Below are 52,668 nucleotides of genomic sequence, written 5' to 3'. Positions count from 1 at the left end.
TGGGAGATTGTTGGAGTGTATACTGAAAGCCTAAGCTTTGTAAACATTCATTATGAATAAAGAATCACATTTGGTCTAATTATCTACATTTGTTTGTAGTTGTTCATTTAATTTATATTGTAGATAACATAGTATGTGGTGTCACATACAGAAGATGATGTTATCAGTACCTTATAAATTATAAACAGTAGCTCACGACCAGAATGGAAAGGAACAAACCATTAGAAAGTCGTAGTATAATTAGATATTAGTTTATCTCGACTATATAATTACACTAGTACACTCAGAGTGTATTGAGTAGGACCATTTGAAGTCGTTCCTTTTATACTGACTTTATAAAGGAATAAAGACCTCAGTTATTATGGAAGTGTGTGCTCTTAATCCTAATATAATAACAAGCATATATGTTTGATATTTATTTCTTTAATTTATCAATGGGTGAGATTTAGTTCGATGAATCAATAAACCCGATAAATTGGGAAATGGTATCACTCATAGTGTGTGTTGTTGATTATAGAAGGAAACCGTGTCCTAGTGATTCTTGGTTTATAATGTCCTCAAGAGGAGCTCATAAAGATTGTCATGTTAAACCCTAGTGGACTTAGTCCGACATGATAATAAGGTTGAGTGGTACTACTCTTGGACTTAGATATTAATTAAATGAGTTGTCAGTAACTCACTTAATTAGTGGACATTCGATATCTTAAACACAGGGAGACTAACACACTCATAATAAGAAGGAGCCCAAAAATGTAATTTGGGATTGGTGCGGTAGTTCAATGATAGTTCTCTAGTGGAATGAATTATCATTGATAAAATTAAGTTGTGTGTTCGGGGCGAACATGGGATGCTTAATTTTATCAGGAGACCAAAACCAATTCCTCCTCTCGGTCCCTATCGTAGCCTCTTATTTATAGAGTACTATACCCACATATACCCACCTTTTATACCCACCTAAAGGGGGCCGGCCAAGCTAGCTTGGGAACCAAGCTAGCTTGGGAACCAAGCTAGGGCCGACCTAAGCTTGAACCCAAGCTAGTAGGGCCGGCCATAATTAATTAAAAAGAAAATTTAATTTTAATGTTCATTATTATGTGTAAGATTTAATTTTAAAGAAAATTAAAATTTAAATATCTCTCTTGTAAAAATTTACAAAAGATTAAAGAAAGAGATTAGATTTCTTTCCTTATTTGTAGATTGGAGAGTTGTTTTATTTTCTCTTTAAAATTATTCACATGTTAATAAAATTAAAATTATAGATATTTCCTTTTATTAACCATGAAGAGATTTTAAAGAGAAATTTTATTTTTTAAAATTTCCGGAAACAAATAAGGAAAGTTTTAATTGTTGATTGAAACTTGTCCAATTTGCTTCCTATTGATTTGGCCGGCCATCATTGTTTAATTGGGGAAATATTATTTTATTTTTCTCAATTAAATCATGTCAAGGAAATTAAGGAAATTTATTGTAATTAAATTTCCTAATTTACCTAGGCCAAGGAATATAAAAGAAGGGGTGAGGGTGCCTTCACGAGACACAACATCTATTATTCCTCTCCCTCTTTTGTTCCTTGGTGTGGCCGGCCATCATCTCCTTCTCTTCCTCTTGTGGTGGCCGAACCTCTCCCTCTCCCTTGGAGTTCTTGTGGTGGCCGGATACTACTCGGAGAAGAAGAAGAAGAAGGAGAGAAAGCTAGCATCTCTTGGAGCTTGGTTAGTATTTTGGTTTTTCTCCTTGGTGAAGCTTTTCTTTGTGGCCGAACCTTGCTTGGAGGAGAAGAAGGTGGTTGGTGGTTTCTCATCTTGGAAGATCGTTGCCCACACAACGTCCGAGGTTAGAAGAGGAATACGGTAGAAGATCAAGAGGTTTTTTCTACAAGGTATAACTAGTAATTTCTATTTCCGCATCATGCTAGTTATTTATGGAAATAATACCAAATACAAGAGGCTTACGTTCTAGTATTTCGAATATGTTTTTTCGAAGTTGTGTTCTTTTGTTTCTTTCTTTTCCTTGTGATTTGATTGTTCTCTTTGGTTAACCTAAAGTTATTTTAGGAAATTAAATATTAGCTTCTATTAAAGGTTTTGTCTAGTCGGTGGTGGTTGCTCCCATATCCAAGAAGGCCATGTGCCTCGCCACGTCAGTACTGGGAACCTTTTATGGAAATTAATATTTAATGGAATTAATAACTTAAGGAGACTTGGGTCGAACGTGTTAAGTTCCGCAGGAGATCCAAGTCAAAACCTAAAAGAACAAATAGATTAAGTTTTGGATCAAACGTGTTAAGTTCCGCAGGAGATCCAAAATTTAATTTAAAAGAACACATGGTAGCTAGGAAAAGGTTCAGATCTTTGTACAAAATTTTTGTACAGTGGAACCTATAGGTTTTCCGAGTAGCAACCAACAATTGGTATCAGAGCTAGGGTTTTGCCTCTGTGTATTTGGTATTTAGTTTAATTATGCACATGTCATACATAATTTAGGCAGGTTAATAGTAGGATGTGCTAACTCTATGGATGCAGGATCCAACTATTATGGCTTTTAGTTAATTATGTGTGTGATTGGACCCTTGGACATGTCAAGGGCAATTTATATGTGTGTGCATGATTGTATTAAAATACAGCAGGAGCTGTATTTAGTTTTATTAGGATTTTATTTTTGATCTAGATACATGTACATTCCTTTTATGGAATATAGGATCAAAATGTAAAATTCTATTTATGTCGCGGATCGAATCTTGCAAAGCGTGGAACCTTCTAAGGACCAGAGGCGCAGCGGAACAAGATGGATGCGACAGTTAGACCCGGTGGCGGTGGCCAAATATGGCAGCAGCTTCGGATGACAACACACGGAGGACAATTAAAGATAAAAGCCATAATAGTTGAAAATTAGATTTTCTATTTATTACTTTTATATTGTGCTGTGTGTGCATGTTAGTTTACAAGTTTAGTAGGCTAGCATAGTTAAAATTCTTCATTTATAAATAACTAAGTGGGAGAGGGATTTTTAAGTAAATCCCATGGTCTCCATTACTGGTTTGTAAGTGATGCAAACAAGCTTGCGCGTTGGCTCTGAGTGCCTTCCTCCATAACGGATGAGCTTGTTTGCGGATCACTAGAACAGACTTCGATTTTTGGATGACTATAGGAAGTTAATTAAGAGCGTGTGATCTTCCCCAACGGAAGGGGCATAATCTTATTAATGGACTTAGTGTCAAGTAATGGTGTACACTTAGACACATCTAATAGTATCCTCCCCAACGGAGTCACTGCTATTATTTGTGTGACCAAATAATACCAACTATTAATTTTATTTGTCAAAAAGTTAGGTTGACAAGATAATAAAATTAATGGGTTAAAACCCTCCTTTTACAAATGTTGAATTTGTATACGTCCACACTAACGTGACATACAAAATTCACGGTGTTTTAAGGTGTTGGTTAATTTAAAATAGTATTGTTTGAGGAATCAATATTATTCTAAATTTAGAGTTCTGACCAAAAGTTATTTGTGATTCTTAGGATGACTTTCAACCCACTGTCCATCATACTTCAACAAAATAGACTTACTGGACCAAATTACATAGATTGGAAAAGAAACCTGGATATTGTTCTTACTGCTGAAAGCTATAAATTTTTCTTTCATAGGGGTTTATAGTCGCCGCTCGACTGTTGAACCAGGGTTTATAGTTATTGCTCGACTTTTGATGATCACTACTCTTGGGTTTATAGTCGCCGCTCGACTGTTGATATTCAATGCTCAATGGTTTATAGTCATTGCTTGACTTTTAACTTGGCCGATCAGTGCAAGAGTCTGGGATACTTGAGATTTTTATTCATTGTTCCCCTGCAACTACAGAATATACATTTATATAAGTGTATCTAAATTTAACCACACATTTCTCACCCAGCCCTATAAGGATGGAGATAGTTCACGCTCCAAGGTCGTTCGAGGTCTCTCCCATTCTCATATTGTAAATAATAAGCTCTCGAGTGGAGCTTTTGAGTGACTTTATAAGACCCTTCCCATGGGGCTTTTAGCTTGGTGACGTTGCCGACTAGCTTCATTCTCTTCCATACCAAGTTGTCGACTTGTAATGACCTCGGGATCATCCTCTGGTTGTAGCTTCGCTTCATGTACTACCGGTAAGCCATGAGTCGAACGACTGCCTTATCTAGCAGTTCATCCATCAGGTCAAGCTCCATGAGTCTCCGATTGGTGTTTCCATCGTCGTAGAGCTGCATCTGGTCGAACTCTACTCCAACTTCTACCAAAACCACGGCTTCACCCTCGTACACTAGATGGAACGGGGTTATGTCTATCACCTCTCTTGGTGTGGTGCGATAAGCCCAAAATACTCTTGGGAGCTAGTCGACCCTGCTACCCCTGGCACAGTCAAGCCAAGCCCGTAGCCCTCTGAGGATCTCTCTGTTGGTGATTTCCGCTTCGCCATTACTTTGGGGGTAGGCCACTGACGTAAAGGCTTGCAAGATGCCATACCCCGTGCATCATTCCCTGAGCCTCCGCCCTACGAACTATCTTCCGTTATCCGAGACAAGCTTGCAAGGGATACTGAACCAACACAGGATATTTTGTCATATAAAGTTGATAACCACGTGCTCGGTTATCTTAGCGAACGGCTCGACCTCCATCCATTTTAAGAAATAATCGACCACAACGAGTAGAAATCTTCATTGTCCGATCGCCATAGGAAATGGTTCAACAATGTCCATGCTCCACTGGTTGAACGGATAAGACACGACAAATGCTTTCAACTCTTTAGTAGGTCGATGCGGGATGTTCTGGTACTTTTGGTAGGACAGACAAGTAGTCATCATCTTAGCGGTGTCATCTTGCAATGGGAGCCAGAAGTACCCGGCCAACAAGATCTTGCAGGCCAGTGATCTTCCACTCAGATGACTACCACATGAGCCTTGATGAACCTCTTACAAGATGTACTCAACGTCATCTGATTCGATGCACTTGAGTAGTGGCATCGAGAAAGCTCTTTTATATAACTGATCTCCAATTAGGGTGAATCGTCCGACCCTCTTTTTTAATAGATGAGCTTCCTCTTCGTTATTTGGTGTGATGCTCGATGAGAGGAACTCTATCAATGACGTCCTCCAATCACTTGAGAAAACTATTCCAGTCATCTTGTCGATGTTTGCAATTAGTAAGACCTGTTCGATCGGCTTATCTATGATGATCAGAGATAACGAACTTGTTAACTTAGCCAACTCGTCAGCAAATTGGTAGTCTGACCGGGGGATCTATTGTATAATCACTTCTTGGAAACTTATCTTTAATTTTTCAAAAGTTTCAACATATAGCTTGAGTTAGGCGTTAATTACCTCGAACACTCCCGATAGCTGCTGAGCTACCAGCTGAGAATACTAATGAATGAGGACTCTTGTGGCTCCCATATGCTAAGCTACCTGTAGACCAACTATCAGGACCTCATATTCTGCCTCATTATTTGTTGCTTGATAATCAAGTCATACGGACAAGTGCATCCGATCCTCACGCGGCGATATCAAAAAGATATCAATTCCTCTATCTTGACGGGTGGATAAGTCATCCACATATATCTTCCAGGTCGCGTCTGGCTCGACGTTCTGAACCTCAGTGATAAAATCAGCTAAGGTTTGGGTCTTGATCGTCGTCCGTGGTTGATACTGTATGTCAAACTCACTCAACTCGGTGATCCATTTGATCAATCATCCAGATGTTTCTAGGTTGAAGAGGACTCTTCCCAATGTGTTGTTAGTCATCACCATATGGGATATGAGAGAAAGTACAAGCAAAGCCTCCGAGCGGCCAGTATTAGTGCGTACGCTAATTTTTTGAGACCAGTGCAACGAAATTCTGCGTCTTTCAATATATGTCTAAGAAAGTATACTAGCTGTTGTTTAGAGCCGTTCTACCGCACCAACGCCGAACCAACAACATGCCCTGTGTATGACAAATAAATTCAAAGTGGCTCTCCGGCATTGGGCTTTGCCAGTATAGGTAGGGAGGTAAAGTATTTCTTAAGTTCCTCCAGCGCCTTATCACATTCTGGGTCCCACTGGAACTTCATCGCACATCGCGGGATCTTGAAGAACAGATGACTCTTGTCAAATGATTTGGAGATGAATCTTGACAACACAGTTGTCCATTCAGTCAACCGTTAGGCCTCCTTTAAGTTGCGGGGCAGGGGCATGTCCTGTAGCGCCTTCACCTTGCTTGGATTTGCCTCTATTCCCTGCTCGATCATGATGTACCCAAGGAATTGGCCACTCTTCGCTCCAAACAGGCACTTGCTTGGGTTTAGCTTAATTCTCTACGCCCTTAGAGTGTAAAAGTTTCTTCGATATCTGCACAAAGGTCAGCAGCTTGGAGCGATTTTATTAATATATCATCGACATATACCTCCATATTTCGGTCGATCTACCGCAGGAACACCTTGTTCATCAGTCTTTGATAAGTGGCACCGACGTTCTTCAATCTAAACAACATAATGTTGTAGCAGTAGGTTCTATAGACCGTAATGAAGCTGACCTTCTCTTGGTCTTCCTTGGCGAGCGACACTTGATAGTAGCCTTGGTATGCATCAAACATGCAGATCATCTCGTAGCCTGCCTTGGAATTTACCATTTGATCTATTCGAGGCAGGGGATAGAAGTCCTTCGGGCAAGATTTGTTTAAATCGTGGAAGTCGATGCAGACTCGCCACTTATTGCTCGGCTTGGAGATCAACACGACGTTGGCTAGCCAGTTCAGAAATTATTCCTCATGGATGTGACCGGATTCCAACAATTTTTCTATCTCTGCTCGAATGATCTGATTCTGCTCCGAGCTAAAGTCCCTCTTCCTCTGTTTCACCAGCCGAGCGTCTGGTCGGACGTGAAGCTCGTGCTGAGTCATGCTCGGCGAGATACCCGAGAGCTCGTGAGTTGACCAGAAAACACGTCATGGCTTTGCCTAAGGCAGGTGACCAACTCTACCTTCTTCTCGTCTGTCAGGTCAATGGCGACAAATGTTGTGGCTTCTGATCGACTGGGATGGATTTGAACCTCCTCTTTTTCATCATAGACTAATGCCAGCGGTTCTTCCATGATTGTGTTTACCTCCAAACGGTGAGTCTTCCAAGCGGCCTCTGCCTCTGACTTGACCATCTCAATATAGCACCGCCGAGTAGCCAATTAGTCACCTTTGACTTCGCCTACCGCATTGTTCACCGGAGACTTGATCTTCTAGAAGAAGGTTGACACTACGGCTTGGAACACCTTTAGCGTCAGTCAACCCAATATTACATTGTAGGCAAATGAAGAATCAATCACGATGAAGTTTGTAGTCCTTGTCCTCTTGAGAGGCTCTTCTCTAAGCGATATGGCCAGCCGAGCCTGGTCGATTGATAATACTTCATTACCTGTGAACCTATATAACGGGGTCATCATGGGCTGCAATTCGCTCCAGTCAATCTGTAGCTCGTCGAACGCCTTCTTGAAGATGATATTCACTGAGCTACTTATATCCACAAAGTTAGGTGAATAGTATAATTAGCTATTACTGCTTGGATGATCAAGGCATCATCATAAGAGATCTCCACTCCCTCTAGGTCTCGAGGGCTAAAACTGATCTCTGGTCCCTCGGTCTTCTCTTTGCTACATCCTACAACATGTATCTCCAGTTATCAGGCGTATGACTTCCTTGCTCGATTGGAATCACCTTCGATTGGGCCCCTGACAATCATTCCGATTTCGCCCCAAGCGGCATTGCTTTGATTTTCCTCCTCCCGAGCCGAGGGTCTAGTCCGCTCAGTAGAAGCTTGGGTGGGACTTGTGTTACCTCTCCGTTGAGCCTGGCGCTGACACTACTCGACTGTTGGTTTCTCTTCTTCCCTTTGCCCGTCTGATCGGCGTTGATAATGTCGATCGGGAGATAGTGACCGACGGTGATATCCTAGAGGAGCTGGTCTACTTAAAATTGGCCTCAAGTCATAGCAATCTTGAGTGTTGTGTGTCGCCGATTGATGGAATGAGCAAAATAATGGTGTCCAAGGCCTGCCTTTTACAACTTTCGGCCAGTCTACTGCTATATGATGTACGACATGGGTTCGGGGCTCTTGGTGTGACTGTGCTACTCCCGCTCGGGGACCCTTTGGTGGTTGATGGCTTCTATCCAGCCTTCGTTCTTGGACGGTGGTAGGTTCAACGGGTGCCTTCTTCCTTCATGTCATCTGGGCTTCCTTAATATTGATGTATTCGCTGGCGTGCCTGAGCAAGTAGTCAAATTCTTTCGGCGGTCTCCGGATGAGCGAGCGAAAGAACTTGCCCTCTGAAAGTCCCTATGAGAAGACACTTACTAATAACTCCAGAGTGACCGATGGGATGTTCATGAACACTTGATTGAACCTCTTGATATATGCTCTCAGTGCTTCCTTGGGCCCTTGCTTTAGAGCGAACAAGTTAACATTCATCTTTTGGTAACAATAGCTACTAGCGAAATGATGTAGAAACGCCGCCCAGAAGTCCTTGAAGCTACGGATTGATCCAATCAGCAAGGGTCTAAACCACCTTTATGTCGATTCAGAGAGAGTGGTGAGGAAGACCCGACACTTCACCCCATATGTATATTGATGGAGCGTGTCCGTGTTATCAAACCTGGTCAGATGATCCTCCGGGTGGGTCATTCTATTGTACTCTATGATCGTTAGTAGAGTGTAATGACATGGTAGTGGGTGGTCCAGGATCCCTTGTGAGAATTGCCTGTTGATCTTTTGGGGCATCGTCTACCTTTGGTGTCTTTCCCTTCCGTTAATCCTGGATAGGTGTGTCATCCGATGAAGATCCTTGCTCTCTATCTGCTTGGCCTTAATCCTTTGAAGGGGTATGGAACAATGCTTGGTGAAAGGAGATCGACACATTCGGCGCATCCCGTTATGTGCTAGTCGGCTTCTTGTTCTACTCCCGAACGGATATATTTTCCGCTCGATCTCTGTATTCATCTTGTTATACCACTGCTGACGCCGCGGGTTCATTTACGTGTTGCTCAGCCATTGCCTGCTGTTGTTGCTCCATAATCTTAGCGCTCGGGCTTCTATCAGCATGTCTAATTCCTCCTTTGTTAGTGTCACCGTCATGAGTCCTCCAACGTCCTCCATCTTCACGTCTCAGATATAGGCTACGTTCCCATAGATGACGCTAATATGATCCTATCAGAAAACGGTGAAAAAGACTAGCTGGGGATGTGGTTCTTGGGTTGACCGCATGAAGACTCTGCTCCGATCTACAACACAAGAAATGTCGGTGTCGGGCCAGGGAAGGGATCCCGGCGTTGGCTCTCCGACGCTCAAGTCTGTCACCGGAATAGTAACAGTGAGAGAAAGAGCACAAATAACATATATCACATATCTCCGCCGATGCATGAACCCCCTTTATATAGTGCTACAGTAGGCTGTTGGTTGGTCCTAGGAAGATCGTGTTGGGACCGAAATCTAGCTAGAGGGAGGGGGTGAATAGCTCAGCGCGATCTCGTGCTCGTCGTTGCTTGCTTCTTCGATGATGTGCAGCGGAAATACAAGAGAACAAACACACAACACTAACACAAAGGATTTACTTGGTATCCACCTCAAGAAGAGGTAACTAATCCAAGGATCTACACACTCACTCACCCTCCACTATGAAAACTCTCCTTTACGGTAACTACCGAAGGTGGAGAAGTCCTACAATACTCTCAATACAACAAGAACAAAGAGAAGCAAATACAAGGGAAAGCTTACATGGTTTACACAAGAAACCCTAACCCTAGCTTCTTCTTCTTGCTGTAGATCCATCTCTTGACTTAGAAATGCCTCCAAGAACCTTCAAGATCTGGCGATGAGAAGTCTGTGGAGGAGCTATGAACTCGCTGTGAAGATCGGAGATGAAAGCTAAAAAGTTCTACCGAGAGAGCCGCTCGCCAACAGCTAAATACGACGCCAACGGTCGAATCCCAATCGATTGGATTGCTCCCAATCGATCGGGGAGGCTTTGGATCGATCGACCGATCGATCCAGAGCACCTCTGTGCTCTCGGGAATTGCTTGGATCTATCGGCCGATCGATCCAGGGCTTATCGCGCAAAATCGCAGCTCCCAATCGATCACCCGATCGATTGGAGGCTCCCAATCGATCGGCTGATCGATCCAGCTCATGATTTTACCCAAAATCAAGTCCAAATCCCCTAAACCAACATCCGGTCAACCATAACTTGTTGGTACATCATACCTATCATCCGGCCACCCTTGACCTGCTAGGACTCCCTCACCAAGTGTCCGGTCAATCCCTTTGACCCACTTGAACTTCCACCAGATGTCTGGTCAACCTTGACCCATCTGGATTTCCTGTGCCTGGCTTCACTCACTAGGTCTTTCACCTGGCTTCACTCACCAGGATTTCACATACTGCCTAGCTTCACTCACTAGGTCTTTCACCTGGCTTCACTCACCAGGATTTCACATACTGCCTAGCTTCACTCACTAGGTCTTTCACCTGGCTTCACTCACCAGGATTTCCCATACCGCCTAGCTTCACTCACTAGGTCTTTCATCTGACTTCACTCACCAGGATTTTCTTCCGCCTAGCTTTACTCACTAGGACTTTTCACCTGACTTCACTCACCAGGATTTTCCTTCTGCCTAACCTTCCAGTTAGGACTTTCACCTGGCTTTACTCACCAGGATTTCTCAGTCAAGTATCCAGTCAACCTTGACCTACTTGACTCTTCTTCACAATCTCCCCACATGACCAATCACACCTGTAATCTCGATGTGTTGTCTACATGTATTGTCAAACATCGAAACCCAAACATCAAGACTCGAGCTTGAACTAATTCACGCTCAGTCAACCAGGTCAACCTTGACCTAGGGAATATTGCACCAACAATCTCCCCCTTTTTGATGTTTGACAATACCTCCTTTAAGTTAGGCTAATCCCATAGCCTCAACTTCCTTCATGCCAATGTATGAATGAGGATTTCCTTCATTCTCTCCCTTTCCTAGAGGGCAAACTCCCTCTTTAGGTAATAAAGGCCTAATTTAACCACACATTCTCCCTCTATTGGCACACATCAAAAACTCTCCCCCTGAAGAGTTACCCAACATTGTTTACAACTTCACTCATTATTCACAACACAATAACGAAGGTCCCATACACTTTATTATTCTTAACGCTCATCCTTGAGCATATACCACTTGGTATATTCACACACGATTCAAATGAAGGTCCCATACCCTTCATCGCCATCAAATGCTCAATCGTGAGCATACACCACTTGAATAATGAAGATATCCACTCTCCATTATATTCAAATGCCCAACCTTGAGCATTTTCGCTAAAGAAGGTTAACCACCTTCCAAGGTGTATGAAAAATAGATTTTCATGTCCTTAAAGAGTAACTCCCTCTAAAGACATGCACGTAACTTCTGTCATTGCACCAACAATGACTTGGAATCCCTAAACCTTTAGGAAACCCAAATTTAGAAGTTTTGAGGTTCATAAATTCAATATAGAATCCAAACCTCAACCTAAACCTCTACTTAGTCTTCCTTAACCAATCCATCCTTGTTTTCATCATGAAAACTCCCTCTAAATGTATAGAAATGTGTTTTAAGGGGTAAGGAATGGTTATATAGACTAAAAATGGTTCAAGATGTTGAAAATAAGCTTTCCCAGCTAAAATCAGCATCCCCAATCGATTGGAGTTGGGTCTCAATCGATTGAACCCTGCTGAATCGATCCATTGATCGATTCAGACTGCGTGGATCGATCGGCTGATCGATCCAGCGAGCTTCTGCTCGCGGGAAAACTCCTCTCAATCGATCGTCCGATCGATTGAGGCACTCCAATCGATCGGGTGATCGATTGGAGCTCTGAAAAATTGAAAATTTATTTCAGTGAATTTCAGAAACTTCCCTTAAATTCTACAAAAATTGAAAAATCATGAAAATTCATATAGACATTCCTTAGGGCATATATTATCAAGGAAAAATAGTTTTCTATGAAAATACTTCCTATTTTCAAAGATTGACACAAACTTCGAAACTTATAAAAACTTTAGTGTTTTCTTCCAAGTTTGTGCTCAACTATTCAATGATGATTACTATCAAAAGATAACCTTCATCAAGGTTTTCCAAAATATATTTAAAATCATTTTCAAAACCAATATCCAACTATGTTCTTTGGGCTCAATGCACATGACTTGTACATTAGCTTTCCCAATGATTGGAAAACACATAACTATGTGTTTTGATGAACCTAAAACTCACAAAAATGCTCTAAATCAACATCTTGAGTTTTGTTCATCATCCTAACATATCACTTGTATTTAATGTGTACGAAACCACATACAAGTCACCTTATAGTTCTTAGTGAGATGTAAACTTTGGTTTTGCCCTAATATAGGGATTATGCATATCTATCTAGGCATTTTGAGGTTAAGAATATCCACCAAGGATGTTACGTGTTAATGAATGCCATTTGTCCTTAGTTTTCAAGGAATGAAAATAATGCATGATGCGTTATGGCATACATCAAAGATAAATAATCTTCAAAAGAAAATTTCCTATGACTACATGATGTATGTATGACATGACATGGTAATTTTATATTTTTCATAATAAAACATGAATGCAAGAATAAATATGATGTTATGACATATGATGGGCAAACAAAGCATGACAAATTAGCATAAATAAAATACCTAGAATAACTATTTAAGTATCCTTAAACCTTAGCTAGCTTAAAGTTTAAACCCTACATTGTCCAAAATGTCTCAAGAAAATGCCAAAACCCAATTTTGACATTTCTTCTACTTTTCCTAATTTGTGTCAATTTAAATTAAGCATATTCCTCAAATTTTGACACATATTACTCTTTTAAAGAGTAATAAATTAAAATAAGGCTTAGATTTGCCTTTAACTTCCCAATAAAATGCCAACATCCCAACTTGACATTTCTTTAGACTTGATTTCTTGTGCCAATTAAAATTATATCCAAATACTCAAATTATGGCACATCTTACTCTTTCCAAGAGTAAGTCATTAATCCTTATCATTTTCAAAGGTTAACAATAACCTTGAAAATGTTCTTAGAGTGCCAACTTCATCATGATTGGGTTAACTACCCTTTCAATTAGAGTTGACACTCTCTAACCCATCTAAGGGATAGAGAAAATGCTCCTAGAAACCCAATACCTATTGGTGCTCGTTGGATGCTCTAGGTACTCATTAGGAATAGCCTCCCTATATACCTTCCTAGTGACCTTATTAGGCTTCTTAGGGGCCTTGGTCACATTTTCTAAGTCAACCCTAGGGATTGCTTCCCTTGTGACCTTCTTAGTGACTTTCTTAGACTTCTTAGAAGTCTTGGTCACGTTTAGTGTTGCAAAAATACTTCTAGGAATAACCTCCCTAGTGTTTTTGACTTGACCATTTGACCTAGGGTTGGTTCCATAATTATATGGAACCATATGGTAAGAGGGCACATCCTTTTTAGTTTTAGGTTTGTATCCCAAACCCCTATGACCCTTGAATGACTCTTGTTGTGCTAAACCTAGGTTTTGCTCTTTTTGCCCTTTTAGGATACTTTTCATCCTTTTTAGGGTCTTTTCTATTTTATCAAGCCTTGACCTCAAGACTTGATTTTCTTCCCATAAATCCCTAGATTTTGATTTTTCTTTAAATCCTTGAGCATTTTTATTTCTAGGCTTATAACTATGATCCTTAGTGTTATTGCCTAAACTTTTACCTACCTTCCTAACCTTAGGTATGGTAGTCTTAGCATGGAGAGCCATATGTCTTTCCTTAATGCTATCATGCTCCCTATTTTTATGGTAAATAGCATTAAAATGATAAATATTTGAATTAGCATGCTTTTTACCATTATTTAAAGGGGTAGGCTCAATAAATGATACCTTTCGTTTTACCTTGGAGGCTCCCCCTTTACTCATGCTTCCTCCCTTAGGCTTGACCGCCTTCTTCCCCTTAGGACATTGACTTCTATAATGTCCCTTTTGGTTGCACAAGAAGCACACAATGTGCTCCTTGTTCCTCTTTGGTGTGGGGGGTGGTCTCCTTGGACTTCTCCTTGCCCTTTTATGCCACTTGGCCCTTCTTCTTGGTCAATTTGGGGCATTTGCTTTTATAATGCCCATGTTCCCTACACTCAAAACATATAATATGATTTTTATTTTTAATTGAAACATTTATACCTTCATGTGTAGGGATGACATTTGATCCTCCATTTGATGTTTCTTGATCTTTGGAGAATGCAATGTCTTCTTCTCCATTTGACCCGGATGTAGAAGCTTCTCCTTCTTCTTGATCCGATGTCAACAAAGGTCACTCCCCCTCAATCCTAGAGGTGGAGGCTTCTTCATCTTCCTCTTGTACATGAAACAAAGAGTATGCTCTCTCTTTGTCCTTTTCATTGTATTCCTTTGAAGATAAAGCTTCTTGGACCTCTTCTTCGGAAGTTGAGCATCTCTCAACTTCGGAATCCTCTTCCTTTTGATCTTGCTCCAATGAGTCGTCCTCTTTGGATTTTTCTTGATCTTGTACAGTGGAGGGGATCTCATGAATCGTTGCCGATTTTCTCCAAAGCTCCTTGGCATCCTTGAATTCTCCAATTTGCTCCAGAATGTGGCTAAGCAATAGATTGACCAAAAGCTTGGTCACTTTATCATTGGCCTCGCTCCTTTGAATTTGTTCTTGGCTCCACTTTCTTCTCTTGAGAATTTTTCCCTTTGAACTTGTTGGAGCTTCGAAGCCTTCTATAAGAGCAAACCATTGCTCTATCTCCACCATCAAAAAATTTTCGATCCTTGATCTCCAAAGATTGAAGCTCATCATTGTGAATGGTGGAGGCACCCTCGTGTCGAATTCGAGTCCATCTCGGAATTCCATCTTGAAGTTGAGCTTCTTGAATTCTTTGACTTTGATGAATTTGCTTCAACTTCTTCACCCTTTAGCTTTGTTGCCCCTTCCGGTGATGATTCCGGTGAAGAGTGGTCTTGCTCTGATACCACTTATTGGGACCGAAATGTAGCTAGAGGGGGGGGGGGGGGGGTGAATAGCTCAGCGCAATCTCGTGCTCGTCGTTGCTTGCTTCTTCGATGATGTGCAGCGGAAATACAAGAGAACAAACACACAACACTAACACAAAGGATTTACTTGGTATCCACTTTAAGAAGAGGTGACTAATCCAAGGATCCACACACTCACACACCCTCCACTATGAAAACTCTCCGTTACGGTAACTACCAAAGGCGGAGAAGCCCTACAATACTCTCGATACAACAAGAACAAAGAGAAGAAAATACAAGAGAAAGCTTACACGGTTTACACAAGAAACCCTAACCCTAGATTCTTCTTCTTGTTGTAGATCTGCTTCTTGACTTGGAAATGCCTCCAAGAACCTTCAAGATCTGGCGATGAGAAGTCTGTGGAGGAGCTGTGAACTCACTGTGAAGATCGGAGATGAAAGATGAAAAGTTCTACCGAGAGAGACGCTCGCCAACAGCTAAATATGACGCCAACGGTCGAATCCCAATCGATTGGATTGCTCCCAATCGATCGGGGAGGTTTTGGATCGATTGGCCGATCGATCCAGAGCGCCTCTGTGCTCTCGGGAATTGCTTGAATCGATCGGCCGATCGATCCAGGGCTTATCGCGCAAAATCGCAGCTCCCAATCGATCGACCGATCGATTGGGAGGCTTTCTGTGCGATCGGCGATTCTCCCAATTGATCCACTGATCGATTTGGAGGAGGCTTGTCGCAGGGACTCACCCAATAGATCAGCTAATCGATTGGGCATGAGCCAATCGATCGGCTGATCGATCCAGCTCATGATTTTGCCCAAAATCAAGTCCAAATCCCCTAAACCAACATCCGGTCAAACATGACCTGTTGGTACATCATACCTAGCATCCGACCACCCTTGACCTGCTAGGACTCCCTCACCAAGTGTCCGGTCAATCCCTTTGACCCACTTGGACTTCCACCAGATGTCTGGTCAACCTTGACCCATCTGGATTTTCTGTGCATGGCTTCACTCACTAGGTCTTTCACCTAGCTTCACTCACCAGGATTTCCCATACTACCTAGCTTCACTCACTAGGTCTTTCACCTGGCTTCACTCACCAGGATTTTCTTCTGCCTAGCTTCACTCACTAGGACTTTCCACCTGGCTTCACTCACCAGGATTTTCCAGTCAAGTATTCAGTCAACCTTGACCTACTTGACTCTTCTTCACAATCTCCCCACATGAACAATCGCACCTGCAATCTCCATGTGTTGTTTACATGTATTGTCAAACATCAAAACCCAAACATAAAGACTCGAGCTTGAACCAATTCACGCTCAGTCAACCAGGTCAACCTTGACATAGGGAATATTGTATCAACAGATCGTACTGGTTCCACTGTATAAAAATTTTGTACAAGTGTCGAACCTTTCCTAAACAATCTATTATGTTCTTTAGAAATTAAATTAGGGATCCCAAATAGAACTTAACATTATTGATTCCAAATTTAACTTATCTGTTCTTAATGGTTTAGATTTGGATCGCAAATGATGCTTAACATTATTGATCCAAATCCACCTATGTTATAAATTCAATTAAATATTTTTTCGAAAATTGGCTTCCAAGTCAAACATGGCGAGGCACATAGCCTTCTTGGGCATGGGAGCATCCACCACTGCCTCGACAAAGCCTCTTAACGGAATTCAATATTTAATTTCCTAAAATAACATTAGGTTTAATAAAAAAGAACAATCGAATCACCAGATCGAAAAATAACAAAAAAAACACAAACTCGAATATCTAATCCAAAAATCTAGAATCATATGCCTCTTGTGTTTGAAATTCATACAAAGAAAAACTAATATGATACGGAAAATAATTACTAGTTATACCTTTCTTTGTATGCAACGACCTCTTGATCTTCTACCATATTCCTCTTCTTATCTCGGACGTCGTGTGGGCAACGATCTACCGAGATGAGAACCACCCAAGCCCTTCTTCTTCCTCACCAAGTTTTGACCACCAAAACTCCTCCAAGGATGTAGAGGTTCGGCCACCACCACCAAGCTCCAAGGGATGCAAGAAACAAAGCCTCCTTTCTCTCCTTCTTCTCCAAGAAATATTCAGCCACCTTCCAAGCTCCAAAGGATGAAGAGTTTCGGCCAAGGAGAAGAAAGAAAAAGGAGAAGGGAGAACTAGAAGGGCCGGCCACACCACCAAGGAAAAGAGGAGGAGAATAGAATAGAGTTCTTCGCCATAAAGGCACCCCTACCCCTTCTTTTATAATCCTTGGTCTTGGCAAATAAGGAAAATTTAAATAAAAAACTTCCTTATTACTTTACCATGAAAAGAAAAATTTAATTAATTAAAACTTATTTCCTTTTCTTAAAACAATATAGCCGGCCACCTCATAATCCCAAACAAGGAAAGTTTTAACAAGAATTAAAACTTCCTAATTTGTTTCCGGAAATTTTAAAATAAAAATTTCTCTAATAATTTATCCCTTCATGGTTGGTTATAAAATGAAATATATAAATTAAAATTTCTCTATTAAAACATGTGGATGATTTCCAAAAAGGAAAGTTATCTTTAAAATTAAAATCTCCTTACAATCTACAAATAAGGAAAGATATCAAATTTTTTCTTAATCTTTTATAGAAACTTATAAAAGGAAATATTTAATTTTAAACTCTCTTTTTAAATCATGAACATGGTTACAAAAAAAGGAAAGTTTTATCAAAATTAAAATCTTTCTTTCAATCTACAAATAAGGAAAGATATCAAATCTTTTCTCAATCTTTTGTAGAAAGCTATAAAAGGAAAGATTTAAATTTTACTCTCTTTTAAAACCATGGAATCCACATAAGAAAAGTTTAAAAATAAAAATCCTTTTAATTTTCTTAGGGCCGGCCACACCATGCTTGGGCTCCAAGCATTGGCCGGCCACCTACTTGGCTCATCCTATTGGTCTTGGCCGACCCCTAGCTTGGGTTCTAAGCTAGCTTGGCCGACCCCATTAGGATGGGTATAAAGGTGAGTATAGGTGAGTATAATACTTTATAAATAAGAGGCTACGATAGGGACCGAGAGGAGAAATTAGTTTTGGTCTCCCAATGAAATTAACCTTCCCATGTTCGCCCCGAACACCCAACTTAATTTCATCAATAATAATTCATACCACTAAAGAATTATTATTGAACTACCGCACCAATCCCAAATTATGTTTTGGGCTCCTTCTTATTATGATTGTGTTAGTCTCCCTGTGTTTAAGATGTCGAATGCCCATTATTTAAATGAGTTACTGACAACTCACTTTAATTAATTTCTTAGTTCAAGAGTAGTACCACTCAACCTTATCGTCATGTCGGACTAAGTCCACCTACAGGGTTTAACATTACAATCCTTATGAGCTCCTCTTGGGGACATTATCAACCTAGATTACTAGGATACAGTTTCCTTCTATAATCAACAACACACACTATAAGTAATATCATTTCCCAACTTATCGAGCATATTGATTTACCGAACTAAATCGCACACTTTGATAAATCAAAGAAATAAATATTAAGTATATGTGCTTGTTATTATATTAGGATTAAGAGCACACACTTCCATAATAACAGAGGTAATGTTCTTTTATTTAGTCTGTATAAAAAGAAACTACCTCAAATGGTCCTGCTCAATACACTCATAGTGTACTAGTGTAATTTATCAGTCAAGATAAAATAATACTTAATTACACTCATTGTTTGTTCCTTTCCATCTCAGTCATGAGCTACTGTTTATAATTTATGAGGAATTAATAACATGATCTTCTGTGTGTGACACCATATACCATGTTATCTACAATATAAATTAATTGAACAACTAAATGTAGATATTGACCAATATGATTCTTATTTCTAAGTAAATGTTTATACAAAGCTAGGCTTTTAGTATACATTCCAACATAGGGGACGTGCACGCTTCTCAAGATGCAGACATGTTTTTCCAACTGCCCTATGAAAAGACATGTCAGGAAAATGTCTCTGACACCATACCTTAATAGGGTATGCAAATCCCGGATATGACAATAGAAGCTTTCGTCGTACGATTTGCCTGTTGATTATGCCCTGTTATGAACGATATTATCTCCCAAAGGGATAATACGGAATATGGGAGGGGCCCCCCTGCTTGGCTGAGTGGGGGAGCCGCTTGGCTGGGATTCCCTACCCGATCGATCTCGGATGCTCTTCTCCGTAGTACCTCGATTCAGCATATTGTTTCTTGTCCAAACGGACATGCGCTACGGTCGGCATAACATTCCCTTGGTCAGTTGTGAGCCTCTGATGTTCTTCCCGTAGTAACCCTAACTGGACACGTAGTCCACTCATATAAGCCACCTAGCCGATCGGACCCTTCAGGCCCGATCGACAATTGGCGTTGACTTTCGCTCGACTAACTTTGGTAGGCCTATTAATTATCTAGTGTTGATCGTTTTAACTTTGACCTTTACGTCGATTGCTGGTCCCGTATTTTACTTATATTTGATAGGTACCTTTTACCACTCCATCAAAAGAGAAAAAAAAATATAGAAGATGATCCTGTCCGAACGCTGAGTAGACGGACACTGGGGATGTGGCACTCTCCTATATCTCCAACCAGCTGCACCAATCTCCGGCGAATCTGCAAGGAAGTCGGGCCGGGAAGGGGTTCCCGGCAACGACCCTCCGACGCTCAAGTCAGGCAAGAGGAAACTAAGGAAGTGACTTCGAAGATGAAAGACTCTGTACCTCCGGCGAAGTATGAGGACCTTTATATAGAGCTGTGAGGAGGTTTATGCACACATATCGCGGCATACACGTGTCCTCTCACCATACCTCAGTATGGGCTTGCCAGAGGAGCTTACCTGACACCATACCGCTACAGTCCGAACACCTCTCTGATAGGACAGTAGAACCTTCTGTCATAGGATTCTGTGCATGGCTTGGTCTTCGAACATGCTTGTTGTCAGAAGATGTTCCTTAATGTCCCCTTGTCCTTTTGTTCCTTCTCTCCCCGCACCGAGCATCCGGCCGCTCGACAATCCCATCACGTTCGACCGGACGCAAGTACGGGTACGCTCGGGAGATTCTCGATCGTGTGCTCGGCTGAGACTGTTCATGGCATTGCTGCCTTATGCCTCGGTCGAGCGGGCCACCCGCTCGGCCCGACGACCTTGTTCACCATGAGCGTCGGAAACCCGACTCTCCGCCGGGTTGCCCTTGATTCTGTACTGATCCGTTCGGCCGGTTGGCCCGACCCTTACCCGGTCGACTTAACCTCGTACTGCCCTTGACTTTTGCTCTCCACGTGGCGTTGATTCCCCTCAAAGGGGGTCCTCTGTCTGTACCGCCGGATCACTTGCCTCCCCTTCAAATCTAGTCGAAGGAGGCGATTAGTCCGATTGACTGGACCGTTAGTTTCGCCGAGCGGCGTCTCCGTGAAACTATCTTCCGCTCAACCCCCACGTAAGTAGCTACGACGTTCAGTCAACGGCAATATTCCTCGGATCTCTTCGGAATTTGCGCCAATCTTCGACATTAAGGCCAGACACGCGCTCTGTGCCTCGTTAAGACGCTTATTAAATGCTCTCCTGTGGTGGAATGCCACGTGGCATTGCTGCCGTCATCGTACGGCGTCGGCGCCGGCGCCGCGGGTGACGAGACCGAGGCAGTTTGAAGTGGACGGCGCGATGCGTGCTCCGGTTCTCGCGACCTGAATCCGACGGTGGAGGCCGTTCGGGCTCAACCATATAAAAGCCTTCGCCTTCTTCGCCTTCGCCGCATTTCTACTCTCGCGTGCCCAGAAGCTTCCTTGCCGTTCCTGCTTCGGTGATCTCGTTGCTGCTTCTTCTCTTTCCGGCGATTCCGCATTCCTCGTCGATCCTCATTCTTCTCTGTAAGGCTCTTCTTCTGTTCTATCTTTGGTTCTTGCGTTTTCTTTGCGTTTCTTTCCCGAGTTTTGGTCCTCGAGGCACTGTTTCGTTTGCCATCTTCTTTCTTCTATCCTCTGCCTTTCGTTGTTTCATTCGTTCGGACGACGGCTAGTTCCTCTCAGCCTCAAGACCAAGCCCTCGGCCCTTGGTATACTACCCTGGAGTCGCGCTCCGATCGGCGTGACGTCGATATTCTGATTGAAAATTTTGATATCCCTTCTGATTTTGAAATCATCTTACCCTCTCCCTCCGCTCGGCCACACAAATCGCCGCGCGGAGCTTTTTGTGTTTTCCGCGACCAGTTCACAGCTGGTCTGCGATTTCCAATTCATCCCTTCATCGCTGAAGTTTGTAATTTTTTCGCCATTCCGCTCGGAAGCCTAGTCCCCAACACTTTCCGCCTTCTATGCGGCGTTGTCGTCTTGTTCAAAATCCACAACATTCCCCTCCGACCGGAGGTATTCTACTATTTCTACTACCCCAAACAGTCCGAGCTGGGCACTTACATGTTCCAGGCTCGGTCCGGTTTAGTTTTCTTTAATAAACTGTCCTCTTCCAATAAGCATTGGAAAGAGTTTTACTTCTACCTTCGTATGCCCGAGCGGGCCTCCTTCCGAACCCAGTGGCAGGTCGGACCGCCAATCTCCCCAGAGCTCAAAAGGTTCAAGACCCGACCGGAATATCTTCACGCTGCCAACATGCTAGCCGGTCTGAAGCTCAATATCAACAAGTTCTTACCAGAAGGGGTGATGTACATATTTGGCTTGAGTCCGATTAGGACCCCCCTCCCGAGCGGCTTCGGTAAGAATCTTACTTGTACATTTGCCTTGATTGCTAACTGATTTTCTCCTTTTTCCTTTGCAGCGAACATTGTCATGGACTCGGTGATGGCCGGAATTTTGAAGAGGAAGGCGGTGGCGCTCGAGGCCGTGGCTGCCAAAGAGATGGAGGCGCTCGGCATTGAGCCGGTCGGCTGACATGAAGGGGAGAGCGGGACTCAACAAGAGTCGGCCGCTCAGGCCTCTCCCCAGGATGTAGCAAGAGGAGCCACCCCCAGCGGGGGACCAACAGTCCAAGATGAAGGCTCCGCTCAGGAGGAAGAGGCGAAGAGCGCCTTCTTCGACAAAAGAGACGCCGCACGGAGACCCCACTCCACTCGGCCACTTCCGCAGTCCAACCGATCGAACAGACCATTGTCGATTCTCGCGGCAAAGCTCCAGCGGTCGAGGTGATTTCGTCCGATCGGACCCCATCCCATTTGGATGCGTCTGCAGACCCTCTCGAGGCCATTCCAGTCAGCACCCTTCCGCCCGCTCCCCGCCGAGTCGAACGTTCGATAATTTTGTCCCAGTTCTCTGCGCCGACCTCCGATCCTTCCCCGGCCTCCGCTCAGACGACTCCCGGTCGGCACCGTACCATCCTGGTCTCGCTTCACCTCCCCACTGAAGAATTGTTGCCCGAGTCTGATCGGCCGACCGCGCCCGAGCACACGATCACCCTGAAGGGGCCTCTAGCCGAAATGTGGACCGACTCTCGGGCACGCGTCGCTATGATTCCACTCCGCAGTCTGGCCAACAGCCACATGCAACAGGCCATTGGGGTAAGCGTATTTCCTCAAGTCCTTCACGCACTCTTTCCGATCGGCTATTAATGATTTTGTTAATTGCAGAGATGGGTAGAGGAGATCGCTGTCTCCAATCGTCTGGTGATGGTGGACGAGGAGCTAAAAAGGCTGAAGGCTGCAAGCGGTCCGTCCGGCTCCCAAGGCCCTTCTTACGCCGAGCTACAGAAAGAGCTCAAGAAGTCCCAAGATTTGTTGGCAGCCGAGCAGAAGAAGACGGCCGATCAAGCCCACACTTTGGCCGAGCTCAATCGATAGGTCAAGACGCTCGACCAAAAAATAAGCCTAGCCACCACTCAAAAAAACACTGCTATCTCTGATCTGGAGAAAAAGAACATCGAGGCTCGGGGCCTGGAGCAAAAAGTTAAGGAGCTGATGGAGCAACTGGCCAACGAGAAGACTGCCCGATCGGATGAGGTGACGAAGCTCGAGGCTGCTTTACAAGAACACCAGGCAGCCGCCGATGCTTCCCGAGCGGCCCTTAAAGAATACCAGGAGGCCGAGCCAGGCCGGGTCGCCGCCTTGAGGCAAAATTACATCCGTTCGGCCGAATTTTCGGAGAAAGTCTGCTAACGGATGTACACTGCCTTCGAGCTTGCTATGACTGCCACCACAACTTATTTGAAGTCCAAGGGTCATCTTCCAGACTCCGTTCTCATCCCGGCCCAAGATCAAGCGACGCTCCTCGGCACCATCCCGAAGGACCTCTACGATTATCTGGAATAGAAGTCTATATGTGTAATTCGGCCGCTCGGCCAAAGACTATCCTTTTTTGTAATTCGGCCACTCGGCCTTAATTTCTATAATGCAATCCTTTTACTTGCTTTTTCTTTTGCTAATCAATACGAGTGCTGTCCACTCAGCTCACCAACTACCGTTGTTCATGTTCCTTCACTTCTTCTCGTTATTCGCCTCTTATCCCACCTTTCTTGTGTTCGAAAGGGGTTTTTTACGAAGTATTTTGCGTATCTAGTCCGCTCGGCTGAATATATCCTATTTCGCAAACGGGATTTTCGCCAGATGTTCACGAAGTACTTTTTGGTTACTTGGCCGATCAGCCAAACGACTTAAAAGTCGACCTCTTTAGTGTCTTCTTCCGTCCGGAGGGTTTATAGTCGCCGGTTCGACTCTCGATATTTAACATCGGAGCTCGACGGTCTTCCGTCCGGAGGGTTTATAGTCGACGGTTCAACTCTCGATTTTTAACGTCGAAGATCGACGGTCTTCCGGCCGGAGGGTTTATAGTCGCCGGTCCGATTCTGGATATTTAACGTCGGAGCTAGACGGTCTTCCGGCCGGAGGGTTTATAGTCGCCGGTCTGACTCTCGATATTTAACGCCGGAGCTCGACGGTCTTCCGGCTGGAGGGTTTATAGTCGCCGGCGTGACTCTCGATTTTTAACGTCGGAGCTCGACGGTCTTCCGGCCGGAGGGTTTATAGTCGCCGGTGCGACTCTCGATTTTTAACGTCGGAGCTCGACGGTCTTCCGGCCGGAGGGTTTATAGTCGCCGGCGCGACTCTCGATTTTTAACGTCAGAGCTTGACGGTCTTCCGGCCGGAGGGTTTATATTTGCCGGCGCGACTCTTGATATTTAACGTCGGAGCTCGACGGTCTTCCACGGAGGGTTATAGTCGCCACGACTCTCGATTTTAACGCCGGAGCCGGCGGTCTTCGGCGGAGGGTTTATAGTCGCCGACTCTCGATTTTTAACGCCGGAGCTCGGTCTTCCGCCGGAGGGTTTATAGTCGCCGTAGCGACTCTCAATTTTTAACGTCGAGCTCGGCGGTCTCCGCCCGGAGGGTTTATAGTCGCCGACTCGATTCTTAACGTCTGAGCTCGACGGTCTTCAGCCGGAGGTTTATAGTCGTCGGTTTGACTCTCGATATTTAAAGTCGGAGCTCGGCGGTCTTCCCACGGAGGGTTTATAGTCGCCAACGCGACTCGATTTTGTCGGCTCGGACGGTCTTCCCCGGAGGGTTTATAGTCGCCAGCGACTCTCGATTTTAACGCCTGAGCTAGCGGTCTTCCCGGAGGGTTTATAATCGCCGGTTCGACTCGATATTTAACGCCGGAGCCCGACGGTCTTCCCACCGGAGGGTTTATAGTCGCGGCTCGACTTCTAACGCCCGTGGCTCTAATCTCCCCTGATCGAAGGACTCTCGATTTTAACGTCTGAGCTCGACGGTCTTCCGCCGGAGGGTTTATATTCACTGGCGCCGACACTCGATTTTAACGTCGAGCTCGATGGTCTTCCGGTTTATACGACACCGATTTTTAACGTCGAGCTTGACGGTCTTCCGTCCGAGAGGTTTATAGTCGCCGACTCTCGATTTTTAACGTCAGAGCTCGATGGTCTTCCGGCCGAAGGGTTTATAGTCGCCGGTGCGACACTCGATTTTTAACGTCGGAGCTCGACGGTCTTCCGTCCGGAGGGTTTATAGTCGCCGGCGCGACTCTCGATTTTTAACGTCGGAGCTCGACGGTCTTCCGTCCAGAGGGTTTATAGCCGCCGGCGCGACTCTCAATTTTTAACGTCGGAGCTCGACGGTCTTCCGTCCAGAGGGTTTATAGTCGCCGGCGCGACTCTCGATTTTTAACGTCGGAGCTCGACAGTCTTCCGTCCGGAGGGTTTATAGTCACCGGCACGACTCTCGATTTTTAACGTCGGAGCTCGACGGTCTTCCGTCCGGAGGGTTTATAGTCATCGGCGCGACTCTTGATTTTTAACGTCGGAGCTCGACGGTCTTCCGGCCGGAGAGTTTATAGTCGCCGGCGCGACTCTCGATTTTTAACGTCGGAGCTTGATGGTCTTCCGACCGGAGGGTTTATAGTAGCCGGCGCGACTCTCAATTTTTAACGTCGGAGCTCAACGGTCTTCCGTCCGGAGGGTTTATAGTCGTCGGCGCGACTCTCAATATTTAACGTCGGAGCTCGACGGTCTTCCGGCCGGAGAGTTTATAGTCGCCGGCGCGACTCTCGATTTTTAACGTCGGAGCTCGACGGTCTTCCGATTCGGCTGATGATGCCTTCTAGTTGTGCTGATTTTCTGATTTTTTACTCCTGCATTTCAAATATACAGCCGAACGGAAAATATACGACATATATTACATTGGCGCACCTTTCACCTCGCCCGGTAAGGCTGGAGGTGGTTCGCGCTCCATGGTCGATCCAGTTGTCGTCCGTCTTCATCCTCCAGATAATAAGCACCCGAGCGGAGCTTTTCGATGACTTTGAAGGGGCTCGCCCAAGGAGCCTCCAGTTTGTCAACGTCCCCGATCGACTTTACTTTCTTAATAGATGGGCTTCCTCCCGGTCGGACGATGCCCAACTGTTGCGACTTCAGGAGGCGTACGGAATAGGGCCCGATGAAATGGAGCCGTGGCAGGCGGTGCTTCCGCTCGGCCACCTGACGCTGACGTTGCTTGTTGCTCCATCAGCTCGGCTTGTGCCTTCTGCTTCTGTTGCTCCACGAGCTTATCTGCTCTTGCCTCGATTAGAGCATCGAGCTCCTCCTGGGAGAGCATCACGGTGTGCGGTCGTCCAGCTTCGTCCATCTCTTCCGCTCGGATGCAGGTGCGTTCCCACAAACGGCGCCAATTTGATCCTGTCCGAACGCTGAGTAGACGGACGCTGGGGACGTGGGGCTCTCCTATATCTCTAACCAGCTGCACCAATCTCCGGCGAACCTGCAAGGAAGTCGGGCCTGGAAGGGGTTCCCGGCGACGACCCTTCGACGCTCAAGTCAGGCAAGAGGAAACTAAGGAAGTGGCTTCGAAGATGAAAGACTCTGTACCTCCGGCGAAGTATGAGGATCTTTATATAGAGCTGTGAGGAGGTTTATGCACACATACCGCGGCATACACGTGTCCTCTCACCATACCTCAGTATGAGCTTGCCAGAGGAGCTTACCTGACACCATACCGCTACAGTCCGAACACCTCTCTGATGGGACAGTAGAACCTTCCGTCATAGGATTCTGTGCATGGCTTGGTCTTCGAACATGTTTGTTGTCAGAAGATGTTCCTCAATGTCCCCTTGTCCTTTTGTCCCTTCTCTCCCCGCGCCGAGCATCCGACCGCTCGGCAATCCCATCACGTTCGACCGGACGCAAGTACGGGTACGCTCGGGAGATTCTCGATCGTGTGCTCGGCTGAGACTGTTCACAGCATTGCTGCCTTATGCCTCTGCCGAGCGGCCACCCGCTCGGCCCCACGACCTTGTTCACTATGAGCGTCGGAAACCCGACTTTCCGCCGGGTTGTCCTTGATTCTGTACTGATCCGTTCGGCCGATTGGCCCGACCCTTACCCGATCGGCTTAACCTCGTACTGCCCTTGACTTTTGCTCTCCACGTGGTGTTGATTTCCCTCAAAGAGGGTCCTCTGTCTGTACCACTGGATCAGAAGAAAAAGATAAAAATATAGATAAGACAATGTTTGCTTTTCATATAGTTTTACCAAGTAAAAATATTTAATTTCAATAATTTTTATTGACAAGCTTCTATGTCTTTGATAGATAATGTTATAGTGATAGGGCGGCCTCCATAGGTAACAAAATTTAAATTTTAAGCAGGGTATATGACATTTAGAGAATTTAAAATTTTCCTCCGTCAGAATTTACATGTGCTTTCTTATTTTTTATGATAATTGATTATAATTTTTTTTTTAAGATTATACCTGTCATCTTTATAATTAATTGATTTATAAAAATTGAATATTTAGATTATCAAAGTATCTCTCTAGAGCTTATTTGTAGTAAGAATTTTGTTTGATATCTAAAAATTGAATATTTAGATTACACAGGGTGGTTATGAGCGAGTGTATTCATCTTTTATCATTTTAATATAATTTTAATAGGTAATTGGTTAAAAGATAATAAACTTATGAGTCATAAGATAAAGCATAAAGCTTAAAGTTTAATTTTTCATAGATATATGTCCTCATCTAAAGAGCATAATTTTATTTTTACTACTATTGATAGGACTTTAAATACTCTAGCTCAAATTCAAATTTATCTCCTCCTCCCCTTTTCCCTCCTCCTTTAGCCGTCTTCCTCCTCTCTTTCTCTCTTTTTTTACTCTCTTGTTTTCCACCTATCCACTCCTCCATTCTCTCGCAGCCATTCTCTTCTCCTCCATTTCCTCTCCGCCCTCCTCCTCTCCCTCTTTCCCTTTCTAAGGAAAGCAGGGCGGTGGATCACCGTCGTCGTCCGCGTTCACTGTACAGTTCGTAATATTCGTTCCCCCGCAGCCCATGAGCAACAAGGTCGGAGTCATTAGCATGGCGGCCACGGCGGTGGCCTCGGCCTCGGTGCTCCTCCTCTTCTCCCTCGCCACTCCTGCCTCCGCCAAACTCTCCACCGCCTACTACCGGGAGACGTGCCCCAAGGCGGAGCAGATCATATCGGACGTGATCACCGGCAAGCAAATCTCCACCCCGACCACCGCCGCCGGCACTCTCCGCCTCTTCTTCCACGACTGCTTCGTCGGCGGCTGCGACGCCTCCATGCTCATCTCCACCAACGTATTCAACCGCGCCGAGCGCGACGCCGACGACAACATCTCCCTCCCCGGCGACGCCTTCGACACCGTTACCCGCGCCAAGACCGCGCTGGAGCTGCAGTGCCCCGGCGTGGTGTCCTGCGCCGACGTGCTCGCGCTGGCCACTCGCGATCTCGTCGTCACCCTCGGCGGGCCGTTCTACACCGTGCGCCTCGGCCGCAAGGACGCGCTCGCCTCAACTGCCGCCGCCGTCCCCGGGAACCTGCCCAGCCCCAACATGACCATGGACCAGCTCATCCGCGTCTTCGCCAAGAATAAGATGACGGTACAGGATATGGTGGCGCTCTCCGGCGCTCACACCGTCGGCTTCTCCCACTGCAGCCAGTTCGCCTCCCGCATCTTCGGCCACAACGGCACCGGCGGCCACGACCCCACGATGAACTCCAAGTAACACAAAATCCCAATCCAACCCCAAATTCAAAAGTCAACGAATTGACTTTCAATTCCGGCTAAATCTCCGTTTCGTTGGATCGAAAGGTACGCGGAGGAGCTGCAGAGCGCGTGCGCGAACTACCAGGAGGACCCCACCATCGCCGCCTTCAACGACGTGATGACGCCGGGGAAGTTCGACAACATGTACTACCAGAACGTGCTGCGGGGGCTGGGGCTGCTCGCCTCCGACGCGGCGCTGGCGGCGGACAAGCGGACGCGACCGCTGGTGGAGCTCTACGCCGCCAACCAGACCGCCTTCTTCAGCGATTTCACCCGCGCCATGGAGAAGCTCAGCCTCGTCGGCGTCAAGACTGGCAGAAAGGGAGAGATCCGCCGCCGCTGCGACGAGTTCAACAACCTCTCCTCCTCCTGATCAAAAGCAAGCTTTACTAATTTTGTATTGACGATAGTTTGTTGCCTTCGTGGCTTCTTCTTCCTCTCCTCTGAATTTTTCGTGTGATGAATAATTCATGTTCTTCTAGATGTTACGAGTCCATCACGCCATCTAGTATTCAAATCGTCCACTCAAAGCAGACTAGATCAGCAGTTGACCAACGTTTCTAGAATCCAAGCTTTGACCTGAGAAACTTCTCGGCGTGATCTATCTAATTCATCAATACGCAGCCGGCAGCCATCGCAGAGGACTCTGTCAAAGTTGTATGATCTATTCTAATCAGTGATTTAAGGCTCAGCGATCGTCTAAATTAGACATTAATTCTTCGATTTCTCTGGTCTTTCTGGCCATGACTTCCTCAACCTTCCTCTTCCTCTGCGCTGCCATCGCCGGATTCATTCTCCTTCCGGCTTCTGCCTTGTTCCCGGCTGGATCCCCGGCTGCTAGCTTCGTTTCCAACCCTTGGCTCCCCTTCAAAAATTTATCCGGTTGTCGTCACGGCGATGACCGGGCCGGCCTCGCCGCCCTCAAGGACTACCTCCGGCACTTCGGCTACCTCTCCCCGTCCAATTTCACTGACGCCTTCGACGACGCGCTCGAGGCCGCCATCCGCACTTACCAGCGCAACTTCGGGCTCAACGTCACCGGCGAGCTCGACTCGGAAACCGTTTCCCAGATCATCACCCCTCGCTGCGGCGTCGGCGACTTCATCAACGGCTCCTCCGCGATGAACGGCTCCTCGGTCCACGGCCGCAACCTCTACTCTTACTTCCCCGGCACGCCCCGGTGGCCCTTCTGGCGGAGGAGCCTCACGTACGCCATCGTCTCCACCTCCGACGTCTCCATCGACCGCGCCGTCTTCAGCGAGGTCCTGGCCAAGGCCTTCCAACGGTGGGCCAACGCCACCACGCTGACGTTCACGGAGACGGAAAACGAGGCCGAAGCGGACCTCCGGATTGGCTTCTTCCTGGGTTCGCACGGCGACGGGGAGCCGTTCGACGGGCAGCTCGGGACGCTGGCTCACGCGTTCTCGCCGACGGACGGGCGGCTGCACTTCGACGCGGCGGAGGATTGGGTGGCGCAGGGGGACGTTCGGCAGGCGGATTCCGACGCGGCCGTGGATTTGGAGTCAGTAGCGGTGCACGAGATCGGGCACCTGCTGGGGCTGGGCCACTCCACGGTGGCGGAGGCGATCATGTACCCGTCGCTGAGGACCCGGACGCGGAAGGTGGTGCTGGCAAACGATGACGTAGAGGGAATTCAGAGCCTGTACGGAAGTAACCCCGACTACCAGGGCAGTTCACAGAGCACGCCGGGATCGGAGGGCGTCCCGGAGACCAACGGCGGAGGAGGGGCGGGGAGAGGATGGGGATGGTGGTGGCCAATTTTGACCGCTGTGGTCATCAGGCTGTGGTTGGACTGAGTACCGGTCATGGTCATGGGACATTTTCTATTTTACCCCCTTTTGGGCTTTTCTTTATTTTCAGAATGATACACACATTATTGTTTATTTCATTAGACACCGTACTCGTAGTCGGATGCATTCTGTGATCTTATATATACGTATCCACACTGTATAGCTGTACAAAATGCATTATTGTGAAGTCTCTTCATTGTTTTTTATTATTATTGTTTAATTAGGATTACTTAAATTATTAGTTAGGATAATTATAACTCATAATAATTTTAATTAACCATAGCAAAAGGTGAGGTCAATTAAGATGGGCAATTTATTAATAACCATTTAAATTTAAACCTAGTGAATTAAATTTTCTTAGCAGAACCACATATATAAAGTTATCGAATATTCAAATTACTTACATAGATTTTAAAATTATCAAATTATGTATCTAATTTCACTTTTATCTCTTAGCATTCGCTCGTATCTACTCTAATCGATTGCTATAGTATAATAATTGATTCAGATATTGTTAGTATTATTCTCACGAATCGATTGTTACACTTATAGCAATCGATTAAAAAAGTCTATTCGTGTTTAAAAAAATTAATGATTAACCTAGAGAGTTGGAAATAATATGTAGCCACGTCATATATGTATTCGTCTAATTCTCCTGATTATATACATAATCTCAAACATCATATATATATATATATATATATATATATATATATATATATATATATATATATATATATATATATATATATATATATATATATATATATATATATATATGAATGATGTGTGATGAATATACTCAAAAGGAGTCTAATTTTAGATGATAATTTCATTGATATTGACATCACCCGAATGGAGGAGGGCATGGAGAGACTATCAATACCCGATACCCGACCCGAATATCCGATTAAATAATATATATACATATATTAAAGAATTTTTTTTTTCAAAATTAACTTACTATTTTTATTGATATTAGGAGAAGACTATATAGATGTTTAATCTATTTTTTAATTATATATATATATATATATATATATATATATATATATATATATATATATAGGTTGTTAATTTTAATATATTTTTGTTGAATGAAAATAGTTGGATAGAAAGAAGAAAAATTATAACTATAGAAGATATCCGATCATTTAATGAGTATAAGTATACCCATCGGAGATCCTATACCTGATCGGTATGGGGACAGAGGATATATAATCTGACCCGAACTTGACTCATTGCCATCCCTAATACAATTCATTTTTGAATATAGAAAAAATTATCTAACAAATTAAATAGGTCCAAACAAACAATATAAATAAAAGAGTATCAATAGTATCAAGGGGATATGACAAAATTAGTAGACGTAACTTTCAAATTCAAAGAAACCCTAAAATTTAAAATGAAAAATTCTGAACCAAATCCTTAGTTTGATAAACCTAAGGTTTATCAAACTAGAATAAAAGAAAAATAGGTGCAACAATTTTTTAAATATGAATTAATTTTTTTAATCAATTGCTATAATATAACTATTGATTTGTCATTGTTCATTATCATAGTCGTGTTAATCTAGGGACGGATTGACGGGATTATTGGAGATGAGCAAATAATATTTAACCACATTGTTCATTACCATAATAATATCCCGAATCAATTACTATACTATCACAATCGATTAGGAGAGATAAAAATAAAATTGGGTATGCAATTTAGTAATTTCGAAACTCACCTAGGTGATTTGGGTATTTTAATTATATGATTCAATAATTTATCGAATTTTCTTTAGACAAATAGAATCTATCAAATTTTGTCACGAAAATAAAATAAACTGAGTGATAAAAAATTGATTAATTCTGTCAATCATCAAATTAAATAATCTTTTTTACCAGTTAACTAATGTTGTACATTAGTTTATTGTTAAATAGATGAGCTAAACCCTAAACCCTAAACCCTAAACGCTTAGAACGGAACTTTTCCAGGATCTTGCACATAATCCGATGATCCGATAAAGCGTTAGTGACCAAAGACCAGGGAAGGAGTCCCTGGCAAGCCCCTCCGACACTCAAGTCAGTACAATTTCTGGCGGGATGGAGAATAGTAGAGGATACATGCAAGAGTAAGGTTTAGATAATGCCAATTGTGTACCTTGCCAATGGAGAGAACCCCCTTTATATGCCACGTCTCATAACCTCTGTGATTTATGCTTCACGCCATTATCACTACAACAAAAACATTAAAAGATAACGGTTAAAAATCGTTGTCGTAGGCCCTTTAAAACCGTTGTAATTGACAGTGTTGTTAAAAGTGGGGGGCTACGACAACGGTTTTAAACCGTTGTCTTTGAATGAAAAGACAACGGTCTTGCAACGGTTTTAAACCGTTGTCTTTGAATGAAAAGACAACGGTTTAAAACCGTTATTTTTTAGAGCATTTTTTTGCCAGTTACAACCGTTTTTGGGGCTACGACAACGGTTTTTAACCGTTGTCCGTTGTCTTTGAGGGTGATAGACAACAATAATGATTTTAAGCCGTTATCTTTTAAATTATTATATTTTAATACCAATATATCATATTTCAATTTAAATATATAATAAAGAATCATAATCAAGAAAGAATATTCCCCACATCAATATTATTCAAAATGTTAGTTATACAAGAATTACAATTACAAAAGAAGAAACATATCTCATGTTCAAATAAAATTTATCCCAGTACAAATAAACAAATAAACTCTATTTACAATTAATGAACAATATGAAGTTGATGCCGAAGAAGAACTAACTTGTGAAGGACACAGTACCAACATCTAAGTAATTAGAACCTTAATTATCTAATCAGGGAGGGGAATATCTGCACGATCCTCTCTGACGGGTGCAACTTCAGATCTACTCATTCCATCAACTTGAAATGAACCACCACTCTCTATGTTAACATGTGAAGAATTCAATGGGTCGACGAATGTTACTTCAGTCTCCTTCCTGAAGGTTAAGTAGATCACAGCAAGAATGTACACTGCCATGAGAGGGAAAACAATGATGCTGATGAGAACGTTAGCAACTGCTGGTAGGCTGCTATCAATGAGCCAACTGACAAAGCTGGTGCTTAAGAAGTAGATGTTGATTGCTACCCGAAGAAAACCAAGAATCCATGACACCACAATGATCTACACAGCAAATATATATAGTCATTTACTCTATTAATTATCACTTGCAAATATAAATTATCTGAGTAAACTTACATATATTGAACTTTTATGAGGTCCCATTTTTGTTTGACTGCTGCTGAATTTGAGAAGAGATAAGAGTGCAAATGGCAACTCAAATGATAGTACCATCTGCATTACATAAATGAGAATTTTGATACTTGAGAAATGTTGTGTCAAAAATCCTGTTCTCACACTTATATTACTTCTGAATACTAAGATTATGAAATTTGGAGAAGGAATATCAATAGTACCGATGAGATTATGATGAGCCGTCCGACTCCTGCGGAACCACTGATGATGGACACGATGAGACTTGGAGTGATTGCGATTGATCGAGTCATGAGATTCCTCAGCCATTTTTTCATCTTCATGTTTAGAAAACTCTTCAAGGGAATTGGGAATTGGGTAAAGACAGATTACGAATATCATACATTAGTTTAATCTTTGTGTTTCCTATCAAATTACCACCTGTATGATGTATTGCCCAGCGTATGTACCAGTTATTGCAGAGCTCTGTCCAGAGGCTAACAATGCAATGGCATAAACAGTTGAACTAGACTTTCCAAGGACATCCTGAAAAAAAATAAAAAATGGAGCAATGTTGAAATTGACACACTTTTTCTAAAAATGGTGGAAAAGTTAGTCCTTCACAAGATAGTAAAAAGGAATGAACAACGAAAGATCAGTAATAAAAATCATCATCTCTGACATGTAATAAAAAAATTATTCTTTTTGACAATCGCTCAACCTAAAAACTCAGTACGAACAAAAATATGTTTTTTTGTTTATATTGACAAAAATACTGCATCATTATTCTATTGATTGACAACAATTCAAGGGGAAATCTAACATGTACGTATAGTTATATAAAGAAGCTATTGTAAAACTTACTTGAGTCAACTTGCTAACTTGGATATTGAACTTTTGAATGACTGCAATAATGTCCCTCTTTAGCACTGTAGTTTCTTCAATAAAGCTACTTGTTATATATCTATTTAAATACACACTTTAAAATTTAAATAATGTTAAATAAGGTCCAATGCATTATAAACAAAAAATTATAACAAGTATGAGGTCAAAAAAACATTGAACAACATACATAAATCTTAAATGAGTTTCATATGCTAAATAAACTCCAGCTACTATTTGATTAAAGGATAAAGTTTCTAGTCTTAGCGAAAGTGCAGACTCAACTTGCAACTTTAATCAACTTATTCAAGCAATAGCGGATACAACTTGATCAAGGGCTTCATGTAATTCCCACTAGTGGGTGATTCTTAATTAATAATTATTATCTCAAAGGAGGGATAAGGGATTCTCAGATAAATCTGTTGTAGCATTGCAGAAACTAAGCTCTGATAGGTCTTGTTTCACCATCAAGTGTCTGGAAACAAAATAAAACCATTAGTGTGTTTAAGAAAACAAAGATTTTTAATCTACTTATCTGTCAAGCACCCAAGAGGTATGAGTTTCATCAAGACTAATAATCTGTGAATAAAGTCAATACGAGATGGACTAAGATTAAGGGCACTTTCAAAGAGAAACAATTATAATGTCAAGCAGAGGGAAAAATATAGAATTAAGTATTCAAATTATACAGTAGCCCAGCACAAGTGACACAATAGACTTCTTCCGAGACAATTAAGATATTAACAGACTTATTTTGCACTCATTTTTATCTCAAGAATGTTCCATTAAGAGGGAAAAAGTTAAACTAGATGCAATTATGCAAACTAACCTTTCCATTCGACATTGCAAGTATTTCTTCGATCCGCTCGATTTCTACGACCAGAAAAATGAGAAGCCAATTAGAAATAATCATAAGAAATCTAATACATAAAGGAGTATAAAGGAATCTGACAATGTTTACTCGCATTGGAAGAATAAATTATATCATTGGATTATAGCACCAGAAAAACATGCTAATTACATCAATTTTCAATCTCTAAAGTCAACACAAGGTTGTGCTTACCAACCTGGAACCACATAGTCGAATGAACAAGTCACGTTGTTGCATTAAAGAAAATGTTATCTTTCAGATGCAATGTGTTGACGATTGCTGCTCACAAAACTTAGAAGCAAGGAAAGGCCTAGCCAAAAGAGAGAGCAAAGAGTCACGATCAGAGAGCACCGAATCAGACGAAAGCTTATTGTGCGCATTCTGAAATGCATTTGATATCTTAGGTAGTTCAACCCAGCGGACTGTTCTAGTAGCATTTTCCATTCGCTTGAAAGGATCCTCTATCTGTAAAGTTGAAAGATCATCAACTAGCTATAGACTGCAAGTAATCATTCCAAGAAATTTCAGCAGAAACATCAACAATCTTACAATCAGGGGTAGCGATCTACAAAAACGATGGCTTTTTTGTCGTCCTTCATATTCGAGATGCTATAATCTGAACCAGAAGTTCTAATATATGAAAACTGCACATATAGATTAAATATTGATCAATATCCCAACAGCCTCTTTCTATCATAGCCTACTTTATATAAATTCAAGATAAGAAAATTGAGACTTGCTCAGTCTAAAACGCTAAATGTTGTACAATTAGGTAACTAGCCATGAATCTAAAAGATCGCACCTTGTCGAAAAAGGACAGCAAAAGTTGAGCAAGAGAGCTTTGGTTTATGATTCTGCTAGATCTGAACCTCTGTATATTTATGGAACACACATCCTCAAAAGGACTCCCAAAGAAGTTACTCCATCCTGCAGCAACAAAGAGTAGAAAATACACATACACTAAGGAAAGGTCTATATCATAATTATAGACATGCAGGCATGCAAAAAAGATGTAAGAAATAAAGATGTTTCAAGGCTCTAGAAGATATATACCTCAATCAGAAATTCTTTCTTCATTAATTATTGCTCGCAGTGGTGGGAAAATACACATACCCAAAAGGTCAAACTAAAACCTACCAATTTCCTTTCAACCCAAAATTTATATATTATGGAAGTTATCTTCCCTCTATGCTGATTTGCAACAAATAAACAAAATAATGCAGTCTTCCTATTGCGCGCGAGGAGAAAACTGCTAAGACCAAAAGTAAATATAGAATATTTAAAAGAAAGCTAGAAGAAATAAATAAGCCAAGAAAATTAAGAACAGAAATATCAGATATAAAATGCTCGAAAGCAATTCTTTTTAACATCGAAACATGAAGGGCGAAACCAAACAATCAAGAGCAGAAACACAATATGCAGGAATGTTAAAAACAAGTTTTTTTCCCTCTCATTTTTGAACAGGAAATTGAACAAATGCCCTGAAGGCAAATACTCCAATTTGGAAGTGCTTAGAAACCATCCCTTTACTCGATCTCTTAATGCTTAAACAAAAAAACACAGGAACTACAGTCGCGACAGATCTTTCAAGGAAACCTACACCAAAATGAGCTCGAGGAAAGGGGGAACCTTAGCATTCATCCAATTTCCTCTTCTTTTCTTCTTCTTTTTTTTTTTAATTTCAAAAACAAAAAACTTCATTATTAGCAATTTCTTGAAAGCGAAAACAAACTCTTACCCTTTCGTACGCGTTCGCTTCGTGGCCGGCGGCGATGAGGTCGACGACGCCCTTTTTGAGCCACCGCACCGTGGCCTGTTTCTTACTTCGTATCGGCCCGATCCTCGCCCTTATGTTCTTCGCCGAGTGCTTGCTGCCGCCCAGTCGATCCATCGTGAATATCGACCACCAAGAACAAAAGCTCCAAACTTTATCAAGAAACAGAATTACTTCTTACCATTTGTTGAAGAATTTCCCACCTAGAATTCCACCCAGCATCGTTCTTCTACCCCTTCTATGCCTCACTCCCCCTGCTCTCTGTTTCACAACTCCTACGGCGAAATGTGAAAGTAATTGATGGTCGGAAGAGTACAGAAAAATAAGGAAACAGATAACGAGGAGACGAAAAAAGGCTACCTGTGCACCCACAGAACAAGCAAAGATGGTAATGGGGTGGCGGTGAGCTGTGAAAGAATTTCTGAAGAAATTAAACGGAGCAGTGGAAGTGGGCGGCAGAAGGGAGGAGGCCGGGCAAAGAAGGGGCGATGGGTTTAGGGCTTGGATCGAGAAGGTAAAGGGGCGGAATACGGTGGCAAAAAATTTCGGGGAGAGGGAAAGAAAAAACGCCGCGGCAAAAAATGGTGAAGGGGAAAATGCGGCGAAAGAAAGAAACAACGGCATTCAACAACACTTAATAGACAACGATTTTTAAAAACCGTTGTCGTAATCCCAGAAAAAAGCGCACATGGACAACAGTTTTAAGAAACTGTTGTCGTAACCTTTAAAAATCGTTGTCGTAGTCCCAAAAAATATAAATAGACAACGGTTTTTAAAAATCGTTGTCATAGGCCAAAAAAATTGCTAAAAGACAACGGTTTTTGATAAAATCGTTGTTAAAAGGCTAAAAGACAACCATTGGTATAAAACCATTGTCGTTTGAGTGTTGTTGAATGAGGTTTTTCTTGTAGTGTATTGAGACAGTTAAAAGAATATGCTGTCATGATTAGATTGCTTATGAGAGACATAATAACCTTCAAAGAAAGCTTCAAACGAATATTCTCGGATAAGTTCTGGTAAGTTGTTATAATGTTGTCAAAAGCTGTCTACTGAGTATATTTCGGCCGGTTCAAAAGGTCGACCGTATTTATACTGTCTTTGTATTAACTGCTTCGTTGTGTACTAAATACTATAAAAATCTATTCAGAGATTGATACGGTGCCCAAAGTTTGACAAAAATCTATTTAGGGAGTCATATGATCAATTGTATATTAAAGCAACATTTAAAAGACGATATGGTATCAGGTAATCTTAAACCTGACCAACCTTTACCCTGCCGGTTGTTCGTGTGAAGCTCTTAAAGGATAGGTGCCTTTAAGCCCGACCAACCTTTACCCAGTCAATCGTATATTGAGAGTTTTACGAGGCAAGGGCGCTAAACCTGGTCGGGCTTTGCCCAACTGAGCATGCATAGAAAGTCTTATGTTTGATTAGTCTTTATCCGACTAATCATACATTGAGAGTTTTATGAGGCTAAGGGTTTTAGGTCCGTCAGGACTTTGCCTGAATGAGCATACACATAGAACATTATGTTTGACCGACTTTTGTCCGGCTGATCGAGTATAAAGAGTTTTAGAAGGCTTATGTGCCTAGAACCCAGATGGCCTTTCATTCGGCCGAGCTCCTTAGAACCCGGCCGATTGTTTATTGACCGAGCGCATTTTTTTAGTTTCAGAGTAAAATCAAAAAGTCCTTGTATTCGACCGGGTGTGTATCTAGTCAGCCTTATCCAAGCGTCATGCTTTAGGGCCGCACGAGTAGGACCGAGAACCTTGAGGCTAGGCGATCAACAGGACCAAGTGTGGAATGCTCCTCTATCCTAACTTTGACCATCACATCATCTTGACTTTGATTACCACATCATCTTTTGGATCCGCTCTCTATAATCCATATCAATAGTTAATTGATTTTGTTCGATTTAATCAATTTTTAAATTTTCAAATTGAGATGGAATCCAATAAATTGAAATAATTATGATTTTTTAAAAAAAATCAATTTGTTTATTGGGACAGTAGTATCGTCAATTAAGAGGGACAAAAATAAAATCGGCAATTACCAAAAAGAACACCTAACTTTTTAAATTGATCAAAAGGTACAGTATACTTTAGTAATTACCAAAGGATGCACTAATATATATAATATTCTCATTCTATCCCTCTTGACAATTATGTGTGCATGCAACCTCTCTCTCCACCCGTGAAAAGCAGACAAATTTCTTTCTTCTCTTCTCTCACCTATCAAATTTTATTCAATTCGAATTAAATTTTTTAAAAACCTTTGGACTACCACTAGGAAAGATAAAAAAAAAATAAAAATGAAGAGCATGTTTGAACTTCTTACAATATTAGAAAGTCACATGACCTGAAATGGTTGTAATCTAAGATCTCTAGGTCGATCAGTGAGTTTCAATCAAAATTTACTAATCTACCTAGAGACCTCAGATTACAATCATTTTAGGTCCGGTAGATTTCTAAAATTGTAATGAGTTTAAATATGCTCTTCATTACTATTTTCAACTTTACTTGGGGGTGGTCCAGAGATTTTTTAAAAAAATTCTCAATTTTTTTTCTTTTTTTTCTTTCTGTTGGGACTGATATCTTCCCATATCAAGTCCACGTTGGACCTGATATGGGAAGATATCAAGCCCATGTTGGCCTGATATGAGGAGATATCAGGGCCTGATCTCCTATAAGAGGCCTAAGAAAAAAATAAAAAAAAAGAGAATTTATTTTGTTTAAAACCTTTGAACCACCACTACGAATGTCGAAAATAGTAATAGAGAGCATATTTGGACTGTTGGTGTAATTTCCCCTAAGTCAAGGTTTACCAAGTTGACTAAACGTGAGTTAGCTCAAGCTTGAGTCTTGATATTTGAGTTTTAATATTTGACAATGTATGAAGCTTGCAGGTGCAATTGTACGTTTGGGGAGATTGTTGGCATATTTCCCCTCTAGTTAAGGGTTGACCAAGTTGATGTAAAGAAGAGTAAAGTAGGTCAAGGGTGACCAGTTGTTTGATTGGAAAGTCCTAACTAGGGGGTTAAGCAAGGACAAGTTCAACGGGAAGGTTGGCAGAAGATGGAAATCCAAGTGTGTTAGTGTTAATCAGACACTTGGTGTGGAAAGTCCTGGTGAATGAAGCTAAGCAGTTTGGAAATTTCTAGCGAGTAAAGCTAGGTGATAGAAAATCCTAGTGAGTGAAGCCACGTAGTTTGAAAATTCCTAGTGAGTGAAGCTAGGTGATGAAACGTTCTGCTGAGTGAAACCAGACAGTTTGAAAAATTCTAGTGAGTAAAGTTAGGTGATGGAGAGTGTTGGTGAGTGAAGGCAGGTGAAAAGCACTAGTCAGTGAAACTAGGCAGAAGGGAAGCCCTAGTGAATGAAGCTTGGCAGAAGGGAAGTCTTAGTGAGTGAAACCAAGCAGTGAAAATCTTAGTGGGTCAAGGTTGACTAGACACCTAGTGTTTGGAAGTCTAAGTGGGTCATGGAGGACTGGACACTTGGCACGAGATGATAAGTCCAAGTGAATCCTAAGCACTTGGTGACGAAGTCCTAGCAGGTCAAGGTTGACCAGATGCTTGACAATGAGAAGTTCCAACAGGTCACGGTTGACCGGATGTTGGAAATGGGAACCCTAAGCTTGAGTGAAGCCAGTTAAGGTTGGTCAATCGATCAGGTGATCGATTGAACCAGAACCTAATCGATCAGTCTATCGATTGGGGAAGTCTTGTGAGCAAGGGCAGTCTAATCAATCAATCAATCGATTGGGAGGCATTCTCATGAGAGCACAATGTGCTCCACAATCGATCGATCAATCGATTGAACTACTCTAATCGATCAAGCGATTGATTGGGGAGGCTTTCTTGCAATGGATACAATGCAGCCGGAATCGATTCTAGGGAAATCTGCAAGAGCACAGAGGCGTTATGAATCAATCGATCGATCGATCAAAGTCTCCCCAATCGATTGGTCAATCTATTGGGATATGACCATTGAGCAGACTACGAGGTTTAGACGGCTAGGATCATGCAGATCTGACGTGGCAGTCAATTGGGAGGATGCCCAATTGATTGGGAACCCTAGAAAGGCAGATATCACTACAAGAAAAATCCTCATAGACATCAGTGGAACAACAACAGTTTTAAGCAAAAACCGATGTCTTTGAGTATTTTACACCGGTTTTTCCAAAAACCGGTGTCTATGAGCGCAGATTTTCGCTCATAGACATCGGTTTTTTTAGCCGATGTCTATGAGCGCCTTTTTTTTCATTAATAGACACCGATTTTAACCGCAGTTTTTAAAACCGATGTCTATGAACCAAAATTCTGGCGGACTTTCTTAGCGCCCTTTCTTTTGGGTTTCTCCTCGCCTTGGATGAAGCAACCAGCCAATTTATCTCCCCAATTTTGAACAATTCGACATGGCGAAATTAGCACTCCTCTTCCTTTGATCGCATTTCTCGCTCCCTCTTTCCCCTTCTTTTGTTCCTTTTCATTCCGTCGATCTGTTGGCCAGATGAAGAAAGGCTGAGTTCTGGTGGAGCCGGCGGCGGCAGTAGCGGAGACGTGGTTCCGCGGCGTGCGGAAGCGGCCGTGGGGGCGGTTCGCGGCCGAGATCAGGGACCCCTGGAAGAAGGTCAGGGTGTGGCTCGGAACCTTCGACTCGGCCGAGGCTGCCGCTCTGGCCTACGACTCCGCCGCTCGCGCGTTCCGTGGTTCCAAGGCCAAGACCAACTTTCCCCTAGCCGCCGCCGCCGCTGCGTCTCCCACCCCTACTCCTGCATTCCGCTGCCCTCCCTCCGCTGACCCAACCCTAGGGTTTTGATAAGATACAAATTGGAATTAAGCCGACCCACCTCATTCTATGCACTCATCACCGAGAGGTCTGAGACCTTGCAACAGCGGCATCGTCGTATGCAAATCTCGAAGCGAAGATGAAAATTGTGGCGGCTTATCTCCTGGCCGTCCTCGGCGGCAACCCCAACCCCTCCGCCGATGATATCAGATCCATCCTTGAATCAGGTCGAACTCTCTTCCCTCTCATATTTATCTTGGTTTCATTTCGGTGATCCTTGTTTCTTGCTTGTAGTGGGAGCGGAGGCAGAGGATAAGAGGATCCACCACTTCCTCGCGGAAGTCAAGGGCAAGGACATAACGGAAGTCATCGCTGTCGGCCGGGAGAAGTTCGCTTCCGTGCCCTTCGGTGGCTCTGTGGCTGCCATCGGGGTCGCCGCCCCTGGTAGCGGCGGCGCGGGCGGCGCCCCAGCTGCAGAGGAGCCTAAGAAGGAGGAGAAGGTGGAGGAGAAGGAGGAATCCGACGAGGTGAAACTCCCTGTCTTTCCCTCCCGCAAATTTTCGTTTCCGACATAAATTTGTGGTTTTTTTTCTTTCTCATTTCCAATTTCTGTTTTTGGAAAACACAAGCTATGGAGATTGGTTTGATTGCTATTTGTTGTAAGTTTTGAAGGTAATGGCAGTCTTTTTTATTTTATATACTAGCATATCACTTAAACGGCTACAAGTATGCCATTTTTCCAAATTTAATAGCACATGGTAAAGTCCTATCTTGTGATCAAGGTTCACAAAGCATATACAGAGGCATAAAGTCATGCAGACAAAGACTGAATATTGTTAGTAAAGTGCATAAACTCTCAAGTATTTGGATTAATTAGAGTTGAAGATGTAAGGGGTGGAGGGAAAAAGGAAATCTTTGTTAGTATTAATGATAAGTCGCCATGATGATTACCATTGTTATTGCTAAATTTGTTGATCTCCTATGTTTAACTCATACCTCAAGTATGTAATTAAATGGTTTAATTTCATACTTTTTCGTATTGTTGTGCATACGTAGGATTTTGTTTCTCTGCAGGGAGTTAGATGAGTGGTTTATAGACACCTAGTTGCATCTCTTATTTTCCTCTACATGTATGCACATTTTTTGATATCGGTTGGCAATTCATGTGTATTTATCTTTATTTTAACATACTTCTAACTTTTAACTATGACCAGTGCTTCTTGAATTATCTTTGAAGGTTTGGAATCTTCAACCCAGCAGTCGTGTATGATCACCTGGGAGAAATTTATTCAGCACTTATTCTGGGAAGCTTAGTGTTCTGCATTTTGTTATACTTGAAAGTGAGCTTCTGTAAATTTCAATCTAGCTTTTCCTATGGTTATTACTGTCCTTTGTTCCTAATTTGAGATGATTGTTTTTCTCCAAAGGTCATTTGGCACCATCTTCTTCGGATTCTGGTTCATTAGGGAACTTGATAATTGATTTTTATTGGGTGAGCTTTCTTAACTAGACATCATTTGCAGAGTTGTTGTGCCATTGTTTTTTTCTGGATTGATTGCACATAAAATAATCAGATAAATGCATCTGATTGATAATTTGAGATACTATGGAGTATGCAAGGGCCTTGCAAATATCTCAAAAAAAAAAAAACAAATGAACATATTACAATGGATTTGTTGATTTATTTTTTAATCACTGTTACATAATCATGGCAGGTTATGTGCCAATGCTTAAACTTTTATTAGCTATATTTGATAGTGAAGGATTTTATCTGTTACTTGTTCCCAGATGTATCACTATTTTTACATATTACAATTATGTTTGCATGGGTGCACTCTATTCTTGCATTTCCATTCTCTGTACTAATGGTTACATGAGATTTCTCCAATCTGCATATAGATTAAACTATATTTGTGTATGTAAGTGTACTTTATAGAATATGTAGCAGTCTTACTTTCTTCTGGTTGTCTCTTTAACCAATCGATTCTCTTTTGCTTCTTAACTATGCATGTTTATCCTCAACAAACATTAAAAAAGCACGTCTATTTGCTAAAGTCAAATGTCATAAATTCAATGTAGCCTCATTCATTTTCTTTTTTAGTATAGAAAGTAATATATGCTCTTGATCACAGACTTAAACAGGAAAATCACTCTGTGATTTGTTTTGCTGAATAGTTAAGTCTCAATCATTAGCCAACACCAGGGAGCAGAACTACCCAAGACTAGTAGTTAATGCTCTAGATATTTCCATGGGGAATTGTGCTATAACATGTTTTGGTGTTGAGGGTTTTAGTCGTAAAAGGAGTACCATGAGATCAAATTGCATTGGAAAATGCAATTTCCTTAAAAAAAATTAGTTAAATATTTATGTTTGGTACAAATGAATAAACTTATTTGTGACTTCATTAGTATTTTATTTTCAAATGTTTCATTGCCTACTCTATATGTGTTTGTTCGTGATCCAAGATATGTTGACTTAAGAGTTCAGAGGATATTTTCTAACCATATCTACTTGTGGAACCAACTGAATCACAAAAAACCTTCAAGTATTTTTTCCATTATGTGAAATCTTATGAAATGATTTATTTATAAATCTAAAACACTTGCCCACCAATATTCAATGTTGTCATATATTCACCGTCATGGAAAAAAAATTCTCTCACATCCTTGGTCTCACTGCCAACTATAATACACATATGCATGTACTTCTGTTGCAACAATAGGATTATTTTTACTATGATGATGGGATCTTATATAATATCACATACATGTAAAAACTCTTTAAACATGGCTTAGAATATGATGTCTTTGATTTCGGCAACCACATTCTAGCTTTCATTATAAGGAATACCCAATGAATTGGGATGTCACAAGTCAATTTGAATATGGCGCATTGGAATACTTTCCTGCCTGGTCTCTATTTAAGCTTTTCAAGCTAGTTCTGCAGTTCCATGAACTTTTCAATCTCTAAAGCTCCATTCATGTTAAGTTGTTGGGAAAAGAGCATCTTGACAGAATTGAAATTCTCCTCTTTTTATCAGTAAAGTTTGATTTCTGGCTATACAATAAACACTTGCCTCACACTGCTTGTTCAATTTTCTTGCACGGAGAAGTATATTCACTGATATGAGGTCCTGGCAGAGGAAACCTTAGGTGGAATAGGTTATTCTTTGCTTTTAAATAATTGCCATTAAAACCACATGAGGATCTTACCTCTTGTTGATATTGTTGGACTTCCTTTTGCTCAACCATTTGGTTTGTGCCTTTCTTCATGCTAGTTTTTCTAGCTATGTGTTGTTATTATGCAAGTTGTATCTCATGTATTAATATCCTTCTATAATGAACAAATGAATTACTTGGCAATGCTTTTCAGCCTAATTTTTCCTATCAATGTAGCTGCAATTTATACAATTTGTGGACAATTTTTTTTTTCTTGTGCAGGGCATGGAACTGTATCCTCGTATCAGCAAAAACTTTGACATCAAGGTTTTTACAAACTGTCGATTTGGTATGATGTCCTGGGTTGTTCTTGCCGTCACATATTGCATCAAACAGGTCAATTTTATCTTTACATCTGTTCTTTGAGCTGTTGATAAATATAGCATATGAGGAAAGCACTAATATGTCAAACAGCATATGGAACAATAAAGAAATTAATTGAGGAAGAAGATGCTGACTTTACAGATGTCTGTATCCCTGGTTTTAAGCTGGGTGATAGTGAGAAATTTTTCTAATTTTCTTAGTTTAAATTGCAAATCCTTCAGATGTCAGCCTACACTTTTTTTTAACTGCTATGGGTTCCTGTAGGTATTACTTACTTGGGGTTAAAAGGCCAATTGATCTTAGTTTTGCCCATCAATGCCTCAGCTTCACGTCCAATTTGTTAAAAGAACTTTTGGTGGCTTACAAGAGAGTTACAGTTACCCTAATATTTCCAAATGCAGTGTTAAAAGGTGCGCCTTTATAGTTGGGCGTTGCTTTCATGCGAACCATGCTCCATATGACTGACTGTAGTAACCAATAAAGAACAAATGATCATTTGGGGAGTAGGTATTTATTGCCATCGACTTGTTATCTCAAGCAATTAGGCACCTGGATGTAATGCCTTATGTCAAAGGATGGATTCCCCAAGTCGACCTTAAAAAAACATGAGAAAGACAATAATGACTGAAGGTTGTACAGTTGAGAGATTATTTGAAGCAAAACATGTAGAGTTTTCTAGTTAATTCACCTATGATGCTGATATCTGGATCAAAAGACAAGACAAAAAGGATAAATACACATCAACTCTAACTTGTTTGAGTGTTCTAGTTTGAGTGTTCAAAAGGAAGCTCTAACTTGTTGTTTTGGGTGCTGAACTAAGGAGGCAGCTGCCTTCTTGCCGCATTCCTTGCTGCTGTGGTTGGTAGCAGAAATCACAGAAAATAGGGGGCTTAGTGCAGGATATTCAGGATACCAAGATGGCATCAGAGGTAGTACAATAAATAGTATATCTCTTCATCAGAGGTAGCTTTGTTCTTCTATGCTTCCTTCACTGGATTTGTTGTGTAGTCATATTTCTTTGTTCAACCATTATCATGCCTAGTAAGTTGTTGTATGATGCTGTCGGTTCTTATCAATCTGTACACTTGAATTAGAAGGAGCAAATTATCTATGTTATATTCTAAGCAGCATATACTAAGTGTCATATATGAAAGTTTTAGATTCTATGTTATATTCGTTATCTTCCACAGCAGCCTTTAAAAACTCAGTATTCTATTTTATTTGATACATGTACACATTTGTTTTAGTTATTTGACATATGGTGGATATATGTGTTTTTACAGTTTACAAATCTCAAGTACTCCAGAGTTGAAATTGATGAAGTGCGGTTCGAGTGGGCTGAATGCATGCTAGATTACATTTGAAGTGCGGTTCTACCTTGATGTGTTAAAAGAATGTTCTACCTTGATTTTGATATCTATTAGCTAGCTTTTGATGTAAAAAGAATGTTTGTGTATTTTATGGATATTGTTGTAAGAAGATTATTTATATAATTTGTGAATATTTGTGTATTTTATGGATATTATTGAATGAAGAATATTTGTATAATTTGTGAATATTTGTGTATTTTTTTTTTGTTATTGTCGGTTTTTCATTGTTTCGGAAATCAAATTGTGCTGTTAAAAAAATATACATATTACATCGGTTTTCCACCGCTGTAAAACCAGTGTTATTAACTAATATTACATCGATCATTTACCGCTGCCAAAACAGGTGTTATTAACATACAATATTACATCGGTTTTACACTGTTGATGAAACAGTGTCGTTAAGTGATACTACACCGGTTAATAACCGATTCGAAACCGGTGTCGTTAAGTGATACTACACCGGTTTTAACCCGATGTCTAAAATGACAGACTTTTAACATCGGCTTCATAGACATCGGTCGAAAATGAAATAGACACAGGTGGAAAACCGATGTCTATGAAGGTTTTTGTTGTAGTGTATAAAGGCAACGACGAGGTTCAAACAAGATAGCACTTACACGATTCTCTCCACCGCTTCTTGGACGATTCAGGATAAAGTGTTGCTGCACTTCCGAATCAACAAGGAGCGACTCTAAGCAACAAGAAGATATCAAACTAAGCAAAAACTTTATTGTAAAGTATTTTTACTTTCATTTGTGCTTGTATTCTTATTGTATTTTTTCGTGTGAGATTGTACGAGGTTTGTCCACCTCCTGTTGTTCCGAGAAGGAGTATTTTTTTTAGTGGAGTGGGTGCTCAGTGTGGATCTTTGGATTAAAAATCTCTTCTTGAGGTGGATACCAAGTAAATTATTGTGTTGGCATTTGCTTTGTATTTTTCACTTCATGTCATCATCAATAGAGCGAACGGAGTTAATCACTGTTAGTTAGAGCCCTAGAGCCAATCATTTGATGATTGTATGGACTCATGTATATCATATTCATGTATATATATTAAGGCATTTGATTTTTGGTTATTATGCTTATTTGTATTAGTGCCAGATAAAATAAGTATAGTAACGTCCTAGAGTAGAAAGGTTCTTACCTATATCAATCGATTGGTTGAATCGATAGTGAGATGATATAGGAAACACTACTCTAAATCATTCCTAGTCGAGTATTAACATTCAGGGACAATGTTAATACAATAAGACTAGCATGTAGGTCAGCTCGATGACTTGATCTCACAAGTCATGGATATAGAGATATCAAGCTGACACATGGGTATGCATTAGAGAATGTATACTGAATGACCCGCCATGAGAAAGTATCATGGATCGTTATATGAGTGTCATATACTTTCTCATGTGGCTATTAGTATGACTATTAGTCCTTTGACCTGAAGTCACCATGGATCCCTACATAAGGAGTTATGTACTTTGGTTTAGTCAAACGTCACCTGTAACAGGGTGGACTATAAAGGCGATTACTGGGTATGTAATAAATTATGCAGAGGGATGTGAGTGATGTAGATGAGATCTATCCCTCCCATATGACGGGAGCGACATCAATATTCTTGATAGAGTTAGACCACGAAGTGCATGGCCATGCCCAAATGAGTCAACATGAGATGTTGAGCTCATTTGATCGAGTGAGTCTACTTGGAGTTCAAGATTTAGATTGATTAGAGGATGACACGGTCTATGCCTCACATTGATCAATCTAGATGTCAAGGATAGAAGGACATTTGACATATTTTGTGAGGAGTCACAATTGGTAGTCACAAGGTGATGTCGGATCTCGACATTCTTGTAACTTGGGTAGTAATGATGTGTTGCTAGATACCGCTCATTACTTATGCTCCTAAATGGGTTTAGGCCATTGCCAACGTTACAAGAACCTATAGGGTCACACACTAAGGACAATTAGATGGAGATTTGATTCATATGATGAACCAAGAGGATTAGATTCATTTGATGAATCATATTGGATTAAGAGTAATTCAAATTGGGCTAATTGAGTTGGACTCAAGTTGATTCATGTATTCAATGAGTCTAAATTTAGATTATGACTCATTAAATCAACTTAATTTAATGAATTAGATTCATTATATTAAGTTGGCTTGAATCATATGGTTGGATTAGATCAACCATGAGAGAGATTTGATCAAGTTTGACTTGATTTGAGAGGAAGAGAAAAGGTCATGTTTGATTTGACTTTTTGCCACATCACTAGTGAGTTGGCAAGATGTGGACCAATAGGATTGCTCCACATCATCAATGTGTGCCACCTCATGGAGGTTACAAGCCTCCATAGCATTTAATGTGGCCGGCCCACATTAAATGAGGAGGTTACACTTGTTGCCATGTCATTTAGTGAGGTGGCAAGATGTGGACCAATAGTGTTGATCCACATCATCCTAGAGTGCCACCTCATGGGGGTTACAACTCTTAATGGTCTCCACATTAATTGGAATTAATGTGGGGGTTACACCTCCTAGAGTGGCCGACCACTTGATGGCTAAGGGGTTTTTTTTTTGAATTTCCTCTCATTGATTCATTCACTCTTCTTCTCCCTTGGGTGCTCTCTCTTCTCCTTCTCCCATTCCTTGGCCGAACACTCCATTGGTGCTAGCACACCTTGTGTTTTGGTCATCTCCTTCTACTTGTGTCCGTGTGGATACATATAGAGGTTGTCTACTTTGACAACTAGAGATCCGGCGACATCTTGGACAAGCGGGAACGCGAAGGGCTTCGCTACAAGGGTAATGATCTTAACTTTAGTGTAGATCTAAAGTTTTTACAAACTCGTACAAGAAAAGGTTTTTCAAAAATTTTGTTTACGAATCTTTGCACGAGATCCATGGCTTTGGGTGACTCGGGGTTTCCGCGACGCGAAAAAGCGGTTTTCGCGGCCCGAAGAACCCAACAGTGGTATCAGAGCCACGTGCAAAGACTTGTACGAGTTCGTTTGTATTTTTATGAAAAATATACCTTCTGTGATTTTCTGTAAAAATTGAGTTTTTAGAGTTTTTATGAGTAATTTTTCCGTAGAAGCGAAGCACAAGTGTCTCGGCTCGTCTACCGGAAAGTTTTCTTTTAAACGACTTCGTTTTGCCCCAAATCCGTTTGGGACAGCGGGGTCGGGTGCCATTAGATCGTAAAGGAGAAACTCACGATGGTTAGATCGTGGGTAGGGGCATTGCCCCTAACCCCGCAAGGGAATTTGCTTCGCGATTGCACCCGAAATCGCTAAAAACGAACCTGCCGGGAAGATTTTTCCGAAACGGCAATGTCTCGACCCAAATCATTTTGGGACAGCGGGTTTAGGCGATGTTGGATCGCAAAGGAACCCTCGGGATGGTTAGATCGCGGGTAGGGGCGCTGCCCCTGGGCCCCGCAAGGGGATCCGTTCTGCGATTGCGCCCGAAACCGCTAAACGGGACCGCTGGGAAATTTTACTCATAAAAATTGTAAAAATTATTTTTAAAATTATAGAAAAATTATAGAAAAATTATGAAAAATATATAATTTTGAATTATATATTAATTTGTGATAGTCATGGCCCAAAATACCTAATAAGATTGGATTTGTGTTGTAATTCATAATACGGCCTGCGTGCCGTCATATGATTGTGTGTGCTGTATTTTTATTTTTTTTCCACGGCCTGCGCGTCGTGCCTTTCTCTTATTCTGGTTGTAAATTAGATTTAGACTCGAATGTAACTCGAGTTTCAAATTGTAATGTACAAATTGGAGCGGTGGAGGGTCCACACGAGATGGAGTTCCGAGGCGGGCACGAGCAACATAAGGTGGTCAAAGGGAGGAGCTTGGAGAAGCTGTTGACCCTAGGTTGACCATTCGATCTTCTCATTGGCTTGAGAAGATCGTAGTAGGGCCATGACTAAATCACAAATAGATTAATTAATTAATTGTTATGTATCTGATGCATGTTTAATAATTAATTAATTAATTAGTGCCTTAACGATTAGATTAGATCTAAGTCGTGCACATGATGCACCCTTGCGATTAGATTAGATCTAAGTCGTGCACAAGATGCATCCTTCTCGATTAGATTAGATCTAGATCGAACCAACTCTAAATGCCTAACCGTGCCGTGATACCTATCACTACCTCGATCACATGTATTGTTGAATCTGCCAAAGTAGAGCAATACATATTATCTTGGTAGGGTACGGAGGGACAATCTTGGTCCCGCCTATCAACGCATGGGTGAATACAAACTCAATTAGATTGAGTATTCCTAGTTACTCGGTTGGATCGAGTCAACTATAGACATTCTTCCAATAGTTGGAAAGGTAGGACAAAATCACGTTTATATTAATTCTCGGGCGTATTAGCCAAAGCTAACTCGAGTTTTAATATAAATGCGGATATTGATTATATAAACAAGAGTTGCATAGAGATGTAATTGGTAATCGTTACCTACCGATCATACTAAGCCTTGGACGTATTAGCCAAAGCTAACTCAAGAGTTAGTATGATGTGGATCTTGTCCCACAAGAATTATAGAATTCAGTGGGAGCATCATTTAATTAAAGGCCTAATTAAATGATTTTTAAAGAATATGATATTTATTTCTGCAAATTTTCTATTGTAGATAACCATGACGTCGAACACGAATTCTTTCTCTCTGCGATCTGTCCTTAAGAAGGACAAGCTCAACGGAGCAAATTTCCTGGACTAGTACAGGAACCTGAGAATAGTTCTCACTCAGGAACGTAAACTGTACGTTCTGAAGCAACACATTCTGGAGGCTCCTCCTGCCACTGCCACGCGAGCTGATTTGGATGCTTACAAGAAGCATTAAGATGACGCATTAGATGTGTCCTGTCTAATGCTCGCAACCATGAACTCTGAGCTTCAGAAGCAACATGAGTTGATGGGTGCTTACGATATGGTTGCACATCTTCGTCAACTATATCAAGGACAAGCAGGGCACTGGAAGAGGAACTTCACAGGACACCTGGAAGATCTTAACAAGAAGAGAAATAAGATTTCTACTTCAGGTATAAATGTTATAGAAGTCAACCTCTCTATTTCTTCGTCGTGGGTATTAGATACCGGATGTGCTTCGCACATTTGTACTAATGTACAAGCACTGAGAAATAGCAGAGCATTGACAAAGGGCGAGATAGACCTATGAGTAGGCAATGGAGCACGGGTTGCTGCTGTTGCTGTAGGGACTTATTTTCTATCTCTGCCCTCTGGGCTTATACTAGAGTTAGACGATTGTTGTTATGTGCCTGCATTGACTAAGAACATTATATCAGTTTCTTGTTTGGACAAGAAAGAATTCTCGTTTATAATAAAGAACAAATGTTATTCTGTCTATTTAAACGATATATTCTATTGTAGTGCACCTCTGATGAACGGGCTCTATATTCTAGACCTTAAGAGTTCTATCTATAACGTTAGTACTAAGAGGTTCAAATCGAACAATATGAACCACACCTATCTCTAGCACTGTCGCTTAGGTCATATAAATGACAAGCGCTTATCCCAGCTCCATAAGGATGGTTTGCTGGACTCATTTGATTTAGAATCATATGAGATATGCGAGTCATGCCTACGAGGCAAGATGACCAAGACTCCCTTTAGTGGGCACAGCGAGAGAGCGACTGATCTGTTAGGACTCATACATAGTGATGTATGTGGCCCTTTCAATGTCACTGCTAGAGGTGGTTATAGGTACTTCATCACATTTACTGATGAT

General features: G+C 41.9%; 5 protein-coding genes across 7 annotated transcripts; 4 read left to right on the top strand and 1 right to left on the bottom strand.

The window, feature by feature from the left end:
• Positions 1-27,605: 27,605 nt before the first annotated feature.
• LOC122027494 (peroxidase 31-like) lies at positions 27,606-29,231 on the top strand. Of its 2 annotated transcripts, XM_042586486.1 has the most exons (3): positions 27,606-28,571; positions 28,662-28,995; positions 29,099-29,231. In XM_042586486.1, the coding sequence occupies exons 1-2, from the start codon at positions 27,877-27,879 to the stop codon at positions 28,987-28,989; spliced, it is 1,023 nt and encodes a 340-aa protein (XP_042442420.1). In that variant the 5' UTR covers positions 27,606-27,876; the 3' UTR covers positions 28,990-28,995; positions 29,099-29,231. The 2 variants fall into 2 exon arrangements, with proteins under 2 accessions (XP_042442420.1, XP_042442419.1); XM_042586485.1 differs by lacking the exon at positions 29,099-29,231 and having other exon boundaries at positions 28,662-29,091.
• A 121-nt stretch (positions 29,232-29,352) lies between these two features.
• Positions 29,353-30,633, top strand: LOC122027493 (metalloendoproteinase 2-MMP-like). The gene has a single exon (XM_042586484.1). It carries the CDS (start codon positions 29,360-29,362, stop codon positions 30,431-30,433), a length of 1,074 nt encoding a protein of 357 aa, XP_042442418.1. The 5' UTR covers positions 29,353-29,359; the 3' UTR covers positions 30,434-30,633.
• A 2,462-nt stretch (positions 30,634-33,095) lies between these two features.
• Positions 33,096-37,784, bottom strand: LOC122027950 (metal transporter Nramp5-like). Of its 2 annotated transcripts, none has more exons than XM_042586964.1 (12): positions 37,550-37,784; positions 37,371-37,464; positions 37,154-37,286; positions 36,218-36,342; positions 35,965-36,059; positions 35,612-35,880; positions 35,374-35,417; positions 34,527-34,626; positions 34,104-34,208; positions 33,887-34,018; positions 33,669-33,764; positions 33,096-33,593 (listed from the first exon to the last, which is right to left on the bottom strand). In XM_042586964.1, the coding sequence occupies exons 6-12, from the start codon at positions 35,621-35,623 to the stop codon at positions 33,261-33,263; spliced, it is 822 nt and encodes a 273-aa protein (XP_042442898.1). In that variant the 5' UTR covers positions 35,624-35,880; positions 35,965-36,059; positions 36,218-36,342; positions 37,154-37,286; positions 37,371-37,464; positions 37,550-37,784; the 3' UTR covers positions 33,096-33,260. The 2 variants fall into 2 exon arrangements, with proteins under 2 accessions (XP_042442898.1, XP_042442899.1); XM_042586965.1 differs by having other exon boundaries at positions 34,527-34,591.
• On the top strand, positions 37,490-42,012 carry LOC122026794 (ethylene-responsive transcription factor 4-like). The gene is made up of 2 exons (XM_042585509.1): positions 37,490-37,681; positions 41,731-42,012. Exons 1-2 carry the CDS (start codon positions 37,490-37,492, stop codon positions 42,010-42,012), a joined length of 474 nt encoding a protein of 157 aa, XP_042441443.1.
• A 57-nt stretch (positions 42,013-42,069) lies between these two features.
• LOC122026793 (60S acidic ribosomal protein P2B-like) lies at positions 42,070-42,557 on the top strand. The gene is made up of 2 exons (XM_042585508.1): positions 42,070-42,209; positions 42,277-42,557. The coding sequence occupies exons 1-2, from the start codon at positions 42,122-42,124 to the stop codon at positions 42,555-42,557; spliced, it is 369 nt and encodes a 122-aa protein (XP_042441442.1). The 5' UTR covers positions 42,070-42,121.
• Positions 42,558-52,668: the final 10,111 nt, after the last annotated feature.

This window comes from Zingiber officinale, chromosome 10A (genome assembly GCF_018446385.1).
Source record: "Zingiber officinale cultivar Zhangliang chromosome 10A, Zo_v1.1, whole genome shotgun sequence".
NCBI lineage: Eukaryota > Viridiplantae > Streptophyta > Magnoliopsida > Zingiberales > Zingiberaceae > Zingiber > Zingiber officinale.
This window is presented reverse-complemented; position numbering and strand designations above follow the sequence as displayed.

Bases quoted from the DNA above. Each gene is read 5' to 3' on its own strand.
- LOC122027494 (XM_042586486.1), top strand. From the start codon at position 27,877: ATGAGCAACAAGGTCGGAGTCATTAGCATGGCGGCCACGGCGGTGGCC. The intron at 28,572-28,661 runs GTAACACAAAAT...TTGGATCGAAAG, and splicing joins GACCCCACGATGAACTCCAA to GTACGCGGAGGAGCTGCAGA.
- LOC122027493 (XM_042586484.1), top strand. From the start codon at position 29,360: ATGACTTCCTCAACCTTCCTCTTCCTCTGCGCTGCCATCGCCGGATTC.
- LOC122027950 (XM_042586964.1), bottom strand. The intron at 34,627-35,373 runs GTTAGTTTGCAT...GTATTTAAATAG, and splicing joins TTGCAATGTCGAATGGAAAG to ATATATAACAAGTAGCTTTA. The intron at 34,209-34,526 runs GTAAGTTTTACA...ATTTTTTTTCAG, and splicing joins AAGTTAGCAAGTTGACTCAA to GATGTCCTTGGAAAGTCTAG.
- LOC122026794 (XM_042585509.1), top strand. From the start codon at position 37,490: ATGGTCGGAAGAGTACAGAAAAATAAGGAAACAGATAACGAGGAGACG. The intron at 37,682-41,730 runs GTTTAGGGCTTG...GTTCTGGTGGAG, and splicing joins GGGCAAAGAAGGGGCGATGG to CCGGCGGCGGCAGTAGCGGA.
- LOC122026793 (XM_042585508.1), top strand. From the start codon at position 42,122: ATGAAAATTGTGGCGGCTTATCTCCTGGCCGTCCTCGGCGGCAACCCC. The intron at 42,210-42,276 runs GTCGAACTCTCT...TCTTGCTTGTAG, and splicing joins CAGATCCATCCTTGAATCAG to TGGGAGCGGAGGCAGAGGAT.